This window comes from Phoenix dactylifera, chromosome 2 (assembly GCF_009389715.1).
Source record: "Phoenix dactylifera cultivar Barhee BC4 chromosome 2, palm_55x_up_171113_PBpolish2nd_filt_p, whole genome shotgun sequence".
In the NCBI taxonomy this organism is placed as follows: Eukaryota; Viridiplantae; Streptophyta; class Magnoliopsida; order Arecales; family Arecaceae; genus Phoenix; species Phoenix dactylifera.
This window is the reverse complement of record NC_052393.1, coordinates 26,697,851-26,759,983: the sequence shown is the minus strand read 5'-3', so window position 1 is coordinate 26,759,983 and position 62,133 is coordinate 26,697,851. Positions and strand designations below refer to the sequence as shown.

At 36.5% G+C, this 62,133-nt stretch overlaps 5 protein-coding genes and 1 long non-coding RNA gene across 28 annotated transcripts; 4 read left to right on the top strand and 2 right to left on the bottom strand.

Annotated features, from left to right (window-relative positions):
* Window positions 1–5,005: 5,005 nt before the first annotated feature.
* Window positions 5,006–10,010, top strand: LOC120109949. Its single transcript, XR_005510770.1, has 2 exons — window positions 5,006–8,112; window positions 8,241–10,010. It is a non-coding gene; the product is annotated as an uncharacterized LOC120109949 (long non-coding RNA).
* Window positions 10,011–11,201: 1,191 nt separating this feature from the next.
* Window positions 11,202–18,729, bottom strand: LOC103714518. Of its 18 annotated transcripts, XR_605231.4 has the most exons (7): window positions 18,407–18,729; window positions 18,256–18,297; window positions 17,712–17,882; window positions 13,927–14,203; window positions 12,400–12,463; window positions 11,638–11,727; window positions 11,202–11,551 (listed from the first exon to the last, which is right to left on the bottom strand). XR_605231.4 is itself a non-coding variant. In XM_008801790.4 (5 exons), exons 1-5 carry the CDS (start codon window positions 18,629–18,631, stop codon window positions 11,720–11,722), a joined length of 510 nt encoding a protein of 169 aa, XP_008800012.1. In that variant the 5' UTR covers window positions 18,632–18,729; the 3' UTR covers window positions 11,202–11,719. The 18 variants fall into 18 exon arrangements, 5 of the variants coding, with proteins under 5 accessions (XP_008800012.1, XP_026663244.1, XP_026663245.1 ...); XR_605230.4 differs by having other exon boundaries at window positions 11,202–11,727; XR_605232.4 differs by lacking the exon at window positions 12,400–12,463.
* A 4,368-nt stretch (window positions 18,730–23,097) lies between these two features.
* LOC103714517 (urea-proton symporter DUR3) lies at window positions 23,098–31,915 on the top strand. Its single transcript, XM_008801787.4, has 9 exons — window positions 23,098–23,481; window positions 26,221–26,328; window positions 26,410–26,505; window positions 26,595–26,677; window positions 26,766–26,986; window positions 27,901–28,163; window positions 28,614–28,852; window positions 30,344–30,993; window positions 31,374–31,915. Exons 1-9 carry the CDS (start codon window positions 23,293–23,295, stop codon window positions 31,685–31,687), a joined length of 2,163 nt encoding a protein of 720 aa, XP_008800009.1. The 5' UTR covers window positions 23,098–23,292; the 3' UTR covers window positions 31,688–31,915.
* An 11,660-nt stretch (window positions 31,916–43,575) lies between these two features.
* LOC103714549 lies at window positions 43,576–48,560 on the top strand. 5 transcript variants are annotated; one of them, XR_005510762.1, is made up of 5 exons: window positions 43,576–44,380; window positions 45,511–45,566; window positions 45,645–45,837; window positions 47,179–47,626; window positions 47,711–48,560. XR_005510762.1 is itself a non-coding variant. In XM_008801834.4 (4 exons), exons 1-4 carry the CDS (start codon window positions 43,616–43,618, stop codon window positions 47,530–47,532), a joined length of 1,368 nt encoding a protein of 455 aa, XP_008800056.1. In that variant the 5' UTR covers window positions 43,576–43,615; the 3' UTR covers window positions 47,533–48,560. The 5 variants fall into 5 exon arrangements, 1 of the variants encoding a protein (XP_008800056.1); XR_005510761.1 differs by having other exon boundaries at window positions 47,179–47,630; XR_003387046.2 differs by having other exon boundaries at window positions 47,179–47,961; window positions 48,059–48,560.
* A 1,475-nt stretch (window positions 48,561–50,035) lies between these two features.
* On the bottom strand, window positions 50,036–54,863 carry LOC103714516 (60S ribosomal protein L13-1-like). Its single transcript, XM_008801786.4, has 5 exons — window positions 54,721–54,863; window positions 52,000–52,118; window positions 51,588–51,721; window positions 50,618–50,776; window positions 50,036–50,535 (listed from the first exon to the last, which is right to left on the bottom strand). Exons 2-5 carry the CDS (start codon window positions 52,106–52,108, stop codon window positions 50,314–50,316), a joined length of 624 nt encoding a protein of 207 aa, XP_008800008.1. The 5' UTR covers window positions 52,109–52,118; window positions 54,721–54,863; the 3' UTR covers window positions 50,036–50,313.
* Window positions 54,864–56,215: 1,352 nt separating this feature from the next.
* LOC103714515 (polyamine transporter PUT1-like) lies at window positions 56,216–61,598 on the top strand. Of its 2 annotated transcripts, none has more exons than XM_008801785.4 (2): window positions 56,216–56,548; window positions 59,768–61,598. In XM_008801785.4, exons 1-2 carry the CDS (start codon window positions 56,378–56,380, stop codon window positions 61,226–61,228), a joined length of 1,632 nt encoding a protein of 543 aa, XP_008800007.2. In that variant the 5' UTR covers window positions 56,216–56,377; the 3' UTR covers window positions 61,229–61,598. The 2 variants fall into 2 exon arrangements, with proteins under 2 accessions (XP_008800007.2, XP_026663243.2); XM_026807442.2 differs by lacking the exon at window positions 56,216–56,548 and adding an exon at window positions 59,015–59,117.
* The last annotated feature ends 535 nt before the right edge of the window (window positions 61,599–62,133 follow it).

The following is a 62,133-nucleotide window of genomic DNA, read 5'->3' as shown; positions in this document are numbered from 1 at the left end:
TGTCTCCAAATTCTGCAGACGCGTTTTAGGTGGAAAACAAAACCGGGGAGGGATGAAGGACGCTTGCGTGAAGCTCCGGAACCAGACAATATATGGCAGGGGAGCCCCGTGTTCCCCCTTCATGTGGCCCTCACGTGGGCACTGGGTGCCGCACGTGCTCCGTGGAGGCGGGGGCGTAACAATAATAGTTGCCATTGGAAATAATTAAAGCAAACTAGCATTCAGGGTGCCACTGGCGATGCAAGTTTCTTCAAGAGGTTGCTTCTAAAAGAATCCGATGAGTTACAATCTTTGCTGACCTTTAGCAGTGCTCAGAGGTGGAAACGTTAGGGAAGATTTATTTTGCAAGTTCTTGCAACCCCCTTGTGTGTAATATCCTTAATATTGTAGACTATTGTATGTGTCAAAAATTTACAAGTGAAATTTGAAATACAAACCATGCAAATGTCACTTAAGTTGGCTCATAAACTTTCCCAAGAGTTCTTCATGATGTGTCATGAGCAAACTAGGGGAAAAATTGATATGCTGGAATAGGTAAAAATCCAAAACTAGAATGTACACGACTACGTATAAATAAATTCTTATGTACACAAAAGGAGTGTCCTTTGAATTGTTTGATTCTCTCTCTCTCTCTCTCTCTCTCTCTCTCTCTCTCTCTCTCTCTCTCTCTCTCTAATTTCTAGCCCCTAAAAAAGAATGGCCTACTGCCTGAGGCTCTCACCATTGTTAGATATGGAAAAGGTTGGATATATGCTGCCTTATCACCACATGTGGTGGTTTCCGTGATTCGAACTCATGATACCTAGGTTACAATGAAGCAATCTTATTTTTGCGCCAATGTTCGTTCTTAAATTTATAGCACCCAAGCACACGTATGGAAATCGTCATAAAATATTCTCTCCTAGATTTAGGTTGCAATAAATCAATACTCTCCCAACAGACATTATCCATCTTTATTTATTCATTCACTTTTTTTGTGCTATTTTTGTTCATTCTAAGTTTAAAGATTGTCATAATTGAAATCGCAGCATCTTCACCTGCCAGCTTTTTTAACAATAGAGTCATTTAGTCTTCTCTCTTCATGAGCACAAGGTACCACTTCCTATGTCTTTTCTTTTAGACTTCTTTTATCACCATCACACTTCTTGTTATCTTTCCAATACTAACACATGGACACTCTTAATCATCTTCTCTAGCCTTTTTTGGCCAACCTAATGGAACATTTATCAGACAATATGTGCCCTGTCACAATTTTTTTTTAACATTGCTGTCACACGTTGAAATCGCCACGATTGCATCAATTGGCATGACAATCTTTTATTGTTGACAAGTTGGATTCATAACGTCTTAGTAGTTTTGCATGGTTCTCAACGTTTTCTAATGTTTTGGAGAAGCATTGCAGGGGAAGTAATCATTAACTCTAAATTGTCATTGGATTCAGCCAACGATTTTGACAGGGTGAAACATAGAGACTTTATTAATTGAATCAATAAAGATTTTATTATTTGAATCAATAAAGATTTTATGAATTGAAGCATCATGAGTATGTTTTTGTTAAAAGAGTTACTGTAGAAATACCCACTTTGAGCATGGGTTCCGTTTGTAATTTATGGCTTCTGATCTTAAAAAGGAAAATACTTCTGTACCAATGCCTTGGCAATGGTGATCTATTTATTCTGAAGCTGCTGCCTATGGCCTCTTTGCAATCCTACCTTGACACAATTTGCTAACATTGATGCACAAATTCCATTCAAGGAGAAGGAAAAGAGAGAAAAAGATGACATATTTGATTCTGATGGCTTCTCACCGTGGCGGTTCCTGGCATGGTCAAATTAAAGGTCAGCAAAGACATCCTTAGATTCAGATATGATTGATACATGCCACTTTTATGCTCCATCCGTTATAAGATTATAAAAGCTGTAAAAAGTATCCACTATGACGAGGGATTTGCTTTGGGGCACCAGGGACGTGCACACGAAAAGTTCTCGGGGTCAGTGGCATCTCGTTGTTTAACCAATGGTATGTCGTACTATACCGTACCACATAATACTGTTACGGATGGCGTACTGAAGATTGGTACCAGTACAAGGTCTGATATCGGTACGGTGAATCTTGGTTTAACCTAATCTGTAAGAATAATAATACAACATGCAACCAATTCCAATGAGTCAAGGCAATCACTTGCATGGCGAGGCAGCGAGAACTTTTGTGTGCACAAAATGGTCTCCATAGCATTAGTCTCGCAGCAACGTTCTTTGTCAGGATATACCGGCAAAAGTTAAATCGTACAATGTATGTGTTTTCTCTTTGTTTTTTGCTATAAAAAGGAAGGAATTCATTAGTCTCTGAAAATGGGAGAGAATTTAATGTAGATAGATGGAAAATTGGACTTAATGCCGTCCATGTATTAAGGTCGGCAACGTCTCTTGGCCACTTCACAGAAGGCAAGTCGGTTTCCTTTCAGCACCTACCAGGGAAAAGGTCATGAAATAGAGAATGGAGGAAACCTCCCAATCTCCACAGTAACAAAGAGAATCCGATCGGAAGAAAGTAGAAGAGGAGGAAGAAATAGAGATAGGGAAAGAGATATAGAGGAATTGCATGTTGCGTCCAAACCTAGGGAAGATGATGAAGGTCAGTTATTCGTTATTAATCCCTATGACTATTATTTTATTCTTTATTGACACATTGAATCTCTTGATCTCTCTATAGATATGTGCAATCTGCCTAACCAAATTTTTAACGCTATCATTTGCCTTTCCATCGGATAGGGTTAAGGGTTGGAAGCCGATAAATATCCAAACATATTCGAGATAAGGATTGTAGGCTCAAGACCGTTGGTAAGCAACATTTTTTATTTCTATGCGAGCCTGCAAATTTGTATATAGATACCCAAAATAGATGCAGCATTACCCATTTTTTTCGATGAAATATGTTTTTTTGTTGGAATTTTTTTCTAATAAACACTTATCCAGGTTTGATGTAAAATAAGAACCATATTACAATGCATGCAAGCTAGAGTTCCTTCTCAAACTAATAAACTCTTATATTTTAATCTCGAAACATAAAAGCAACTGCTCATCTTTTGCAATTTCTTATCTCGAGTACTATTTTTCATGACAAATGACCGAATTTCATTACGAATCATATTTAATCATGAAAAAAAGGCACTTAAATAATTCCTTTCAATAAGCATATCTTTTTTCGTTCTCTTCTTTAGAGAGAGAGAGAGAGAGAGAGAGAGAATTTAAGTAGAAAAAGAAGAGCTTTTATTTGTGCAATGAAAATGTTCCGATCCAATCCGTCTATTTGTGCAATGGAAATGCTTGGGGCGAATCTATCTCGAAGCACACATCCTCCACCGCTCAAGCTTTAGAAACTCTCTTTTTTTTCTTCGGCAGAAAATATAGAAAGTCGTTGTAACTTTCGAATGTAAGAGGTTTGAATAGATTAGTAACAATCTAAGTGCTAATCTTATTAGATTCCATATTGCCTATTAGAACTTGCCGAGATCCATATACCCAAGATTTCCGAATTCTCTATACTTGGGTTGTAGGAGATTTGTTGCGTAGTATCTTTATCATAATTTCTATATGATTGATTCTTTAAAACTATCTAGGAGGATTCGCTATTACCATTTTTATACTAGATTCATAGAAGCTGCTTTATCTATTTTGATGTGATAGAAATGTAACGTCTCATTCAAACAAGTAATGGAAGTTCAAGGGAGTGATGTGGCTCCTGTTATGCTCACAATAACAATTTTGATGCCATGTGGCAAGAGGAGAGCGATGTAACTCCCAAGATTTATAGTGAAATATGAGGATATTTTCTAGTACAAGGTGGTGGTGTTCGCATCTATCTATGTTAGATCTCGGGTTAAGATTCTCGTTGGTCCTTCCTCGAATTGGATTGTTGTACCAAGATACGTGGACAGTTAAGTGATCATAGTAGATCTCTTTGGCGATTTCAGAGGATCAGAAGTTTTGGAACTCATCCTTTTAACCTTGTCTTCAGAATATCTTACAAAACTAATATCATCGAGGCAATTGGATGAATGAATCTCCAAACCCAGTATAGACCAACTTTTAGTGCCATATCCAATATATTCTTTAGCCACATCGAATCTTGTTTTTTATATGTAATTTGAACTCTAGGATGCGGTTCCACCCCTGCTGCTCTTGTTATTTCTTTTGCTACTTTTGGAAAGAGTGTATCCTTCCTTTTCGTCTCTCTTTTTTTGAGAGCAAGAAATTTGCGACCTCCCCAACCCCACAACACCCATGTCTTCCTCTTATTATAATGGGAACTCTAATGGTGTCTTCTTCCATCATTCTTGTTCCATTGTTTCTATTTTTACCATTGTTTCCATTTTTCTAGACTCTACATGTCTACAATTTTATGATTCTTGTGCATACAAATGTAGGATTTTATTTACGCATAGGCATCCCGATGCAAAAAGCCTCTGCCACTACAAGGTCAAGAGAGGGTCAAATATAACAACCTTACCCTCATGTGGAGAGATTGTTTCGGTATTATGAACCCATGATGCTTAGGTCGAAAAATTGAGCAACCTTGTACTTGCACCAAGCCCCGCCCTCATGATTTGATTTATATATACTTTGTGAAAAATGATATTTCGATGCTACCAAGGCAGCACCATTATGATGCTACCTTTTTATATTGCATGCATCTTGAAATAAATTAGTTTCGATAGGTAAAATGTATCTCCTAAATTATAGACCGCCCTTTTTCAAATTTTTGAATAATATCCAGGATTTGAACCCGAGACCTTGTCTAAGGGCAAGGTCATGGAAGAGAGGTGCCAACTAACTAAGCCAACAATTATTGGCTATAAGTTGTTAATTTTTAGATTCCAAAGTTTCAATAAACAAATGTGAACTATTCAAGTCAATACATTTCTAGATGCTAATATTTGCAAAAGGGATAATAACATCCAACCATGCTACCTAGGTTGTTTAACGTAGGATAGCGAGATATTATTTGGATGTTAATTGTGATAAGAGTTGGTGAAGATACATCTCATTTGATTAAAAAGCCAATACAACAGCATAACGGGATCGATAGGATGAAGGAAGTAGAGTTATTGGATTACGGTTGAATTGAACAGAAAAGCATCCAAAATGTATATCTTATATTTAGTTTGCAAAGTGGATGGTTAAAGTGGGGACACTTGTAACAAACTTCTTACATCCTCAACGCAAAACATTCGTCTAACATAAAATGAAATAAAATTTAGGTGCCATCAAACATCGCTTTCATTTTTCTATTTTGTAAAATAGAAAAATAGAAACTCTGATATTTTAGTTTTATTTTTTAAAATATAAATATACTTTGTACAATCAATAATTTTTAAAAATATAAATATGATGAGATGGAGAAGATAATGGTAGTAACGATTAAGACATCTTTACATGCCTGTAATATTGATGGTGGAAGTAGTTACTGTATGGCACATATGGCAATGATGGAGATGTGGTAGAGACAATGATGATGGTGGTGGATGTGATGGTGGTGAAGAGATTGGGGGTGATTGTAGAGATGATGACTTTAATGGTTAATGCGTGGTCAAGGTAGTCAGGGTAGTCTTCATTTATTTCAAAAGCGAAGTGGGTGTAAGAGATAAATATAGTGACTAGAAGTGTCAATTCTAGAGTATATATGAATATATAATACCAGGATAACTAGCAATGACTCATACAGAGCAGGTTTACTTTTTTTAGTTGCAAATAGACTAATTTGGTGCGAATAGCATTTAGGCATGTTTGACACTTTTTTTTTCAAAATTCATTCTCAAATATCAAACTAATGAAAGTTTTTGTATAATGATAATTTTGACATTTGGTAATTCCATGTTGTCCAACTATTTTTTTTTATAGACAACTTTAGCCAATTTGGAAGATAGGGAATAGTTCTACAAGAATTTTTTTTTTTTTGGCTTATCTACTTCTTGTAGAAGCATTTGTCTAATGATATTACCAAATAATATTTTTTTTGGGAAGTACATTTTTCAATTTAAAAATTGGAAAGAAAAATCTCAAGCAACACCAAACAAGCCCTACTCTAAGCTCTTGACAAGTCTTGTCTGGTTACTAAACCAAGCCCTAAAAAATGCTCTTTAGTGTTGATCAAATTAGGCACATTGGGCTATCCAGCCCAGAGCTAGAGTTGACAATAACAAAGCCACTGAGAACTTTTTGCACCATGTGGCAGTGTACCCTGGTGTCTGATATATTTTGAATTGACAATATTTTCCTTCCCCTATATAGAATGCAATCCAATAGAGGCCAAATAAGATAGGAGAAGGTCAGAGTTTGTTTGCTTTCTTTTCTCCCTCCAGTTCTCATCTGAGGCAAGTCTGTACTCTCCCTGCTTTAATTTTTACTGCTCTTTAAAACTCTCCCCCTCTCTCTGCCCTAGTAGATTTGAAAACTTTGCTGCATGAGGTGGTTTCATGTCAATAATAAATAAAGGTGCCATATTTTAATCATGACGACCCTTTACCATCTTTACCAGTAAATTGTAAATCTAAGTATTCGTTTTTTAAAGATACAAGAAAAATATCCATTTTAACAGCAACTTAAGCAGGATCATTTTTGTTTCCCATTAAAAAGAACTTAAGAAAAAAATACATCTTATTTTAGAGAGGATGAAGATCCTTAGATCGAGAACCTTGGATCATTTCATTAGGGTGTTCATGTCATTTGCAATGGACAAAATGCTAATACTCCAAAAAAAATTTCCATGGATATGCCTTTTCCATTTTCATCTTCAGGCATTTTTACACCACAAATAAAGTGGAGAAATTAGGGTTTTCAGTTTGTCCATTTAGTTCTACAGAAATGTCTGGAAAACTGAAAATCCTGATAATTATGCACTCTCCAGATATTTTTTTTGGTTATGTGGATATAGCATTTTTTTTTTTTTAACTTTTGTATCGACTTGTCTACAATCAAACAAAAAGAAAAATCATATTTTTAACATATGCATTCCTTTTGACCAATGTATCTTGGAACAAGCAAAAACTAGCTGAGGAGCGTTTTTGCCTCAATTTTCCCCTTAGGAAGGTCATGAAGCTACAAGGTTTACCTCATCTTCTATTTTAGTTTTAGTTCAGGATACCCATGTCTAAAACCAGTTATCCTTACATCGCCATAATCCAAAAAAAGAACTTATACATACATACATACATACATATATCAACATAAATCAATGCAAAAGATATTTTGATGAACTTACAATAAGATAGTACATCTTGCTTTCACTGTGAAAATTGAACATTATGCTTAAAGAGATGTTACATAAACAAAACCATGTCAGATGACTGCAACCAATGGGTTGTAGTCTCCATCCCTGCAACTTAATCTAATATGACCATAAACCAATTAGGTCCCTTTAAGTTAGTATGCCAATTTTTGCTCGTAAAGCAACTGGACAGTTTACCAAATAAGACTGGTTTCAATTATCGAATTTTTTTTTTGCTTCACAATTCCAAAAATTGGTTAAGCAAAGATTCATTTTTTTAATTTAAACATCTTTTCCTCTTATGCTAGTTAACAAGCATGACATTTTTTTTTGTCTGCTGTTTGATGCTATAATCATTTAGGAAGACAGTATACTTGTTATTTAAAAGAAAATCGTAAGAAATGAACTAATAAAGGCTTGGAAAGAATGATAAACAACAGTTTGCAAAGCCAATCTATATAGATGGAATAAGATTTCCTGATTTACATGAGATTTCATTTTTCCACATTCTAACATATTACTGTATACTTTGATCAGTGATATTAGCTTGGTAAAGGAGCACACCGGCCTGAATGGTATGAGCTGTTAATTATATACAAAGTTTTATTAATCATTAGGGTTGTTTCTTTCTGATCAAATTCTAAGAGAAAGTTCATTATTCTACATTATAGCTTGAGTTTCTCTGCTAAAGTTTGATCATGAAAGCCCAACAAATGTGCAAGAAACCTCATTCAGAATTTTCAACAGGAATCAATATCTACACAACCAAAGAGATCCAGACCCAGGGCTTCTAGAGGAGGGGCAAGTGCTATAAGCAGGGCAGATGTTTCTAAAATAATTGACCAAGTAAGACATGCCTTGTTACTCTCTTTATATATGGTCAATGGATAAAATTCTCAGAATTCTAGCTCAATCAGTTCAAACTACAAACAACATTTTTCCTAAATTCCAATCCTGTTTCTTGGTTATTGAAGGTCAAGCACAAGATAGAATCAAGTTTAAAGTTCTATATGAGCGCAGAACAGATACTGCAGAGACTCGAGAGAGAAGGAATACCGCGCTGGCTTGCGCTTGAGGGTAGGGCTAACTCTATAAATGAAGCAAAATAAAGTCTTATTTGTTTAGCATATAGTTTATTTATGCGATGATCATCTATTTCTTTTAACTGAAAACCTTGTGTTTCTGGTGATCTAGCTCCAAGTCTGCCAAAAGAACATTCCTCCTGTTACTAGCTTTTTGATTCAATCCAGGCTCAGCTAGCATGAGCTCCATACACTACCCAATCCATCTCCCATAGCCAATTTAAAGGCAGTGGACAACATTCTGCTACATTTGCTTACCAAAATCCATGTCAAACCTCTTAGGGAGGTTTCTCCTCTTGGCTGTGTTACACTCTCTGAGATCCAAAATCCTGCTCTACGACCAACCATAGGATGCCATCTAAAATCCTGTCATTAGAAGATTCTACTATTATGTTATTCCCTAATGTCCCAAACAGACATTTAATTATTTGCCAAAGTTGAGCAGCCATAGCAGAACTGTTTGAGCAGCTTCACACTAGTCATGATGATATAAAAACGTTTGGCAAACATCAGGGCCAGAGAACAAACCTATCATCATCATTGTTTCAGTACATTGAATCCCACAGTCATTCACATGCCAAATGTGCATTTGCTCCTCTCATTTTTTTCCAATAAGAGTGGTTCTTAAAGGTCATCCTCAAGTATAAAACAGTAATTGAAACTGAACAGCTCTAGGGATACCTTAGCTGTTTGCACCGCTCCTGTAAATCCATCCCATTTGTTCATGCACACTGTCATACATGGGTCAATCAGGATATCTCTGGAGATAAAAGTTGATCTGGAAGAAATTTCTACATATTATAATAAAGTAATCCTCTGTTCATAAAGCAATACCCTGAGAAGCTCAATTTCTTTTCTTAAGAACTGACCAGTCAGGCGCACAACCCACAATTCTCTCATCAAAGATAGCTTCATGATCCTGATTGGCTTGACCCTTCCTTTGATTTTCCCTATTTTTTTCTTATTTTTTTGGGAGAAAGCAGAGGGATACCACCACACAGATTTGAATCTGGGGCATTTCCTTGCATCGAGAGGAAGCCAACAACCAGTTGAGCCAAGTCTGATGGGGGAATGGCTTGATCTGTCATAGCACAGGATGAATACTGGCTTTACCAGGGTTGCTAATGCTGTTCGCAAGAATCGATGGCAAAGGATTCATGAAGCCAACCTCAAAAGCAACTCAGTAAATTAACCTAGAACTGAGTTTCTCCTCAAAGGGCCATCTCAAGCACCCACATAATTTAATTGCTAGTGTCTTTTGTTCAGAATATGAATGAAAATATTTTGCTCTAATTTGTTCCATTCTTTTGGTTTTCTTCCCTACATTCAGTGTGGAAGGCGCTTAGGGAGCAAAATTGTGATTTTTTTGTCGCATATAGTGTAAGATTGAAGTTGATCGAACAGATCACCAAATTCAATGAGTTGCTTGAGCACCAACGAAAATTAATGATGGCAAATGCTTCACAGCCTTCATTTCCAGTTGCTCCAAATCATCATGCGATCCACCCTATGTCAGGCAAGTTTCCTCAGCTCTTCCATATTAGCTGGTGTTTTACCCGGCCTGTGAATTTAACAATCGATCTTGCAAGGTACTTTTCTTCCTCATAGACATCCCTTTATTCGAGGTGGCTTGATCTGCTCTTCAAATCAAATAAGAATATTTTTGGGAAGCAAAAAATAATGTTTTGGGCTGATTGGTTGACTCTTTTGCTGTTACAAATCATATCATAAAGTTTCAAGAACAAGGATAAAATATTTTGATTATTTCACCAGTGCAACATTTTTTTGGTGCATGAAACTCATGAAAGAAGTCTTTAAGAAATCACTGATACATGACTATTTTGTTTCTTCATCTATCACTTACTAACATAATTATTTCTACTGCAGATATGTTTCAGAATGCAGCTAATCATTTTGGCATGGGGTTTCCTCTCCCACAGAACAACTCAATGCCTATAGCTGGGCAGCCTTATTTGGATCCAATTGGAAGTGGATTATCTAGTAGCCATCATGGAGTTTATGGAATCCCAGCAATGAACAATGCTTACCTCAATGCAACGAATTACATGAATGGGTAAGAAAATTCTGTCAAAAATCCTATTCTAGGCATTGTCTCCCGAACAGAAGTTCTAAATTTCATGTAAGATATGTTTAAGCAATAACTTTACCATACAAATTATAGACCATGAAATAAGTTCAAAAAACAATTTGGAAAATAAAGCATCAAACATTTCATTTGATATCCATCATGATAAGGAATCTAACTAAATATGAAAACAGATTTGAGGTAACTATTCTACCTATTAGCAGGGATTGTCTGGTTTAAATGTTTTGGTAGAGTAACTATCTCTAAGCCTTACCCTATCGGCTAGTTTGGTTACATACTTATGGGGTAACTACTCTACCTATTAGCAGGGATTGCCTGGTTCAAATGTTTTGGTAGAGTAACTATCTCTGAACCTTACCAATATTACCTGTTAGTTTTGTTAAATACATTACCCCATGATTCAAAAGCACAACCTAAGTAAATGGCAGAAATAATGTTGCATTATTAAGATTCCTGCAGAAACTGTAATAGTATAATCTGCTTATTTTTTTAATCTCTCTTTGAAACAGTTACACCCCTAGTTCATGACATAATCACATCCATCAATCACCATACACTGTAACACACTACTCTTCCAAGCTAGCCTTACCAGATCCCTGTAGACCATTAAATTCATGAGCCTTGCAACAAAAGCGCCCCCCCCCCCCCCCCCTCCTCTCCTCTCCTTTAGGGGAAGTCTTTGATTAAACTGAAATTTGACTTCTTGAACCATGGAAAGAACTTATAGACAATTAAAGCAGATTAGATGCAATGAAGCAAACTTGGATATTTATGCCACCTTCACTTCAGGTAAATAATTCTACAAGTTGTTTCTATTATATGAAGCAAGAACACATGCTTTTAAGGATGTTAATGACTACAGCCGGTTCACATACTTATACAACTTCATAAATTTTGTTAGAAGATATACATAGTATTCATAAATTGTGGATAGTCTATTCCTGAGAAAGCTAAAAATCTCCTTTATTCTATTTTTGGCATAACAGCGCCACTCAGGCAGCCATTTTAGATATGGCCCCAAGCCCTGTACCTGTTCCCAATATAACCATGGGTCCTGTTCCAACGGCATCTACTTGGAGCTTTCCTGCAAATCCATCTGGCATGCCAAGCATCCACACATCAAGTAACCAAGCAGCCATGTATAACCAAGCAGCCATGTATAATCAAGCATATGCTACTGACTTGCAACCAAGAACAGAGGGTGGGCCTGAGAATCCTATGGTGACCAGCATGTCATTTGGCGAGCTCCCCGGAAATTTAAGCATTACAGATCTGCAAGGCCTCATTGATGATCAGAATTTCTATCTCTGAGTAAGGGGCATATTACTGTATACTGGGCAAACTATAGTTTGACCCTTCAAATCCCAAATAAGATACTTTGTTTCTGTAAGTTCCCAAAATATTTCAGCTTGGAAGAACCGATGGCTAGATCAACAATATCGTATCATAACTTAAAATTTCCTAGTCCCAAATGCCCTTAGATATTTAAGTAATCTTTGTTTACCGAATAAAAAAGAAACCATATATTTATGAGGTTTCTTTTACTTGTGGTAAACTATTTTTCTCCAAATAAGTTAGTGTTAAGATTTTAAGGCATTTTATTCACCATAAGAATATTTCTAACTCCAAAGCCAACAAAATGGATCTCTTTCTTATTTATGATATCTCGACTCCATGAAATTGGATCCGATATTCTTGGGTTGTTTATTTTTGAGAGTCGTAGTTAGAACAAGATTTCACATTGGTTTCATTTGAGATATGAAGTCATAATTAAGTTCTACAAAAATTTCTGAATAAGATATAAACAGAAGGCTTAATTTGAATATGATGTTCTAAATTCATCTTTAAAAGGAATAGACTGAAAATTACTATATATTTACAATATCAAGCAAAAAGACAAATAAGGGAATCCTTTCCTTAGGAGGCTGAGGATTCAAATTTTACCCTGTAGAGAGATGTTAAAATTAGGAATATGTGCCCCAATGTAACCATAAGAATTAAGGATGATCTGCCAAGAAAACAGAAAATAACATATTCAGAAGAAATACTCAACAATATGTCAACCTTATATTGCAGATCTAGCTCAGAGGGGTAAAGATTTTGGAGTTATTCAAAGAAGCAATTTATGGTTAACTAGGAAAAGATTGGATTGACCTTTCATATAAAGCAACTTCATTTATTGGATGACTGGAAGCAGTTTCTTGCATAAAGAATCATTATGCATCTCTTGGATGGTGAAGGAAATCATGCATTATATATTCATAAATGTTCAATTTTAAATAATGAGTTAGCGTATTATCAAAATTCAGGCATTAGGAGAGACAAAAGTTCAAGCCTTAATACAATCTCTTAGAAGTGTTGTTTAGAGATAAATTGACTAAATTCATATGATGGCAAGATAAAAATACCTCAGTCCAACTTGGACAATATAGCCTAATGAATGCCTGCATACAAAAGGCTGTCACATGCTCTCTGGTATTATCGAGCACAAGTTTCAAATGAGACATCTATATCTACAAATACATAATAGTAATGATGGTTACAGATATGTTTACAACTGACAAGAAATATATAAATCCACCATTTTGCTCCTCAATTCAGTCTTGAAAGTAACAGTACCTTGTAATAAGTCTGGTTTCTTACAATGCATACTGATGGAAGCAGCAGTGCAATACCTTAGCCTTCATAACAGTGGAAGTAATGATTTAAAAAAGCCATCTGCTTGAAAGATATGTAGAGCAGATTGTAATTAAGTCCCTTATCAAATGTTTGATTGCCTATGAAAGTGTTCTCCAAAACTGAAAGTTCGTCAAAATTGCAGCCTTCTCCCTTCTTTCTAAAACAGCTGTTAACTTTTTCAACTCAGACATGCTACCATCCAGACTAAAAACTGGATCGACTTACTTCAACTACCTCAGTGTGCTTTTTTTGCTGGTTCTCCTAAGTGATAAATTCAATAGATTTTTTTTTCCTTCTTTTCCTTTAAGTATCTTCTCCATGATCAACCATCTAAGGTCCTTGAAAAGTTTAACTTGAGGTCAGCTGATGCAGAATATTACTAATTCACAACAGGTTTAGCAGTCACAGAATGCAATATATTTTCACCCAGGATTTTTAATATTTTTTTGTCTTTGAAGCTGCAAGCATATAATACTTATAGGAAAGCAAACTTGTAAGAGATGGTATGCTGTTTATAACTTTGTGGGTCACCTAAATATCAATGAACACAACAATTTCACTGAATTGTTTCATCGTCCAGGGTGAAGCATGACTGATGCCCTAATTTTGCAAATATAAAATTTGATATCCAGTTGCATTATGTTGGCTTATATATCACCTAGCAGTTGGTCTAAACATAGCATCATAAGGATACAATTACTGCAGTGTAATAAAGGGGATGATTTAAAAAAGATGTACACACTTCTTGCCCAAACATGTGATTTCTGTTGCGAGAATAGGTAGGAACTGCACCTGGATTTCAGCATTAGCAGTCTCTCGGTGCTCTTTTGATGCGTAGTGTCTTAGTTGTCTATTTTCCCCATTTTGAGAGTATCAGCAGACCAACAACCATGAGGCAGGTTGCAGCTACAATGCCCACCACAAGGGAAAAGGCATAGATTTGACTCGGAAAATTAAAGTACTTCTGTATCCTCTTTAATCCTTTATCAATGACTGGTGCCAATGCAGCTGCCCCAGCAACTCGAAATGGTCTTGTAACATTGTTTCCAGTCCACATTATGATCACTATCTATTAAATTGTACAAACTATCAAAAGAGTCAATAACCCAAAACAAGTATTGTAGAGGTAATAACCATCTTTTAGTAGCCAAACTGAAGGACAGTTGAAACCAAAGTAAGCATTTATATCATACAATAGTGTCCAACAGATTAGGGATTGAGACTTCACTTCGAATGGGTGCATGTGGATCAGACAGACTAAGACAGAGAACTATGTTCTTGATGTATGAACTTCCATGCTGTTGCTTGGCGATGATTTAGTTGTTTATTGGGGTGGTCCTTCTTTATTCTTTAGGTGCCTGGTCTCTCTCAGCTTGCAGATTTAAACTGCACAATCCGAGCTTATACTGCAGGCTGTTTTTTGTTTCTTAATAGAAACAAAGTGGATTTTCACCTTTCCTTTTAAAATAAAGGGAAAAAAAGGAAGAAAAGGGTAATGATTGCTCTGAAGCCGGATTAAGATCTTCATGCTCATTGACTGGTTTTGCTTAATGAGAGATCAGGGAGTGTTTTACAGATTCTTTGCTAATAGTTATACTATGCTCCATGAAACAAAAAAGATCAAATATTTTGCATAAGAAAACAGGTTCTTGTCACAATTTGGTGAATGTTATGCTGAAAATTGTTTTGCTAGTATTCACAACAAAGGAAAAGGGATTTCTCGTTGATTTCCCACATCTGAATCTTGTCAATGCAGAATCAATGATCTTGAAGGCCAAACCCTCTTATATCTCATCTGCTTTGTAATACATCAAGTACATAACCTCCTTTTTTTTGTGAAAGTGACTAAATCACCTTAAATCATGATGGGAATGTCAATATAATTTGAGCTGTGATATCATGCCAACTTCTTGTGCTTATTCATTGAATCAAATCCATCCAGGAGGGAAGGTAACCAGATTTTCTTGACATTTAGCAACCTTGAATTGATTCAACAAAGTTGACTATATCCCCACATTGAAATTTATCTCTTTATGGGACATATAAGTTTGTAAAGTCTTATAAATGCCTTCCATAGAAAAAAGCGTTTATAAATGCCTTCAACGGTGGAAAATTTTGTGAATTTGGAGAAGGCATCACTTGTTTTATCTCTAGATGGGCCGTACAAGTTTGTAAGGTCTTATAAATGAATCTAATAGCCGAAAATTTTGGGAATTTGCTGAAGACATCAGTTATAATTTTGGACATCACGCCTCTCTACAATCCATTGCATACAAATGTGGTTGGATTCAAATCAGATGAAGTTGTATATTAGACGTAATTTAGTAAATTAAATAAGATTATATAGGATAGCTAATCATGAATAAGCAAGATATGACAAAATAAATCTTACAAGATCTGGAAATATTAAATAATTTTGGAGTACCAAACAGTTGGATATGGGAAATACAACATCAACTAGAAAATGTATTTACATTTAGAAAATGATAACATTATATTGGACCTGCTAAGACAATAGCAGCATACAAGATATTTATGTTATTGCATTGGTGAAAATAAAACTTGCATTCCTCACTATAAGTCATACGTTTACTCTGTTATATAACCTGAAATGCACTGCCTTTATACCATACTTCTTGTCTGTCTGCCCCATAAATGGTTATATACGAACAAAGCTCTCACTTAGTATTCAGTATGCCTCCAACCACATACAAACTCCTCGCTTTTAACACTAAAAATAGAATTTTAAATAAGGACTTTCTTTAAGCATAAAGCCTTCTAAATAAAAATTAGAAAATGAAAGAACACCATATTTTCAACTTGTATTCACATACAATTTCACTCCCATCAAATTATATATAAAGTTTAACATTCAAATCAGATTTCTCACTAAAACTTTGATACATATTGGAGTGTAGGTAAATTTTACATGTTTTAGTGTTTAAAGGTAATAAATAGTCGAGGTCCATATGCATGTATTGGAAAGATCGTGCTTAAAAGAAGTCATATATATGAACAAAAGAAACAAGGTTGTCAAACCTGGCAGGCAAAATTTCTTGCACAAATATTTATGCAAAGGACTAGCTTGAAAACAACAAGATTCTTATAAAGACAAGAAACTTTAGAGAAGAAATAAGACACATGGAAAAAAGCAAGGCCTGCATGTTAATGGACTTAAGCAACAAAGCACAAGTACTAAAATAATATAAAATTTATACTTTAAATGTTCTTAAAGTGGCTATGAAGCTTTAAAAGTATAGAATTCCACTAGAAAAGTGGAAAGTTTTAGTGAACTTATTTTCTAAAGTAGCATTTCAAGAAAGAACTTGATTATAAGATTTGTGCTGCATAGATGAACAGTGTTCATAATTAGCCTTTCATAAGTGCTAATGGATCGAGCACTTCAGCTAATGCATATGAAAGGTCCCTAAAAAAGTTTTATGAAAATAATGTTACAAACTAAATGGTTGCCAAGGACATAATAGATGCCCTTGATGTTGCTATAAAATGAAAGATGAATGAGGAAAAAAAAGTGGCTAGCAAGAATAGTAGTAAATAGAGAGAGGACAAAACCTATCGATTGAGGCAGGCCCTAAGGTGCTGTTTTCAGAGAAAGATTCCCCACCCCACCCCGGTGCTGTTTTCAGAGAAAGATTCCCCACCCCCCCCCCCCCCCCCAACCCACCCCACCCCAATAACCACCAAAAAAATAAAAAGAGTACAATTTGCTTGACGTCTTTCTCTCATGCTACATTGATCCTTCCATAAATTGTGGATGCAATAGGTGGAACTCAAACCCGAACAATACTGCAATAGTCACCCAGAATTCAGCTTGAAGAGATTATTAGTGAGTTTTAGAGAAAAGAAGGCTAAGATCTTTAATTGAAAATTCCAAAGAGATAAGCATATTTATAGAGCAAAGCTCCTACAAGCATTCACTCATTTAGGTCATTAAGAAATAACTAGCCTTTAATGGAATAAACTAGTAGATTAAGCCAATCAGGTCATCATGCAAATATGGTAATCTCACAGGAGCAAAATAGGTAAAAACCATGTGATAAAACCAGGTCAAATATCATTAAATAGATGTGCTTAAAATTATAAAAGATGCTCCCATGTGGTGGCACCTCAAAAATCAAAATTTCTAAGACATCTATAGAAATCTTAAAATATATCAAAGTCAAGAAGGGTTTCTAATGAGTGCGGTTGCTAAATTGAAAGTTGATAACTATGACAGAAGGAAGTGACTTCTGCATACTTATAAAATGGCAATTATGAAAATCATATTGCATGATTAACGTTAATATTACGAGGAGACATCTCAAAAGTTATACAGCTGCCTCAGCATCGAAACACATGAAAAACAACACCCAAGCTAAATATGGAAGACAGGTTGAGGACTCCAATCAATAATGCATCCATATTTCTTGACCATAAATTATCAAAATTATCGATGTCGTAACATATGATGTAAGTTTGCAACACATCTATTTAGTCTACATCCGTGAATTAACAACCAATGCAAGTTATAGAACAATTCAAAATAAAAAACGAGTATGAGTAATAAATTAGCCTACCCCTAAGAGGGCCTGGAGATTGGCTGCTGGGTTCTTCCCAGTACTTTTCTCATAACCAAGAAAGGCAAGAATAAAGAAGGTCGTGTAGGTCACTCCATCAAAGAGACCATAAGCTAGAACAGCTGCGAGCCCCAGCTTCGCCACTCTTGATCTCATTTCTCCTGTATACATCTGATCATATGCATAAAATAGTAAATCCAAAATACTACAAACATCTTTATAAGTACAAAATTAAAGACTATGGATGGTAAATAGCTATTCAAAAAAATCAAAATTGACGGGTTATTCTTACAGAAGAAAAAAAGAAGTCCATCTTTTTATCCACTGTTATAAGAAAGCATTGCTTTCCTTTTCATATGCATGAACTACTAAATCTAAAAAAAATCGAATAATCCTTATAAATACATATCAAAGTACATGGCAAGAAAATCACGACCTAAAACAATAGGAAGAGCATTCAATATCCATCTTCAAAATTATATTTTTTAATCTGAACTTTGGAAAATGAGAAGAAAAAAAAAAAGAACTTTACATAAAAGCTTACCATCCACTTCGTCCAAAAGTTATTGCTCGAGTTCGATTTATCCTAGATTTGGACAGAAAGAACCAAAACTTAGACACTAAACTAAGCGCCCAAATCTTTCAAAATCGTTACTTAAATAGCAAGAAGAAAATTATAAAGAAGAATGAAGAACCTGGGCGTTTTGATTCTCGGTGCCAAACTGTTCCCCCGCGGCTTGGTCGGAGGAGCACCGAAGGGTGATCCAACGGTGTCGGATGGAAGGGAGTAGCCGATGAAAGGTGGAAATTCTCCCGGGAGCATGGGTTCTCGGCCTCGGGGAAGCGAAAGATGGGAGCCTTTGGTTAGTAGAGGCTAGGGTTTTGGCGCAAGGGTAGAGAAGAGTGGCGACGTTCGACATCTCGGAGAGGGAAGAGGGGCGGTGGCTTCATCCACGTCGCTTTAGAAGAGAGAAGGTTAAAAACAAGGTTTTTTTTTTTGTGAACTTTTTACCTCTCTCCAGCTATCATCTCCAAATTTTATAGGCTCTGAATGGCGTGTTCAAAACCTTGTTTATCATCCAAAACTTAGTTATGGTAAGTTTTTATGTTGATTTTATTCCAATATCAGCTTCATTTGGGATTTGGATTAAGTTATGGTAGCAATCATAATCCAGGATTTTTCTCCTAATCAAGCCTTTAATCCTAATCTTTACATATCAATGTAATAGCTATGAAGATGATTTTTGATTTTCTAATGAAGGAGGAAAATTTAAAAGTTTTATCTTTTCTTTTGGGCAACTGAAAACTTATAAATCGACTAACTAAAAAAGAAGCAAATATTAAGAATCTATTTCGATATTTCTACAAAAATATCCTGCAGGAATCAAGTCCATTGGCCTGCCCAGCCGCATCTTCTAAGAGTCGTCTAAGTCCTAGCCTAAATTCCAATCTATGAGCCTAAAGAATTGCAACAGAAAAAGAAAAAAAAAAAAGACTGATGAAGGTCTTTTTCTTCTTTTTATAAAATTTAGGTTGAGAGGTGTTGAGTTGATATGAGTCATGCTTAAATAGCTAGCCCAATCTATGAATCCAGTAGAAAATTCAGTCCAATCCTGTTGAATTACCAAAATAAGTTTTCAAACTTTCTCCAATTTCATAAGGTAATAGCTTCAAATCTAAGTAGTGACATCCCTCCTGTACAACTACAAGAGAAAATATAATGCTACAAAATGAAGAAAATAAATAAAATAATAATGTTATATACTAGAATATCAAAGAGCTATCCTGTTTGATCATTTCAATAATTTTGGACCTTAGTAATCATCTCCATTTGATTAATGTTTTGAATGTCAAAAAAATGGAAAGGTGTCAATCTGTGTAGATTCTATTGTCTAAATGTCAAATACATCATCTCCTAATATAAATTTTTAATTAGATTTTTTTTATCTCTCATTATATTCCTATTTATAAATTAAAATTGATAAAATTATGATGAAAACTTGAACAAATGGTAGGACCGGAAAATCAGCGAACCAGCCCCTGCAATCCATAACCTCTTGTTTGCTTTAATGTATCTTGACCACCAAGACAACATTACATGTTTATCTCTTGATCAACTGAAACTAATTTTTTTAAAAAGTACCAAATTTCCTTTTTATTCAGCAACTAATTAAAATATATATATATATTTAATAAAATATTAATCTAAAACATGAAAAATCGAGAGCAGTGATTTTATTAAAGTACATCATGTATGACTATTTAGAAGTATTTTATTCCTTTATAGATGACTATTCACGATATGGCTATATCTACTTACTGCTTGATAAAGCAAAGGCACTTGGAGTCTTTAAAATTTTCAAGGCATCAACAGAAATAAAACTTAATAAAAAGATCAAAGTCACAATGTCAAACAAAGATGGTGAAGATTATAGCAGGTTAAACAAACAAATATATTGACTATAACTGACGTTCAACAATGCAATTACTTCACCTGGTTTCTTAGAGAATATAATTGATCATTTTATATACTTTAAGGTTAGTGGGAGTTTATTTGTATTTTTAAGTTGATGACGTCCTATATGCCAGTAGTAATTTGGGATAAGCAATTTCTCCTATCATTTTTGATATGAAGGATATTGATAAAGCCTCTTATGTCATTCGGTTGTCTCAAGAAAAACCTCTATTGTAAATATGCTAGAGACATGCAATATGGAAATTTGCAAACCCAATTATCCCTATTACCAAGGGGGGTTAACTAATTAAATTATTGTCTCGGAGAAAGGAGTTTGAAAGGGAACACGTGCAATGATATCTTTATCCCTCTTAGAATAATATATGCTCAAGTTTGCACTAGACCAGACACTGCTTATGAGCGAAATTTTAGAGTGACCTAGGCTTAGATCACTAGAAAGCTACGAAAAAGTCTTTATGGTATCTTCAAGAAATCCAAGACTACATTTTTATACATAGTCAATTTGATCTTTTGAAAGTGGTTCAATATACGAATTCTGATTTCACAGGATGCCCTTATAGTAGGAAGTGAACATCTTGCATTATCTCTCAGAAAAATTTCAAACCCTTATCCAAAATAATCATTTCAATGTATCATCACCAAAGAAAATTCCAGCTCCCAACTCAAACCATAACAATGCCACATCCTGCTATTACAAGATTACAGTTACAAATAGGCTCAGCCTCCTGCTAAAGAGCTCACAACAAAATAAAGAGAATCCATAATCTGTCTAATCAAACAAACAGGAAAAATAGAATACCAGAACAGAGTCAATCTCTAAGAAGTTGCCTCAGTATTAAAGGGCTAAGCAGAGTTAGAAGGGATTGGTGGTTCTCCAAGAATCTCCCTTCATAGATGTTTCCCTAGCTGAAGAATGTTTGGAGGGCCTTCTGTATAAAAGTGTTCATGGAAGAGCTTTATTCAAGAAAAATACTGGAGTTTCATTCGAGCCAAATGTGCCAACAAATTGCCAGTGCAAGTTGGTCCCCTGTCCTTAAGTCTCAGATATCTCTTAGCCAGCCTCTTATCTTGAGTTGAGTTTTCAAGTTAAATCACAAGATTTTTGCAAAGGAACATTTAACCAAGAGATGATTAATGGTTTCAGCATCTCATCTGTGTTAAGTTTATTTTTCAACACCAACAACATAAACATCTTGATTTTTTTCTGGTGTAGCTGCCTTCCAAATAGTTTTATAAAATGGTCATAGAATCCCTCCTCTATTGATGAATTTGTAGAAGAAGCTTACCGAGAAATTACCATTGCTGAAGAGCTTCCACATCGGCACATCCACTACTCTGGAAGGTCTGATTGGCTCCAACATTTGTACAAAGTTATTGTATTGAAGATGCTCGAGTCTAGTCAAAGGGCTGAAAAATTTGGTACACCACTTCTGTATTTTCCAGTTCCATAAAGAGGCAACTGATGCATTGTTCTTTGCAGTTTTTTTGTTCAATTCTTCAAAGAGGGAGGCAAGAGGAGAAGGACCTAATCATGTGTCTTCCCAAAATTTGATGTTATCTCCACTGCCCAACTTGAAGGAGGTGCAATTCCAAAAGGCCTTCAAATCAAAACTGATATCCCTTCACATAGGTGATACCTTCACTAGTGTCTTTCTTACTCTGATACCAAACCTTCTTCTTCTATAGTAAGCATTCTTCATTAGATGACTCCAAGGTGCCTCTTTAATAGTTTCCAAACTCACTCAGCTAGCAAGAAAAGGTTCAGATCATTGATGTTCTTGATGCTCAGACCTCCTCCTTTCTTGTCCATAAAAACATTGTTCCAATTTACAAGGCAATGGAAACTGCTGATACTTTCCTTTCCACAAGAAAAGCTCTCCTTAGCTGTTCGCTACCCAGTGAGGAAGCTTAAAAGCCAACATAAAACAGGAAGGTAAGGAGGCCAAAATAGAGTTAATTAATGTAAGTCTGCCTCTAAAGCTGAAGAGTTTACTCCTCCATGAAGCAAGTCTGATACTCATTGTCGCTATTAGCAGCATCCAGCACTCATAACAATGCCACATCAGACCTAGACATTCAACCACTAGAGTAACTCATGTTTTGTTTCCCTGCATCCAATCAACAAATTAAGCTTTTAATAAAACTCTATCAAGATCCAGTAAGTCTTCTCACTTGAAGGCTCCCCTGCATCTCCTTTCAAGTTCACACACCCCCCTACAATTTCATCAATAAAAAAGTTCAAAAAGTGTACCTCTTACTCATTAAAACAAACAATGCTTGACAACCTGATGAACGTCGACACACTGCTACAAGATATTCTTTGGAGTAGATTGTCAATTTAGATTCCACTTATACCTCATCAGACACTATCAAATATGGATACAAATATTAATTTAAAAATTCAAATCCATATTTGTTTTAAATGGATATGAATATAAATCGGATACGAAAAGTGTGGATACAAATGCAGATATAAATCAAATAATGTAATTTTATGGCCATAGAATCAAAAAGAATTACTAAATGAAAGATAAATTAAGCTCATAGCATGGCCATTTATTTTGTTTAAAAATTTATTAATGCTATATAAAATTAAATACAATTACAAATAGAATAGAGATATGGATTGGATGGTTATCTACCCATATCTATATCTATTAATTGGATGGTCAAATTTCTAAGTATATTCGGATAGATACTGGTAACTGATGTATGCCTCAAGCATTTACCCATCGCAGGCTGCAGACACGCTTACCATAAGTTCATTCCATGCTATGACAAAGCAGGCCGGAGCATACCAAAATAAGATAGATTACACTTAATCTGTACTCCCTGGCAATTCCCATTTCACCCACACAAGATTCCAAGCCCTCCAATCGCCATCTCCATATATTTCAACAAAGCGGCTGTGGAATCAATGCCACCAAACACAGAAGCCCCACCCTTGGATACTTTCAAAGTCCTTGACTTCCAGCTTTGCTGCACCCCAAGACTTGTGTGTGTAAGCATATACATAGCACCAACATCTATTTCCTCTCACAGCTTCCGTCTTCCAACTTGCAAGTGGAATTAATTGGAGGAGGAGGGAAGGAGATCATACCTCCCATGGCTTCTTCTTCTTCTCCTGTTTGTCCTCCCTTCGGGTACTCGGCGAAGTACTACTCTTTGTCAAGCGATGGACAGTGCATGAGGCAAAGCAGCTTCTTTGAAGGACAAGCAGTCCTCAATCAAGGCGTTGGCTACTCCATCATCTTAGGTTTTGGAGCCTTCTTTGCTGTCTTCACTTCTTTCTTGGTATGTCTCTCAGTTCGCCTCCATATTATTTGATGAAGAGCTAGACTTTGGAGGTTTTTTTGGGGGAATATCCTCCTGTTTTATTGCCTCTTGGTCATGGAGCCCACCATGTCCCATAAAGAGCAAAAACAGTTGGCAGTCAAAGCATTCTTTTTATTTGCAACATGAGATTCTAAAGAGGGAGTGCATGAGCTTCACCAGAAAGAAGAAGTAGATTTCCACTTTATCATTGAGTGTTGTATAGGTTAGAATTTGGGTAATGTGGCATATGACTCACATTTGCACCCTTTAGCATATCCACAATTTTAGCTCATATACTTTGAAGTCTAATAATATTTGATCACATAAAGATGGAGAGCTTCCTATTAACATAGGAGAGTGGTGAATCCACTGTAACTTTAAGCTGTAGGATTTCCAATGCGCTTTTTTTTTAGGCCCCCTCATAGAAAGATGATATTTTATTAATCAAGAGGACATCCTTTCATGATATGTCAACAATGAAATCAAAGGAATCATCCAGTCAGTTTGTAAATCTTTAATAAACCTTCCATGCTTTGTCAATTTATGTGCTATGGTATTTCCCCATTTTTTGACATGAGTAGACATGGATGAAAGGTTTTTTGAGTAACTTAATCAAACCTACACCCAAGAAGTCCTTGTGTTAGAGTGTGTAGTGAATTCACAATGTCAATTGAGTCCTATGAATTTGGTCACAATCAAATAATTAATGTAAGATCCCTATCCTTGAGAAAGATTCGAAATGTATTTTTCTGATTCAGTTTGTAAATATGGTATGACAGGCAGTTTAGTTATCCATCTTTAAGTTCTGAAGACCTATATATCAAACTGAGGAGTATCATTTGCATGATGTCCCACTACTTGGGGAGAAGCATGTCTGTAGTGTTTAGCGCACTTTAGATGCTCGCAACGTGCTCGTGAAAAATACAGACTGAAATTCATTTCATATTTTTGATTGAATTTAATTGAATTGTGGAAATCTTCAATTCATCTATTGAGGTCTATTCACCAATTTTCAGCATTCAAAGCCATGGCTTAGATGTTTGTCTGTGCTGCTTATGAAGTGAACAGCAATATTTTTTTTGTTTTGATTAGTAAGAAAGTAGTTACACCACTCTCTAGAAAGTAGTTTTCTTCAGTGACATATGAACCAACCTCAGCTCATTGCTCAAGCAGCATATCATCCCATCAACCATTGTTATGATTTATGAGGATCACCATTGCTTAAGTCCTCTTCTGTGAGTTGGTCGGAGGAAATAAAGAAGGCTTGCATGAGAGGGAGATCCCTCCAAGATTCATCTATATTCTTGTCAAACTAAAATAAACTGCATTTTATATCCTGACCTCGGAAATCCTATTTTCCCTTATAGGAAGAGGAGGGAATATAATTGATGAAGTTGACTTAAAACCTCCCATTTGGAGTGCCTAGCTTGCTACTTTAGAAAATATGAGTCTCCTTCTGTTGAGAAAATCAAATTGTCTTCATGTTGACAAACAACTTGATCCTAATGTGACCTAATTCTTTTTATATTTACAGTCAACCCTTGTCACCTTTCTATGACATTAATACACTGAATCTTGGTTTTGATATAGAAGTAAAACTTTGAAAAATGATAGTTTAAAGTAGGTGTGGCAAGCACAAACATCGCTGCTTTTTTTAAAAAAAAAAAATACAACAATTCTTAAAGACTACATAGACTTAAATAATTCTTTACAAAAAGTTCATACATCATCATACATCACATATTTAGGAGCCTCAGACTCTTTATAGCCTGATTGTGTTCTTATCTTGTCTACATGACATTTACAGATTGTGGCATGCCCCTCTTTCCAACATACACCACTACTGTGCTATGCTTCCGTATTAACATGCGCCCTATACATGCAAGAAACAACGCTTTTTGGTCTGTTTCACAGCTACAAACCAATGCTCTTGCATTTATACAACTTTCTTTTTGCAGACAAGTTGAAGCATTCCAATTCCTAAACACAGAAATTATGAAAGACTAGGATGAGTGTTTCTAGGTATATTTATCTTTTGTTCTGCTATGTTTCTAAAAGAATGTCTGACCTAATAGTTTTTGATATACTTATCAAGAAGTTTCCTGTTTTCAGCAAAATGAATCAGAATTGTTTGAGCTTTTTCCCTGGAAGATGTTTGATTGCATAGATAAACAAGTTCCATGGCAACCATGCCAAGAGACTTATGAAGTCTGAATGTCAGAGAGCCTTAAAAATAAATCCTGATCTTTTTTTACCCGACTAACCTACCAGAAAGAATGTTGAAAATTTAAATCCTTTTGGTGGGAATCAGTTGGCCGTGTATGTGTATGCGGTGCCTGTTAAGATCCGGCTCACTCCACAAACAATTTACTCCTCCTGGGGAGCAAGAACTGTGTAGCTGAGAAACCTCCCTCCCCTTTTCCTCTCCTTGTGTCTTTCGGTTTGTCCTCCTTCGCATCCATGCCTCTCGCTCCTCAAGTTCCAAAATATATTTTCGAACACAGAGAAACAGAAGAAAAGAAAGAAAGAAAGAAAGAAAGAATAAATGACTGAAAATATATTTCCATTTTCCTAATTCCCAGCCTAAGTTCGAAAAGGAAGGTCCAAGTTCATGAATTATATTTTTCATAAGTTAATATTCTACGGGAAATGGAGACTTTTTCCAATGAGACATCTACAAAGATTTCATGACACATTGTGTATTGTTTAAACTACTAGGTGTGGCTAGAGAAGAGGTATGTTGGAGCCCGTCACACATCCGAGTGGTTCAACACTGCCGGCAGAAATGTTAAGACTGGTCTCATTGCCAGTGTGATCGTGTCACAGGTTATGAACCATTCCTCTGTTGTTATATGTGACTTTCTTTGATAAGTACCTCATAGATTTTTCTGAAACTTGGTGTTCAAGTGGACATGGGCTGCCACAATCTTGCAAAGCTCCAATGTTGCATGGGAGTATGGTGTCAGCGGTCCTTTCTGGTATGCAAGTGGTGCAACTATCCAGGTCAGTTTGATAGCTCTCTCAAATGTTAGACCCATGTAGTTAAGGCATTTTTAAGCCTCATCATAGACAAGATACATACCATTCTGCAGGTACTTTTGTTCGGCGTCATGGCCATTGAAATCAAAAGAAAAGCACCCCAAGCACATACTGTTTGCGAGATTGTAAGAGCGCGGTACGTTATGATGTATATAATTGCTCTGGTTAGAACTTAGAAGCTTACAGTGTCCTTTGGGGTGAAAGTGTAGTTAATCTTGGTACAGATGGGGAACTGCTGCCCATGTTGTGTTTCTCATATTCTGCTTCATGACAAATATCATAGTGACTGCAATGCTCCTGCTCGGTGGCTCTGCAGTTGTAAATGCACTTACTGGTGTGAATATCTATGCTGCGAGCTTTCTGATCCCTCTTGGTGTGATAATCTATACATTAGCTGGAGGTTTGAAGGCCACCTTCTTGGCAAGTTACATACATTCAGTAATAGGTATGTAATGATGTATGTATTAGATCAAAAGTAAATTGAGGTTAATATAGATGTAGACATTATTTGCTCAATGCAGTTAATTCTGTGACTAGCTCCAAGTGCTGGCTTTTTTTTTTACTGCATGGGTAAAATGACTATGATCATCTCTGCTTTCTTTTAGTGTGAAAATCTGATTTGCGTTCCCATTGACCTCATTACAATGACAACTACTGCATTGATGGATGAAAAAGAAGAGTATAACATGGACTATATCTAGAAATTTTTGGTCATTAGAACCTAATAAAATCTGGCAATAAGATCTTAGCATCATCATCCTTTATGCACTTTAATAAGATTAGTCTACTTGAATGAACAATCTTGACTGATTGGGTAGGTGGAATGATGAGTTAAAATAACCAAAATTTCAAAGATGAGACTAGGAGGGATGTAGATATGGCAGTGGGAAGAATGAGATGCTTGCAATGATTTGTAATTCTGTATCATGATTTAGGTTCAGCATATTCAGAACAGAACAAATTTTGATATTATGTTCTCTTAAAAGTATTACGACATTTGATCTTAAAGAAAATCATTCTTGCTGTTAGTAAATGAACAACTGAGAAACGGATGGATTCCTATTTTGAAAAAGAAGTAGATGAAATGCCTGAAACATTGTTATGCTAGGTTAGGATGAAAGGCCTTAATGATCTTAGAAAATTGAGTGCGACTCCTTTGTGCTTCTTAACTCTAAGAACCTAAGACCTGAGAACAACAGTTGTTGGGAATTTGTAGGGCTATATATTTGTAAGAATACTTTATTTTGAGGAACTTCTTTGATTCTATAATTTCTTTGTGTATAACAAGAATATTGGGCATGTCATGCTGCATTTCTGATATTTCAGGCACCCTAACATTCGATCTCATATCTTGTGCAGTGCATATTGTTCTGGTGATATTTGTTTACTTGGTTTATACAACGAGTAGTGAACTTGGTAGCCCAAAAGTTATGTACAATCATCTCTTGGAGGTGGCCAGCAAATCAAGAATATGCCGAGATCCCATTTCACATGAAGGTCAAGCCTGTGGACCTGTAAGTGGGAATTACAAGGGTTCCTACTTGACCATGTTGAGTTCAGGTGGCCTTGTTTTCGGAATCATTAACATCATTGGAAACTTTGGCACTGTCTTTGTGGACAATGTAAGTTGTTATTGTATTGTTTTTCTATTCAGTACAGTTACATATTCACCACAACTCTTTTTATTACATTTTCATTCATGACAGCCTTTGGTTTTTTGGCATTTTGTTCTCTTATCCATGTTATTATTCTACTATTTTTAAATTTTTGTTCCCTTTTACACCAAAAATTTCTTCATTTTTATAGTTTTATTTTATTATCAGACTATTATCACAACTAGTTTGAGGGTTTGCCAGCGAATCACAAAATCTTGCTTAATCTTCTGCTGGAGCCTCATGTTGGATTGGGCTCCATAGATACCAAATATTGATGAAAAAGACCGGTCATTGTTCTGTTTTAAATTTTTAAGATTGTCGATGACTTGATGGTTTGAGATATGTGGTTTGTTGGGATTGGAATAATATTTTATACGATAGAATATGAAAATCTGACATTTATTTGTCATTGTGCAGGGATATTGGGTTAGCGCCATAGCTGCGAGGCCATCATCAACCCACAAGGGATACTTGTTGGGTGGGCTTGTCTGGTTTGCAGTACCGTTCTCTTTGGCAACATCATTAGGTCTGGGTGCACTTGCTCTTGATCTTCCATTAACTGCAACTGAGGCTGGCAAAGGCCTTGTTCCTCCAGCTACAGCAACAGCCTTGATGGGAAAAGGAGGATCTGTCCTGCTTCTCACCATGCTGTTTATGTAAGTTGCCTTTTATAACTTTTGTTTAGAATGCTTTTCACCTTTGAATTATATGATATCAGTGTATCCATTATCCATATCCTTAGTTATTTGTTGAATATGAATGCAGATAAAGATATTCATCGGATGCTGAACTTTGAATCTGTATTTGCTTAAACAGATATAAACACAGACTGAATATCAGCAATGCTGATATAAATGTGGATATCAATCGGATGGTATAGACCTTGTAATTAGGTTACTATTACACTCCAGTTTTGATAAATCAAGTATCCAAGCTTCTCATCTTTCTTTTATTATTTTTCTAAAGCAAACAAAAGATTGTACGAAGAACAAGAAAGAGATAACAGCATTCACTTAGTCATATGACTCTTATAGTGGATCCTAGTAAATCTGCGAAGTTATATGATTTGGGTTAAATAGATTACTTTAGAGGATGCAATCCACCAAAATAAAAATCTCACATATTAATACTTATACTCGTTACCCTTTGGAGTTTATGAGTTCTATATGAGTCAAAATTGGGCTGACTGGATTCGAGTACAGATAGAATATTTGTGTATTCATATCCACATCCTCTTTGCTTTGATGCATACGAACAAGGATATGGATGCTAAAAATTCTTTTTGTACCTGAATGGATTCAGATATGGAAACGGATCCATTACAGGTAGTACCCAGTTCAGTTTCACCCGACTCCATGTCTCAACGAAAATAAAAACATTACATTTTACCAACTTAAGTGTCAACTCTTTATCTTGTTCATAAGTATTAGCCTTCCTACATAATCACTGAACTGGTAGTGCAAACTCCCAGATAATGAATAACTTCATCAGAATGTTTATATCCTTAAAATGTCTATGGCAACAAAAGGTAGTTGTCATTTCAACGTCAGAATCTTAATTACTAGTAACAAGGAAAGTTTACCTCCTGCTTGATGTGCCTCATGGCCTATCAAAAAAAAAGAGCATAGATTGCTGGCAAGATATGGAGTCAATCTAAGTATTCTGGTTGATCTTGTTGGTAATTCATAGTACATCAGAACGAGGATAGCTTAAAAAAATTTAAAAAGAAAGATGTATGGATTGGGGTTAACCTCCAAAAGGGATTCTAATCGTCCAAAATAAGTTGCACTGGAGGAAGCTAAAACGGCCTACTATGTCCAACTCAATTGGTTGGACAGCTCACTTTGTGCTGCAGTAATTGCTTGTTCCATACAGGAGATATTAGCCCCACCACATTATAAAAATCCACACAAAATTTGTTGTGAATTCGTCCAATGAAAATGATGGAAATTGCAACTAAATCAACGTAAGAGGTAAAAATAACCAAGGGTGTAACTACAAGACTTATGCCACAATATCTCATGGAATTTCTGAGGAATTAATTAAAAGGAAAAGTAGGAGGTAAAGTGGCATCCTTACTGCAGAGTGTTTTAGGTAATTAAAAATATTTATGCACCACTGACTTTGATGTTAATTGTTCATTGCAGGGCTGTGACTTCTGCTGGCTCTGCTGAACTAATTGCGGTCTCTTCTTTGTGCACGTATGATATCTACCGGACCTATATAAATCCAGATGCCACTGGCAAGCAGATTCTCAAAGTATCCAGGGGAGTTGTCCTTGGCTTTGGATGTTTAATGGGTGTTTTAGCTGTAATCTTGAACAAGGCTGGAGTTTCTCTTGGTTGGATGTATCTCGCCATGGGAGTAATAATAGGCTCAGCAGTCCTTCCCATAGCTTTCATGCTTCTGTGGAGAAAGGCAAATGCATTTGGTGCTATTCTTGGAACAATTACTGGCTGCATCCTGGGAATAATAACATGGTTAGCTGTAACAAGCATAGAATATGACCATGTTAATCTTGATACTACCGGTCGGAATGCCCCCATGCTTGCTGGAAACCTAGTATCTATATCGACAGGAGGATTTGTTCATGCAGTATGTAGTTTTCTGTGGCCCCAAAATTATAACTGGGAAACCACTAAGCAAATCACAACGGTCGAGAAGGTAAAGAGCCACTTGCTAGATGAAGAATTTAAGGAAGAAAAACTGTTGAGGGCAAAGGCTTGGATTATCAAGTGGGGTGTGGCTTTTACCGCTGTTATTGTGATACTGTGGCCAGTACTTTCACTTCCTGCTGGTAAAATTCAGTTACTTGGCTCTTCTGACGCTGATAAATCCTAAAGTTTTCATTATATTAAAGGAACCATCTTGGCATAATTATTCACTATAAAGACCACTTTGTCAAAAATTGGTTACCACAATAATACTGTAATCTGGAGGAATTCTCAGAAAAATAGTCTTCCAATTTTCTTCAACGCATCAATTTAATATGTATTAACTCCCTGTTCAGATCATTCTATCTAAGTTTCTTGTCTATGAACCCTGCTAGGAAAATCAGAACTTAAGAAACATGTATTTGATGTAAAGTGGAAAATAAAGGATATCCATCGATGTAATAGGTAACTTAGATGGGTCACAATATCTTGTTTGTGTTAATAATATTCTCTCCTTGTACAGGAAAATTCAGTTTGGGCTACTTCACATTTTGGGCAGTCATTACAATAGCATGGGGTACTATCGCCTCCGCCGTGATCATCATCTTACCGGTAACAGAAAGCTGGCAAACAATCAAGAATGTCTGCATCGGAATGTTCACAAATGACATGCTCATGGAAAAGGTAGAGGAGATGAATTTCAGACTGCGTGCTATAATGGTCGCGATGCCTGAGGCTGAGCGAGCTTACCTGCTGGAGAAGGAGAAGGCAAAGAAACTTGAAGCATGGGATGAAACTGGCTCCAGTGTTCCAACAAGTGTGATGGTAGAACTATAAGCTGCCACTTGAAGTTATTTTGAAGTTTATGCTTGTGCTTGCTTGTGTTGCAGAAGTTGATCTGCTACATATAGCAGTGCTGAATTCCAAAAGTGTGAATTGCTTTTACTAGTTCCTATCTATGGTGTATAAATGTGAACTACCCTGGTGACTTCTAGTTCTAGCTATATAAAACTTCTAGCTCTAACTTTGTTGTTATATTTAGTCAGTGTTTACTTTGTGCTGTTACTTATTCATTGCATAATTTGTACATAGACCATGTACACTATGGATTCCAGGTACAATTCTGTTCTAGCACTAGACTAGATTGTTTGGTGGGGCTTGACTGCAAATAGGTTGGCTGGTTGGGTTGGGAGATTTGCTCGTCGATCCCATCCCTGCTTGCTTGCAGGTGTAAATGTGAGTGTGTAGATCAGATCCGATCTAGGCCAACCTTTGCACATCCTAGCAATTGAATCATGCCAATTTGAATTTTTTTGAGTCGAATGGAATCACCTAACTTCTGGTTGGGTGTGCTTGGGTTATGAGGAGGTCATATTCATTTGCAGTTGGAGCTAAAACTAGCTAGCATTGGACTTATATTATGTATGTGGTGGGATTCGATACATCCATTTTTAGCTTTTGATAGTTGACTTTTCATGTTGACTCCTCGGAACCTACTGTAAGAACGCATAGATTATTATTATTACAGCTTAGAATTATACACAATATCGCCTATTATAGTATGTACGATATTGGATATCACAAGCTGCGACATATTGCATACACAATCTTGGTATGATATCACTGCTGCCACATATTGTATGTACAATTTTGGTATAATATCTCAAATCAATCTCCAAAAATTATGGAATCTGATTATCATATTCAAAATTAATATTTGTATCAAATCAGAGGATTTTGTTATTGTATTATACTATATCCGATCCCTAGTATCTTTTCCATCATGAGATTTTATTGTTGTATTCTACTATATCTGGGGGGCTCAACTTGTATATAGAATACATTTGTGCCATGAACAAGGTTATTAAAATCTTAATTTAAATACAAATTTCTCAATTATTAGTGTTACAAACCTATCCCTGGTTGTTCTATATGGATTAAAACTGCATCAAATTGCAGTGAGCCATGTAAAATCAAGCTAAAATGCATTATTTGAATCGAGAATTTAATTATCCACCTCGCAATTCTGGGATATTTTGCTAGTATTCTAACAGGATATCTACTCTCTTCATTTACACACATGGTTATTTTTCCTAGAAATATACTCAGAATGACCCCTTCCCACCATCTAGTCCTTTTTACTAGTGAGACATTTTATTTTACAAAGTGAATATATTATGCGCATCATTTTGTTTTACAATCCTAAGGCCCCCTTAAAAAAGAAAAGAAAAAAAAGGATCCTAAGGCAAATGCCTCCACTTACCAACTGATAAATAAATGTGATGTTTGTTATTAAAATGTCATAACAGTTGCTATTCTAACTTCAGATACTTCCCACTGTTATGAAATTTAAATAAAATTTGTTATTTGGCTGTTATAATATAGTGCTCCTTTATTTTTATGTGAATGGTGGGTTTAAAGGCAGGTTCTGTGAGCCATTTATCTGAGGCATTTTATATTTGGCTCCTGGTTGGGCTAGTAAGGTTCGAGTTAAATTAAATTGGGTTGGATTAAGTCAGAGAATCAAATTGGGTTGGATGAATGTAGCTTAATGAAAGAAACTAAACAATTTTGAATTTTTTATTCAGCAAAAAAGATCGCAAACGAGCGTACACTTGCTCTTTTCTCAAAAATCACAGGTCCTGCCATCATTAACAAAGTACAAAAAGCAAATAAATGTTAACCTCAAAAATACAGCCTTTTTGGATGCAGATATCATCAGCTGCCATGTTTAATTATTAAATAGAAAAAGAAATCTCTATTATGTGGCAGATTCCTTGGCAATTTTCTCAGCAATGACTTCCTCAATGCCTCCAATCATGTAAAATGATTGCTCATGAAGGTCATCATATTTTCCATCCAAAACACCCTGCAAAACAATATAAAAATACATATCAACAGAAATCATATGCACTAATAATGCATCAGATGACAAAGTCAATTTCAGAGAACAATCCGAGGCACTGATATTGTATTGAATGACAAATCCAATTTCACATAGCACTAGAGCATGATACAAGACGCTTCACATGGCACAAATGGAACTTGAAGGCAGAAGAAAAATAGTTATTTTTCCCTAATCAATGATCTTTAATTTTCAAAAAGGAACTAATATAGAGAGCTTTTAAACCCCATCTTTGATCTCATCGACCCAATTAGTGTGTAGCTAGCTAAATTTTTCATAAATGACTAACTAATTGAGCTGTTCAAGTCATATTAATAAGTGAACAAAAATTACAAAATCAATATATTTTGGAAAGATTACTAACATAGAAACCATTAAAAAATGCTGTCCAATATAACAAATCATGTTGCACCAACAGGCACAGCCTGTGTTGGGCTTAAACTGAAGTAGGGCAACCCATCCTGTTTGTTATTTGAGGTGGGCAGATATGAAAATGAGTTATACTTGGGTTCAAAATTCTAGTCGACATTAACTTAGATCTAGATACATGAGTTTAAAAAGACATAAAATCAGTCATATTTCATTTTTAGTCTTGCCCGACATGATAAATGAAAAGATTTCTACTTTCTTATAATTGTTTTTGCAAATTAATCTACATTTTTTTATATTTACATATTAATCTTTGTATTTTAGTATATATGTATTTTAGTAAAGATTTTCTTTTGTACAGATTGATCTTCTGCTAGTTTTGCTTAATTGAACATTGGTTGCAGTGACAAAGAACAAAAATGTCGTATTCTTAATAGTGAGTGAAGCTGGAGCTTGGGCTCCTCTTTTATATTTCCACAGTTCCACCTCTTCTACCTAAGGAGCATAGGTTGCAAGGCCCCGGTCAAACGGCTAGATAATTCTGAACATTAGAATCAAAAATATCTGTAAGATATTAAATCAGCCCCATCACACGAATAACCGTAGAATATTTCCTTCTCATTTACTTAACCTAGAGGATGCATAAACAATAAGTGTCATGGATTAAAATGTAAATATGTGATGACTATTACGTAAATATAGAGGATATTAGGGATTAATCTGCAAGAAACACTTCAGATAATAAATTTAAATATTTCTCAAATTATATCCCATAATTATATAGATGCCTACAAAATAAATCATAATTAATTCAATAGTTATATAGCCCTTACCAAAAGAATTGTATAGTAGCAAAAATTTCTTAAACCATAACACCACCACACTGTCTTTCACTGTTTTGCTTCACCCATTTAATTGACGAAGCTCCAATCGGGAGCAGCACTTTTTCTCATACAGGGTATGATAATGATCTGCTAGAATGGACCACAAGCTCCACATAGTTTTATGGTGATTTCCTCTTTTGATGATATTAAATTCACTGCTAACTAACCTTTGTTAATTATCAGTTTCACCTAATATCTCAATTATTTATTGTTGATTAAAAATAAAATGTATTATAACACTTGCATCAATCATGTAAGGAGCTTGATTTCGAAAAAATCAAACTTCCAAGCCATGGAGATTGGTACTTTTTTTTCTTTCGAGAAAAGCAAAACAGTGTTATCTTATCATGGATATTATAGATTTCTATCTTCAAAAAAAAAAATGTATCTTTATCATAGTGTCATACCATATGCATTAGGCTTCATATGAATATGGTGGGTCATGCTTCATAAAGATATGAACTTTACGGGTCCTATATAGACGGGTGTTGCTCATAAGATAGTATATAGACAGTTCTAATTTTTGTATACAGGTTCCAATATGGATGGGTGATGCCCAACCCACCAAATAAAAGCTAAGATGAATATTCTACTTACTTGGGTACGTAACATCAAGTCGAGCTTTCTTTGACAAACCCAGTGATTTCTCTCCCTCTCTTTTTGAAATTTAGCATTGAAATGGGCATAGACTGCAATAATACTGCAAAGACCTAGGCCCGAAAATAGATCATATACAACTCAAATATTAGCATATATATCCATAGCCATATCTATTTATATTAGGTGAATATAATGCACATGGATACTAATGGGATATAAAAATTCATATTTATATTTGAATATCAGTATATGCATATTAAAAAGGTTCTGCTAGGTTAGGTCACATATTATCTTAGGATTGTAAATGGGTTGGGTCAACCCGTAATACGACCCAGTCTCGATCCTGTTAGACCTAATGTGATCCATTTTTGAAGACCCATGAGTTAGGTTGGGTTTAAAAATTAGACCTAATCTAAAATCTAAATCTGGTTGTATTTTTCATCCTACCCGGCACAGCCCATATGTGATCTAGGACTAATTACAAGAATATGCCCCAACTTTCACATGAAGGTCAATACTGCACACCTATAAATGGGTATCGTAAAGTTTCCAACTTGATGGATACATGCATTTCAAGTGGGTGGTTGATCTCATATGCACACATAGAGATTCATAGAACAAGAGCATCGATCTTAAAATTTCTATCCTGACCATGTAGATCAATACCTTTTGTGGATTTTGGGTCCAATCAGGCTGCAAGTTTTAAATTGGAGCCCAATCTAGTTCGTTCAGACTGAGTTACTCAAGCTATCCGAGCCTGCATAGCCTTAAAAACTTGTGCAAGTGAGGAACCGGCGCCATGCAATTCAAACAAAAGAGAAGAAAACCACTTGTCCACCCACGCACGCACAACTACTATTTCATCCGTCATGACGGCTGACAGATTCCAAACGGACGGACGGCTCCGACGCCGCTCGGGAAACGGAGTTCTCGGGAAGAGGGGAGACCGTACGTACCGTCGCGCCGGCCAAGTTCCATCAGAACGATACTTCGGACTGTAGATCCGTCACTACTGTCACAGTGCCGTCGCGTCCGTCGCAGTCTTCCCGTTATCGTTAAGCACTTTTAGGCTCTAACCCTGCACTCCATGACACGTGAAGACCGCCATCTCCCATGGCTTTTTTTTTTTCTAAAAAACAAAGTACTATACCGTATAAGAAGCAATTCAGTCGATAATCCTTACCATCCACCGAATATCGTAGAGTAGAAAGTATCCATCCCTCTCCATCCGTATCCAATCCATCATCATAGCTAATTTTTTTTTTGAGAATAATATGCTTCATCTTAAAGTCTCTGTCTCACATAAAAAATATATTTTTATGCGGTTTTGAGCTCTGTTCTTATAGCTATCAATCTATCGGTGCGTCGTATACCTTTCACAATAACCTTATGAGTTATAATTCCTAATCGTAAAGTCCATATCTAATATTTTTTTTGATAAAAATGATAATTTATATGGCTCTAACCTGAGTACAGTCTGCCAGATCAACAGAAAATAGGAGAGGGGTTGGGTTTGTCATTAGGGTCCGGATTCCAGCACGGTGGCAGCAAGGGGCTGTCAGATCTTTGACATCCCGTTCCAAGGGCAGAGCTGCGAGCGGCTTGGATGGGATTGCGATATGCGCGATGTGTACTTCGGATGAGTTCCATCCTCTTGGAGAAAGACTCGGCTACGGTGATTAGCTGGGTCCGAAAGGGCCCTCACAGCGATGGAGGAGTTCATCATTTGCTCCGTGACATATGGTTAATAGTGAGGGAGGGGGTGCTCTTTCGAGTTGTGCATGTATATCGTGAAGCCAATAGGGCGGCGGACTGTGTGGCGGCATATATTGCGAGTCACTTGGAGGCACCCTATAGGTTGGTGAAGATGATTTGTCTGGTGCATTCTAGAATCTTTTGTATGCAGATATTTCTAAATGTATTTGTGTCCATATGGTATGAAACACCGGCTTTAGCAAAAGAAAAATAAATAAATAAAGGGCACCCTGGATAGACTTACGTCTTTATGTACTACCGCCAAAGTTTCCCTTCCATAGCTTCACCACACTGGATGTGGAGAAACTATTGCCATGACGCAGCCAATGACAACAGCCGGTGATTTCTCTATACCTCGTTCGTACAAGCACGCGTATCGATGCATTATTATACGAACCAATGGCTGTGATTGGCTGTATGTACGGCCACGTTGGTGCAATGACATCGCCCAAGCATCGCATCCACGCCTGAAGCCATGCAGGCTTTTTTTGTGTGTGTGTGTGTGTCAGATCATAAGAGCTTGTCTTGTGATCGACATCATGAGATACGCATTGCTTCAGTGGAGTACACCTCCGGGAAATAAATAACAAGTGTGTGTGTGTATATGACTATTGCATTGAACTTTTGTGGCAGACATCCCAAGATTCCAAGAATATATTCTTACTGGGATTAAAGGCTTAATAATGACATTACTATAAAAATTAATGGTTATTATAATAATTTTGACATGCATGCACCTACGTGTTATATTATATATAATATGGGAATTACATATTGGTTTGTAATGTATTTTTAGTATTATAATAGTTCACTGTATTGGAAATCATAGTTATCATTATCTACATATATCTTTCTCTAAATAAAGTATTATTTTTAATTACATATTTTTTTGCATAGAAACCTCTCCATAATGATGCAGCCAAAAACCAAAAAAAATACCTTTTGTTCCAACACGAGGTGAGGTAAAAAAAGAATGCTGCTGTTTTTATTATTGTCTATTATTTTTAGTTGTATAATATTATTATAATGATTATCATAATAATAGTGGTTTTAAAATAATAAATTGAATATTACTTTTTATCCGAGTAGTGATCATTATTATAATTATCATGACAATCAATAATGATTGAGGTAGATGTCATGGCAAAATATGGTATTGAAATTCTAAGATTGGTAGGAAAAGAATAGGGCAAAATGTACAAAAGACAACTTTTTATGAAAAGGTATGGCTTGCATTACGAATCTGAATTTTTTTTTTTTGGACATTTCGATATTTTTCTATAGAATTAGACTAAAAATTTTATAGATTTATGGATTGAACCAATATAATCAACAAAATTATAAGCTACATGTTAGAATAAGAAAAATATTTAGAAATAGTTTTGAAGCAGGGAGGCCTGAATCTCATAAGAAAAATTAAAAATTTGATGAGATTTTTTTTTTCTATGAGATTCAGATCGGTCTACTTCAAAATTATTTTTAGATATTTTATGTATACAACTCTAATTCAACATCCAGCTTGTGATTTTGCTTATTGTACTATTGGTCCAATTCATGAATCTTGTACAACTTTCGGTCCCTAAAGGTATGGTCTCCATTGCCGCCAGAAACTAGCGTAGTACATTGGATTTAGGGTCATATTGGTGATGGACATGTCATGTACAACATTCCACCAATCATGGCACGAGAGGAGTCGACGGGTAATTGAATGTGGTGTGTAGATCAGATCCGATCTAGGCCAACTTTTGCACATCCTAGCAATTGAATCATGCCAATTTCAATTGGAGTTGGAGCTAAAACTAGCTAGTGTTAGACTTTTATTATGTATGTGGTGGGATTCAATACAAAATTAGTAATTAAATCAGAAAATTTTGTTATTGTGATCATTAGTACCTTTACAATAATTATGAGATTTTATTAGTATTACAATTTGATCATATTTATCCCTGGTTGTTCTAAATGGATTAAAACTGCATCAAATTGGGCTGTACCCGCGGGGCTGACGTAGTCGCATAGCGGTAGGGTTACACTGTATCATTAATTGGGCTGGGTCCCATTTTGGAACTTTGCAACCACAGCCGTCGGATGTTTGGACCGTGCCATCATGGTGAACCCAGTAATTACTTCTCCCGCGGGTTAGTGGTTTCGTGTTGCGTGCTATGAAGGGCTTGACGGGGTCAATTCTCGGAAGTAGTTTGGACGATGGTGATTTCAGGGGACACTCCACGTTCCGTGTATCTCACGGTGGTCCGTGGGCAATTAATGCTATCATTTAATCGAGGTAGCCGCCGCTATTTCTGAGCTAGCACGTACTCAACGAGCTTATAAATTGTGAAAAAGCTAATCCACAAAGTTGCATCATTTTCCCGCTCCGCCATGCAGCGCAGATATTTTTCCTTGCGCACGACACAGATTTCCCAAAAATCTTTGGACGCATTTACTTGGCCCCAAAACCATTTTTTTCATTAAAATATTTTTTCTAAATAGTTGATTCCTAAAATTATAATATTTAAAAAATTTGTTTTGATATATTTAGTTATCATTACAGAGTAGCTTATGTTTGATTGGACATCTGATAAAATTCTGAAAAATATTTATTATATTTTTAATAAAAAATAATTTTATTCATGAATTTTGATAGCTTAAAAATAATTTTTTAAAAAAATAATTTTTAATTAGTGGAAAAATAATTTTTTTATGTTTCTCATCAATTTTTTTATGTAATATGATAATGTTTTCCTCGTAAAAATGATATTTTTTTATTTTTTTTAAAAACTCCAACTAAATAAGAAATCTTCGGTCTTTTTTTTTTATTGGCCATATTTTCTTTTCTTTTTTCATAAACTGAAACTTTAAAATCTGGTACTAAACTATTTACTTGATCCAACCTAGACTTAATATGCTCGACCCTTCTTGTTTGGTTTGTGGTTCGCGTATGGGTTACCCAACCTGACCAACTATGATGGGACATGAAAAAATTTTATTAATTTTAGAACATATGATATATATTTTTTAAGTGATAATATCTATTTATTATTGATTAATAGTTCACATTTTACATGAGAATAGAGAATAAGAAAGGCCAAGGCCTGAACACTCGGTATTAATTCAAAGCAATGGGAAAAAAAGTTAGGAAATACAAACCCGGTTTATCTACTCATGCGATAGCATGTTCAAAAACTAAATGAAGTTGTGCTAAGCTAGATCAACTAGGAACAAGATTGGACTAAACATTCTCGAGATGCTGGTGGGTCAAGCCAAGCTCAATCTAGCCCACAAAAACTCTTATGCACGGTTCCGACCTATGGCCATCCCGATGCAATAAGAATGGTCCAACTGCTTGTGGATACGGTATAAGAATATGAGAAATATGATGATCTAGAATCTCACCGAAAATGGCTAATTAAAAAATATTATTTGCAATTCTTGATCCTGTATCAGTATTTAAAATCTACCTAGTATATAATCTATATGGGACTAAACATACATACATACTTACCTTCATATACTCTTCTCATTTAAGATACAACATATTCGTCAGGCTAAAAGTCCAAATTATTCAAATCCAGTCATAAGTATTGTAAATCTAATCACAAACATCTCAATTGGTTTGTGTTTGGCTCAAATAGGCTCATGCTGCAATATCTTCCGCTATGATATTATTTATAATAATAAAAAATCTCACTGAAATTATTTAAATTTTTTAATTTTATATAAGTATTTAAAATTTATACTTATCTTTAGAGAAATTTAAATGTTACGTGCGTGCCAAACAATAACGGTCTCTTTCTGCTTTGTTTCGTTCTGCGAGTATCTCGTGCCCCCCGTCGTGACAAAGTTTCCCATCCCCGTTCCCAAAGTCGATGCTTGGAACTTGGATTACCGCATGATGATGCGGATATCTCATCTTTTTAAATTGCATCACTTTTTTGCTGCACCCCCCGTCTTGTACGGCTGTGGGTCCCTTCAGGATCTCTACCGTCGTGCTCAAAATCGCATGGGAATCCGTCCCCAGCAAAGTTCTATATAATAATTTACACAACCATGCAATTAAATGCCACAGGCTTCAACATAGCATGGCTTTGCAATTAAATACATTTTCATACAGATCTTATACGGATGTATGCAACAAAATTAAAAAATAACAAATTACCAAATGTCATAGACATCTCCACTATTCCCACTTCATAAAGCGATCGACTACATAAGAGACTACTCAATTTACAACCCTATTAAATTATTATTTTATTATATAAAGAAAAAAAAATAATACCAATCTAAAGTCTTCAGACAAAGTTGATACCAAATAAGATCCAACTTTTGTACCAAAAAAATAATAAATAAATAAGGTCCAAGTTGAGAAAGTATTTTTGAGAAATTTGTAATGTGTTCCGATATTTCTCTCTTTTTTCTGAGTATATTTTTTTCTCCCACTCAAGAAAAAATGTTTTCTTTATTTTTATAAATTATAAAATTTATTTTTATTATTTGGAGGTGACACTCTTTGAACTAAATTTATTATTTATCGATTGAAAATTAACTCTTATAATTTTCATATATGCTTAAATATTATATGTTTAAAGACTATATCCAATAACTTAGAACTTTAGAGAAAAAAAATTATTAATTTCAAAGAAATTAGGAGCAGATTACAATATCATGGAGGAAGATTTGATTATGATGACAAAGTGGATTCGTGACGTCGTATGATAGGACGATGGCCACCTTCTACTCAGGGACATCCAGAGCTTGGTGGCTGGCTGCAACTCGTTTTAGGTCGCCTATATGTTTCAAAAGGCGAATACGACAACAGACTGGATTACCTTATTTGCTGCTTACTACTCATAAGAGGTTTTATGTACAGGATCTGTTCCTGCTCTTCTTCTTTTATGTACTCTTATTTTTTTTGATGCTAAGAATAGAATTCACGTCAGGTTAATGTGAGCTACCGTAGTACTATATATATATATATAAAAAAAAAATTAAGAATGTAAGCAAGAAAGTCGGTCGGATTTAGCCCCAAATTTATTTAAAAAAATATATTAAATCTCCTCTTTTTTAATATATAACAAATTTTTTTATAAAAACTTAATGCAGAATACTGATGGAAAAAGATGATCTCTGTCGGTTCCCAATGCTTAATTTCCCCGAAGAGAATAACAAAAAGATAAGCTTATCTTTTGGTCAGTGACTTCCGTTTTGCGACAAAAAGATATAGCCGTCCGTTTTCTGGAGTCTATCCTTTTCCATCCCAAAAATGCCCTCCTCAGCCCCAACTACGACCCTTCCAAAAATAACACGACACCGCGAAAAGACTGCCGCCAAGGTTCCCTAAATGCCCCGCGTCCAGATGGCCCGTCCACAGCCGTCGGATTAAACCACGCAATCGTCAGTACAGTGTCATTCAATGCCATAATGTCATATAATGCTATTATAACGTATAATGATTACAATCTTACAGCAAATAACATTTTCTGAAAGTAGAAAGTATAATTTCTTCAAAAAAAAAGAAAATATGAGAATAAATGCATTTATTGTTTAAATTGAATTTTTGAATTCACATTTTCATGACAAATAGTATTAATGAAATATCACATTTATACTACTACTGTTCCTTTTTTTTGCGGCAATTAATATAACCAAATTAACAACTATTTTTTTTTGCCCAAATAAACTCAATCTATGGCACATCAATTTTTTTTGAACGTGAATGTAATTGTCCAACCAGATTAAAGATGATTGTTTTTTATACAAGGGTGAATCATGCTACACGAGCACGGAAGCACTCATAAAGGTCATGAACATAAAATTTTACTATAAAAATTTTCTTAAATGATGTGCCACAAAACATGCGGTCCAATCTGATATAATAATTATACTGTTTGCCTCTCGAAATATATGAGTAGCTTAACAATCCACAAGCTCTCGAATGCCAGGCGCCCTCGCCAACCCTATGATGAATTATCTTTAAAAATATAATAATTACATACGAAACTAATAATTAGGACGATTAACATTACCATCCCTGCAAAACCTCCTTTGTTTTAAAGATATAGCCGTTACAGTTGCCTCGCACAGGTTAAAAAAAAAAAAATATATATCTCCGGATCTCTTCATTAATGTCAGTAATTATCATCACCTAAGAAGACTATAGTTGTAATTTCCCTCATCCGGGGGAAGTCTATAACTTTCCCCCGGCACGTGGGGTTGGGGATTCCTTCCCACTTCCACTGCTTGGGAACTCTAACCATAATGGCAGCGGCGGCGGCTGAAGCGGCGTCGGACGAAACGCCGAGGCGGTTTTCGGCGACGGCCATCGAATCCGCCGCAGCTTCCTCTCCGTCGACATCTCGTCTCCTCTCGTCGTATCTCGGCATCAGCTTCGCCGTGTTCTTAGGCTTTCTTCCTAAAGCCTCCCTCTCCTACGTTCCTTCTCTCCAGTCCCGCAACCGGATCCTCGCCCTCAAGCTCTTCCAGGCCGAGGACCTGCTCCGCCAGCTCCGCTCCCGCCGCCGGGAGGACGCCAAGGCCAACGCCCGCGTCGCTGAGATCTTCTCCGGCCACCGCCACGACTGGCACCAGGAGGAGCGCCGCCTCTTCCACCAGCTCTCTGCTGCCGACGACGAAATCGCTGCCCTTAAGACCCGAATCTCCGGCCTGGAGAAAACCGAAGCCGACCTCAGATCCTCCATCCAGAAGCTCCAGAAAGAGGTGAGCGAGAGGGACGAGATGCTCCATTTCATGGCGAGGAAGGCGGAAGGAGGAAGGGATTTCAAAGAGACGAAGGGTTTGGGTTTGGGGGAGGAGGAGGATGAGGAGTTCTTGTCGGAGATGGGGGGGAAGCTTAGGGTTTCGGAGGAAGGGTTGGATCCGGTGGTGCCGGAGAGTTGTTACTTGGAGAGGAACGCGGAGTTGGATGAGATGATGGCGCTCTATGCTAACCAGAGTGGTTCTGGAAGGGATTTCTTGCCGATGGCGGCTTCCAAACCGTGGACGGATAGATCGGCCGGATGGCAGGTTAAGAGCCTATCCCTCATCTGGTTCACATTATTACTATTATTAATACTAATAATATGTTCTCATTATTATATATGCTGAATTATTTAAGCTAGATTTGCTAAGATTTTTCTGTTTTTCTCTGCACAGGACTGGGAGTAGCTACAAGTTAATACCACTAATTTTCCCAAAAAAAAAGTCGCTTTTTTCTTTTACAGAAAGTCCTGTGAAAGTTTCAAGTTTACTGTGTACTCAACTGTTTTTGATTGTCTTATGTATTATTTTGGTGAATAGGAAAATGTTAGTTGTTGTAGGGGAAGACAAAAATTAGATTAAAAAATTTGTCCTTATTGTGAAACATATTTTATCTGCATAAAACCAAGAAGCGGCGTTTTCGTTCAATTATTTCTCTTTTTTAAAATATCAATTCACTATATTCCCCTAATATCTATGGAATTTTGATTCTTTAACCGTGCATTTGTTGCATTATGCTCAATTTTTATCTTGGGGTAGGCCTTTTTTGGATAACTAGAGGTCTACAGCAGCCAGATAGACGTAATTCTCGTCAGATTCTTTGTTCAATTGCTGCTTGGTTTTCAAAGTTACGTGGTTTCTCTATTTGAAGACTTGCAAATGTTAAGACCCTCTTGACAGTACCTGTGGTGGTCAATTGTTTGTACTTAACTATGCACTGCTTCAAGCAGCTAGATCTGATGCATGTTAAACTGTTGACAAGCATTTATGGTCCTGCCTACTTAGTTGTCAATTATTGAAGAGCTTAGTGCCTTTCACGATTCTCTAATACACAAACTATTGAAATTATCCGGATTATACTATGAAGCCAAACTAGGCCATACATGTACCTCATGAATAATGATCTCGATGGAAACTTAGGAACTATAGGGAGTTGAAGTTAAAAGAGCTACACAAATGGTAGGAAGTCCACAACAAATGTTGGACATTTATTTCATCCGCTTGGCATTTCACATGCAAACTGCTGCTTTGTTTCCTAAACTAACACAAAAGTTTGTAGATTCCTCGGCCAAGTGTGTTGCTTATTATTCAAATGCTTTCAAATTTTAGAATGTTACGTATCTCCCTCAGAATGCTGGAAATATGAGTTCTTTATCCCAATTCTTTTGTGTTTGTAGGAAATGCAGCATGATTGCCTTGAACCGGTGTACGGCATGAAGCCTTTTGTGCCAAGGTAAATAAACAAACTTCATTCAATCCTAATATTAGCAATTTCAGTGTGTACTAGAACATTTGAAAATCTGTTTTTCAGGAGGGAGTCCCCTTGGAAAGTAGATGGTGAAACCGCAGGAGTTTCCTCTAAGCTTAAATTACTGGAGCAAGAATTAGTCAATTTGGAGAAAGTTGGGAAGGGAGATTTGTCCAAGATCTCATCATTGATGAGGAAACAGGCAAAGAGATGCCAATCTCTTGCTGGTAAAATTGATGATTTATGCAGGAGAATGGTAATTTCTATCCTCTGAGTTTGAGGTTCTGTTTTCTTATTCCTGTAGCTTTATGAACTTCTCCTTTAAAATGTCCAATGCTTTAATAGTGAAACATTGTTTTGTTACTGCCTCATGCTTAGGCAGTCTCCTGTTGCTGAACAATCGGTGCAGCAATTTTTTTTCTTTTCTAATTATAATAAAGATAAAGCAAGCATGCCACAGTGTTGTTTTCGCAAATCATGGTACTCTGGCATTTAACTATATTGTAAAGACTAATTTCATTTGAAGGATAACAGACAGCCACATAAAAGTCAAAGATAATTGTGTCCGTTTGCTGAGTTGACATTTGATGATGCAACAATATTCTACACAAGCTAGAGTATTATGATTCTTATATAAATTGGTGTTGCTTTTGCAATAGTAGAGTTTACTTTATGCTTTATGAGTCTCAAGTGCTAATTTGCATGCCTTTTTTTTTTTTGGTACAACGGCGGCTCACAGATAACTTGTGTGAATGCGGCCAACAAAATCAGAAAGCAAAATGCTACAGGGATGAAAAATATGCATACTTTAATATCAATTCAAAAATCTATTGTCAGTACTTGTCTTAGATGAAATCTTAGTAAAATCTTTTCGTAGCACTTCTATAATAATAAAAAAGGTGGGTGAAAATGCATATTTGGTCTAGTTGTACTCAGCTCATGCAGGTATTTCCAAAATGGAGGTTATAAGGCAATGCAAGGACATGATAAAGAATTTTGCAAGGTGCCATAACCATAACCATTGATTTTTGTCCAGACTATTTCAGTCAGATTTATAAATTCTCGTAGTCTTGCTTATTAAGAATAAAAGTAAAACAACAACAGGTATGAAGAAGCATGAGTAGAATACATACAATTAATTTTTTTTCTTTTCCTTTAGTTTTGATCTGTTAGAAACTTAAAAGGAACTTCAACAGCTTAGCATAAATGCCTAATTTTCAATTTAGGCATGCATCGAGAATCATCAATGAAAACCATTCCACCAAATTCCATCTCTTATTATTTATTTTGAAGACCTAGGATCAAGGTCAAAATAGTGACCTAATCGAATTTATTTACTGAAGATGCATCGAGAAAGCTCACGGAAATATGAAAATTATTTGCAGTGACTGTAATAATCATTTGCTGGAAGCTCCAGAAGTTTATTTAATGTCGGCACTGCCATATTAATATATTCCTTTATTGCATGTCAACTATGCATTTTCCGGACAGTTTAGCCATAATCATGATCAACATCATTGTTTTGGATGTTATCCTAGCTTTGTGTTAAAGATAGTGCTGGAGAAATGAATCTAATGCTTTGTCTCTCCTGATATAGCAAATTAGTGATCCATGTGATGCAACCCTCAGCCCAGAGTTCCGAACACAAAGACAGACTGAATTTTTGCTAGAGGCATTCCGCCTGCAAAACCGGGCTACAGAAATAAGGCAGAAGCTGAGCACACTGCAAACTGAGACAACCAAGAGCTGCTTCGGAGACGAACTAACAGCACAGGCCAAGTTGAGCACAAGGAGATCTTTGGATTTAATTAGAAAGAACTTTAAGGAGATCCAGAGGAACCTGGAGATCTGGTTGGCCCGAATCATGGGTGATTTGGAGGGCATTTTGGCCAGGGACACTGCATCACGTGTAAGGGATTGCTATGTATCTCCATACCCTTTTGTCCAATGATTTCACAACCATTACCATCTTCTTGGTGGTTCTACTTGCTCTACTTTATATAGTCTCCTGGAAGTACACCACATCTTCGAGCTAACAGAAAAATGTAGGTAAGCATCCTGTGTAGTATGCTAATATTTTCCTAATTTTACATCTCTTTATGCCTAACTATTGGAAACATTTGAGATAGGCAAACACACTGCTGAATAAACCAAACAAAAGGTGAACAATAAGGGAAGGGCATCAGACAGTTGTATTGGATGGGCCTACATGGCCCTTGCCATTTTTAAGTTTTTACGGCCTATATATTTCCATGCTTATGTCCTATGCTAGGAGGCAAGTTACCCCCCACCTCTAGAAATCACCACCAAATTCTATTTTGGTACTGATCTGCATTGAAGGTTGTCTCCCATATGCTGCCTGGACCTTCCGACATGTGGGGTAACTATAATGTTCTCTTTTGTTTCATCTTGCAAAAATTTATGATCCAATATCCAATCATTTGCCATTCCACAGTAAGGCATGCCTGTTCTTGCAGCTTCTATCACTGCTCCTGTCTTGCCCATCCATCGATCCAAACTTTGCATCAGAATCAATGAAGTGGAGGCATACTGCTGAGCTATATATAGTTTGTGGCCGCTGTCTCAAGAGGTGAATGAAGGAATGCAGGTGCGACAACATGGCATCCAGTCAGCGAAATATGCCGAGGAAATCTAAAGGGGCATAGGATGTGAGGGGATGCATGATGTGAAGTAACACCAACAGTGACAAACTGGGTCAAGAAATGGGGCACAAGAACCAGCTCTCAACCTTCATTTTGCTAAAAATCCATAAAGCACTGGTTTACCACAAAATCTCGTACTCTAAAATAGAGTCTGGACTCTGGAGAAAATTCGTCATGATAATATTAGCCCTTGAATGTAACATCAATTGGCTGATATGTGATACAGATCTTTATATTCAAGATCTTTATGTGATATTTGGTAATTTTGAGGAGTGGGATTATTTATGTTGTTATGATACCCATATTATGGACTGGATGAATGACTACTTATGTGAATTCAGCTGTGCATTTAACATGTTGGATACCAGTCGGCTTCGCACAGGTCAAGCCCAGCAGGTGCCCGGGGCTTGTGTGCAGGCAGCCTGAAAAAATGGTATTCTTTAGCCATCTGTAGAAGAGTGGCATAAATCAAGGCAGAGAGCAAAAAAGAAATCTGGAACGACAGTCATTTGATTTTGGCCCAAGATTATATAAATTCTTTCGCAGCAAAGCATATGATTAAATCCAGAGTACAAAATGACAACCTAGAGAAAATTGATAACAAAAGTCTGCTTTGGATGATGTGCCAAAGATAATAATGTCAAAAGAAATGCTGCTAGGTGTAGGTAGGGCCGCATGAGTGGCAGAAAAAAGAAGACTGTATCTTGATGCGTTCAAAACATCATGTGAGAAAATTATGAAACAAAAAAAAAAAAATCAATAGAAACAGGTGATGAGCAACGGCAGTCAGTCACGGCTTCAAAATAGATAATTTTTTTTGTTAATTTAACCCCTTCGTTGGGTGGTATAAGATCCTTAATGGTTAGCAGAACAGCACAAGAGATGTGTCGCAGGCTTGTTGGGTTGATTAGAACCGGATGATGTTGTGGACGAAGCATAGGATGTGGAGTTGCTGTGCAGGTTGTAATAGGTTTACTAACAGATCTTATAGAAAGAAACTATTGCTTTCAAATAACCTGGAAGCACAATTACCAAAAGAATTAACCTAGAAGCACGACATGCGCCATTTAACGAGTCTAACAGTGTACAAATTTCAATAGCATTCTCATTGCCTCGGTTGTTAAGACATACTCAAAAGTCGTAGTGCTTTAGAAGTATATATAAAAGCAAATCAAACCAAATATTCTGACACAAGTTCGGCTTGTTGCATGATGTAGCAGCAACTGACTCGCTGATAAATGCATAGAACATAAAAAAATGGCACGCAAAAATATCTTCTTTCAACCGGCAACCACCACTCGAGTAGTACCATTTTTTTAGTTACAATGCGCAACTAATTTATCAATGTGACACCTAACAAAGTGGCAAGCTATCCAAAAAAAAGGCAGAAGGACAAGAAAATTTGGGGTGAAAGATTATTTCAAAGTTTTTGAGATTGAGCTAGCAGCAGCAAATGTCTTCTCAAAATAATTCAAGCAACCAAAGCATTACCCATCTTGATTCCACCTGCTGTTATTCTCATGTTTTAAAATTCCAACTATTTACCATTATAGAATCTCAAGCCTGAAGGTCAATCATCATCCAACTCCTGCGGTAGGCTCAAACCCTTTCGCTGTTCCACATGGTAACAGATTCAGCAATTTTCAAGCCATTCAATCAAAACACGCAAGAACAATAATCACAGCTTTCACAAGCTTTGCTCTCAGCAAATGCAGGTTTTGGATAGGTCTACCTGGCTGGTCTGGTACCAAATCTAGAGCCGGTTTCCAAAACACTATATGGAGGCATCTATGAGCAAACAAGCATGATTGAAATGTTTTCATTGCGCCTTCACAATGGCGATATTAGAGATTCTTGGAATGCAGATTGTAACTTCAGCAATGGTAACAAACCACTCACACGGTCAAGTTCAAAACAATATCAAAGCAAAAGTACTCCAAATCAAGTACATCTAACACCCTCTTCAAGTTCTTCGGTAAAGACCATAGGAAAAGCAAGCACTCAAAATCAGACCTGATGATGATGAGATTGAAGAAAAAGAAATTAAATTACCTAAACTGAAGTATAAGTTACTTCTTTTCTTCCTTCTCTGCCTCCGCAGCCTTCTTCATCCTGGCACCCACCTGGCGTTGGTTCATCCGCTCAACACGAAGCTTGGCATAGGCCCTGAATGATTTCATCTCGTCTGTGACCTTTACAAGCTCAACAGAAGGCTTCTCACAAACAATGGGCAGGTATGGCCCCTGGACCTGGGTTGCAGTTGCAAGCTCCTCTGGTGCAGAATCACCAGCCTAACAGAGAATAGACCATCAGCATGAGTTTGTGGATAACATCAAATGCCTAAATGGAGCTACGTTCAGAGTTGAAGATTACCTTATACTTGTGTGCATGTCTTGGGAAGATAACTAATTTGGCCTTGTATGTTTTTAGTCTTTGGACATTTGCTTGGAGACCCTCCAGGGAACGGTTCTTTCGGCGGTGATCAACTGCGATTCCAATGGTAGGGGCAAACTTTTTTGGAATGCCTGCTGCCTGCACAGTTCAACTCATCTATAAAATGTTGAAGAAAAAATGTTTTATTTTCCAAAGGCATAAATCTATATGTTAGGTGGAGCTAATACAGTAAGGATCCATATTTTTCCATTCATCTACTTCTGAAGTCTAGTTTATCATTTATCAAATATAAATACAAGAAGTACTCATGATCATCAAATCACCAGCTTAATAGCTCCAGTGGCATAAGCAAAGGGATTCATTTTTCTCTACTAATCCTGAACTTTTGATAAGCACTTATCAGGTATTCTTAAGATGGAATCCTCTGGTCATGGTTAACTAGCTCCTTGATAGTAAACTGAAGTATCCCCTATTCACAGATGAAATATGATTTCTAGAAATTTGAGCGAGGATTAAAACAATTTGGTTTTCAACCAAATTCTCATAATGATTCTTAGAATGGAAAATGGTTGTACTCATTGTTTAGTCACAAATTCTTTCTTCAATTTATATAAGAATAGGATACTTTTCCAGCATTCTTTGATAAAAGAAATGGTGAGGTTCTGTTTGAAAAGGACTTAATTTTGCTCCCTAAATCATTTCTCCTCCACCATTCCACAAGCCATTATGAGTCAAAAGTCAAAATTGTACTTCATAAAGTATATCAATTGAAATGTTTGTATTCTAATGCAACCTTATGACTGCAAAGCAGCACCCCAGTCCCTCAACTACAATAGCAGAAAATCAGGACGATAAGTGTTCTTTGCAGCACTATCTTGATGAATTACCATCTCAAGAATTTTCAAAGAACTAAAGGACATACTCAAAATGGACTAAACTAGATAAGTACCTTAAGCTCCTCTAGGGTAAAACCCCTGCCTGCCCTAGGTTTCATATTGTACTTGAGGGTCTGACATTGAACAACAGGGCGGAGGGGTCCAGAAGTGGGACGTGGGAAAATCTTCACAGCCTTCTTCTGTCTAGCTGCAATAACAATATGTAATGCACAATATATAAGAAATGTATATAGGCAAAGAGAACCCCAGAAAAATTTACATAAATCAGCCTTCATCACATCCACACAAGCAATAAAAGATACACACAAACTCTCTCTCTCTCTCTCTCACACACACACACAGAGAAAGAGAGAGAGAGAGAGAGAGTGAGTGAGATAGGGGAGGGGGCCACATGGGGCTCACAACCCTAGCTCAATGGACACTACAAGATATTTACAAGATAGCAAGAAAGAGAGTGTTGCCCACCAATGCGTCTTCTGGTTTTGCGAGCTGGTTGGTTAAACCAAGTCTTCACATAATTCTGCCAGTGCTTCTTGAAGTGCCCATTTGGCACAACATTGTTGTGTTTAACCATGATTCTTCACCTAAATAACAACATTAACGACAACCAATATTAACAAGATTAACCAAACAACAAGGATATTTATCTTGCGAATTTTCTCATTGTATATCATGCTTGGTTCAAACCCAAATGTAATGAGTACATCAACATTCCTAGGCATGAGAAAATGTGTGCAAGCATACAACATCCACCATCACGAAGTGCAGTTCACCATGTATATACAAATCATTATAAAAAATGAAAACCACTGATTGCAAGATCCAAATATGAGATAACTTATCTGGATCATACGTTTACATGATATGATATCATACGGGTTCATCACAACATAATAACAATTTCATGAACGAGAAGGAAATGCATCTTTACATAAAATCACACTATTTGTTGCATGAACGAGTACAACAAGCATGAGCCAATTTTTTTTTAAAAAAAATAACTTCATTATGGTATGCCGTATCAGCCCGAACCAGGCAGTATGGAGAGTATTCGTTATCGGTATCCAGTACGGATGCGGTACCGACATTCAGTATGCAAAATTTTTTTTGTACCGTACCGTACCAACACTGTGCTAATTTGGCACCAGTATGAGATCTAGTACCGAGACAGCAAACCTTGACTTCATGTCTTTCATGAAGTTGATCTTTTCATTATCAAATTTTATCCTTAGTTCCTCATTGGGCAGTGGGAACTGATAAATGCATTCTTAATTTATAAGTCCCAGACACTTTGATTGCTTCTTCCATAAGAACTAATTAAGGAGAAAGACATAGTAAGTTTATCTAAATAAGGGAGTAAATAAACCATTCAAGTACATAAAAAAAGAAGCCCTCAGTTAGATATGTGCTTTTCACTTTTATACACTAAAACCTAGGGATTGTCTACCCAAATCTCAGTTTTGCAAAAAATGCATATTGATTCTTTATGATTCCACATTCTCTTACCCTCTATTACAGCATCAAACTATGATAATTGTACCTAGTTTCAAAATTATAGCGAGAGCACTCATAGCCTAACAAGCATTTTGTAGAACGTTAATTTATATTTCTATATAAACAGAAGAATAATCAAACAACATAAGTTTATAGTTGTAGCACATAAGGCAAAGAATTAAGGACCAGAATGAATGCTTGCATGTGCTTACAAAATATTAACTAATCAGTGCAGTGACATGATGATGACATGCACAGCCTAATAATAGTAGAACACGGCTCTATATATTTGGATATTTCATGATTAAGTGACCTCCAAAATTTCTGCAACATGATAAGAACCAGAAACTATAAGCACTAACAGACAAGGATGTAGAAGTTGAGACCTCAGCTCTTCCTCGTAAGAATTAGGGTAATTGCAAATCTCTAAAGCAATGTAAGCAAACGAGATTCCATTCACGCATCAAAGACAACATCTCAATAAACTTAGATAGCTAAACATATCATTTGACAAAAGCAATGGTAAGAGATATGTTGAAGGTTGTAAGAGTGAAACAAGCAATAAATAAACACCAGGATTATCATTTTTGAACTTTTATATGATTCAGGCAAAGAATTGGTTCACACTTCATACCACTATAACTATTCTCCCTCTTTTTAATTTTTTTTGTAATAACTATTCTCCCCAAATAGTGCTTGCCTATCATTAGTCAAAGTATTCAGGTTTCTGACAGAATGGTCCTCGCGTGGTAGCAAATCTACATTACAGGCGGCACATCTACATTACAGGATTGACTACCTTCACATATAAGGTATCAGTAAAACTAACTTTCTAAATCCAATTTCAATTTATAACATAGCCTAGTTAATCATATATTCTTATTCTGATCAATATATGCTAGAATCACAATAAGATATCAATTTTTTAATGTATGAAGACCATCCCACGTCTTCGAAGGTTAGAGGACGCACTATCCAAATTGACCACCCAAACATCCGCATGACATCCCTAGCAAAACAAAGAGACTGATACAGAGCTTGTCATGACAAACAAAATAGAATCCAGAGAATCATTTTTTTTTCCAGAAAGACTGCTAATGATCAATAAAAACTTTCATCCATGTGCGTACTCTCTGATGGTTTAACATGAATTTAACCAGTTTTTTTGAAACAGAATATGTCTGTCATACTGACTGCCAAGTTTCTACACTAAGCGAATAGACTCTCGATGCAGCATCCTGAAGCCACAAATCTATCTCTGGAACAAAGGTTCCAAACATCAAACAACATAACCCAAAACTGGGATCTCAACGAGAACAAACAGATGTCATCTACTCTTTCCAAAACAATGACTCCATCCACAACCAAAACAATCCATCTTCCAGTATATAGAATTCAATAACAAAGCATACAATAATACCCGAGAATTCTTATCGCAATATCTGCACACCAAAATGCAGTCTTGTTTCTACCGTAATAAACAAACCAAATCTTCCCAAAACTCTCATTCTTGGAATTGATATCTTTTTCTTGGAATCAAGAACATTAAGGAGACAAAAACAAACGATTTCTGTGCTGCAGAATTCGTAATCCAAAGCCTAGAGATCGAGAAGATCGAAACAAAAAATCCAAAAACCCTGGAGATCAGGAGGAGAACGAGGATATTTCGAATCGAAGGGAGAGAGATCTCACCGGAAATCGACGCCCTCTCGCTCGCTAGCTCCGCCGCGGTCGGCCAGTCGTATCAGGGTTTTTCCCCTTCTTTATCTCGGGAGCCGCCGGAGGGAAAGATGAAATGATCCAAAACCCTAGCTTTAAAGCGGCCGAAAGGTATTTAATTGGGCCGGGCTCGAACGTGGCCACGAATGGCCTCGGTCCGGTCCGGAGTTGTTTATTTGGATCTGGAATATTTAACATGTGGCCTTTGGTTGGTACTTGATTACGATGTGCTTGTTTTTTCTATATCTTTCTTTCAAAATTTCTACACTACCAAAAACAAGAGGAGATAGAGAAAGCATATTAAAAAAAAAAAAAAAAAAATCTAGAAATCAGGAATTTCAAATCCTGAATGCATTCCAAGAATGTGTGTGTGTGTGTGTGTGAGAGAGAGAGAGAGAGAGAGATTTTACTACATAATTTTTGAGTAAATTACGGATTTTTGCCTAACATTTTGGAAATATATATTTTACTACATAATTTTTGCTATGTGCATAATTAAAACTCAGACAAAAAAATATTTTTATTAAAACTTAAGATATTTATATATAATTTACTAGCTTTGATAGCTTAATTTTGTTACATGGTTATTCATGGCTACTGGAATCTATGACTAAAAGCCCGCATGGCCCATCTCAATGCCCAAATCTAATAAATTATATACAAGTATCTTAGAGTTTAAGAAGCATGCTCGTTTAAAAGATAATAAAAATAATAAAATTAAAGAATATAAAATATTTAAGATTCAATCATTCAAATAGGTTAGAGAGCGGTAACATCAGTAAGGTCTATTAGCTTATTTAAAAAAGAAAAAAAAGATAGAAGTTGGGGTGTAATTACCTCAACCCTCGAGAGGAACGGTGTATTTCAAATTATTATTTTTTAAATCCTCCCCCCAACACCAAACCAAAACAACAAAAAGAAAAAAAATAAAAAAAGGAAAAGATCAAACGATGCAATGGCAAAGTTTTACACAATGGTGAGGGATGGAGGGCCTTCGAGGCTAAGCATGTTCTCTGTGAAGCTAATGGGGCTGCCAACGGGATGACTGCTTATGTAGCGAGCCACTTCAGTAGTATCCTATGAGCCGGAGATGGAGAGTTGCTTCTGGCACTCAGAAGTATTTTATTTTTTAATTTTATTGGGTGCATCCATATTCGTCAGGTATGATTTTAGCAAATATATATACACACACACACACACACACACATATATATATATATATATATATATATATATATATATATATATATATATATATATATATATACACGCGCATTAAAAAGGTAAAATTTCCTCCTCCTATGAGAAGTAATGCCCATAGGCTGAACCCAATAAGTGAAGGTCCCCTTCTAGACTTCAATGCCATATCAGGCATTGTTGTTCAAAAACGGCAGTAATCATCTTTTTCCGTGTTCCACCCGGAAACGCCGACGAGAAAGCGGCTGTTACTAAAACCGGAGCATGTTAACCAAAGTCGTTCTTTACGACCACTGGAAGAATACCGACCAGAATTCCTCCTTCCGTCATCCGCCTCGGCTTCTTGAATGAATCCATTCATTTCTTCGATACGGTCTCCGTGTCATTGGCCGCCGCCGAGCATCTGGGAGTGGGAGTGACGCCGCCGTCCCGGATGAACGGCCGCGATTTATCCCAAAATCGGGCCGTGTCCGTGGCGACGGCGGATCAAGGCCCATCGCAGCGCGATGGCAGAGTGGTGGCAGGCGCCTTGGAACTCGCGGTGGTGGACGCTCCGACGGCATCGGCCGGCGGCGACATGGTGAGCTCGAGCGCGGCAGAGCAGGTCAGCTCATTTATCTATTATTTCCACTCCCATGGCTTTTGGATTGGATGATCTTCCCATCTTTTTGCTCAATGTTTGTTCTCGGTTTATTTCTTAGTAGTAGGAGTGCAAATAGCAAGCTTATTCCCAAGTCTCAATCAGTGATTCAGTGCTGTTTCACTCCAAGCCGAGCTTAGACATCAACTCATAAATAGCAAGCTTGAACATTCTGGAATTGTAGAACTAAATCTCTCCTTTTTTTAACAAGTTGAGGTTGAAGTGCAGCTCTGCTTATTCGTAGATAAAATAAGCTCCCAAATCCATAATGAACCAAAGGGAAACTTGTGATTGGATGGATGAATATTAGAAATTTGAATACTGGAAGTTTGAATTGTAGTTAGAGGGCAAACCCCTTTTCCTTCTTAGAAATATAAAATTAGTGTCTTCCATTTGGACCTATTATTTTGATATAGAATCATAGATTGTGAGCAAGATGGATGTGTATTGCATGTTAACACCTTAATGAATCAATACTAAGATTTTTATTATTTTTCATTATATAATCCATATTGTTTGTCATATGTATAAGGTGCATCAGCAATGGGAAGATATTAATGCTTTCTAGATCATCAAATATAATTTAAAGATTATCCTACTTGATGCTTAGTTATTTATGTACAACATTGAAAATTGTTAAAATGTGAAGCTATTTTATTTGCCGTAGTTAAATATTTTGATTAAAATGTTCTTTTAAGGTTATTTGGATGAAAAACCACCTTTGAAAATGTAAGCCTTTCCTACAGATGTCAGTGCAGAAACCGAATAGAAGAAATTAGATTCATAAATAGAAGAAATTAAAACCTACAGATGTTTTGGTAAAGAAATAAAAACTCATCATAATTATGGGGTGATGTTATTTATGTCCAAATACATCACCCAAATTTTCTAAGATCAATAAAATCTTTCCTAAATGTTGCTTTATTAGGGGATAGATTAAGTGGATTCATTATAATTGGTACATTTCAATATGGGTCCAAATACATCATAACATCTTGCCTAAACCTCCATTAGTGTCCCAATACATTATACATTTCTATATGGGACCTTGTTTATACCTATTTATGCTGCACTCATTATAATTATTGGTAGTAGTAAAATATCTCTTGAACATTGCATAGATGACACATATGCATGGATGACACATGGAGGATTGTCCATATCTTTACATGGATCATAAGATTGAGCTCCTAAATCTTTGAGAGCAGTTACTTGCTGAGCGAATTGCAGATTTGTAGATATTGTGTGTTGATGGGTGGACCAAGCAACAATTTTTTTTCTTCCTTCTTTTTCGATCTATTTTATTGCACCCACTTTCATTCTTCTTCTGTATTACATAAGAAACAACTTCCTCACCTGCGAATGGGCTCCACTTGATCCATTTGGATTTGAGCTAGGGCAATTCGAGGTCCCGATGGTGTTCCACGAGTCTTAAACTAACTTTCGGTTCGAAACTTCTTTGGTGGATAATTACCTTCTAATCTTCGATCTGAGTGCATGTAACAATTAATCCCTAGCTATGTTTTATATTATCTTTTTTTGACATATAATTAATTGTATTTTTATCTTTTCTTTATATAGATATCTATTTTACATAAAATTGCACATATACTTTTTTGTGCATCATAGACACTTTTCTTGTTTTGTACATTGGCTTGGAGGTCACTAAAAAGAGGATCTAGAGAATCTTTTCCATACATTTTTCCCAATACCTTATTATTAACTTGATATCTCCTCTTCTTTATTAAAAGAATAAACAGTAAAGTATATATATTTAATGCACAAAGTTGGCTTAAATTTCATGTGATGTGTCACATGTGAATATTCCTTTTCTCCCTCATGAATCATGAGGCTCGAGTGGGTTCATTATCTTATCTTCTGAGGGAATATATTCTATATATCTACTTTAACCACCACTTTTAGCTGAGAAATGCAAGAGAGTATGGATACCCTCTGTGATGGTATATGGACATTAGAGTAGAGAGGAATCTGGAAATTAAGGGTTGCTGGAAAGGGTCGTCAAGGTGATATATCTCATGAAAACTTCCTCAAAACTTGGCTCCCATTTTAATCTTTCTGTGAAGTTTCTTGATAATCTTTCCCTTCACCCAAGATTTTGTGCTTATACGAGGTTCGGTCACATTGTAGAGTTCAGTTTAAAGTGCTTTTTTTCCTTCTGTTTCCTTAGAATAAAGCTTTTGTTGCAACCTAATCCATGCAACTTGTGTCATCCATTGCACCCTCTTCCCTCTCTCACACGTGGAAACTTATGCACTTGGAGTTATTTTGAACGTGTCGTCAGCTAAATTCTCCCACACTTCTTTCTTGCACTCGTATCTGTACAAAGATAGGAGACCTAAGATTGCACCCATGGGTGCATCAAGCATTATTTTCTTTGCTGCATTTCCACCGGCGGGTTCCTAATTCTCTCTGAGTCTTTGGCCTTCGGCTCCGTTCTTCCAGTGAGGTAGCCAGTGGAGGGCTTTATTATTAGAGAAAGCAAGCCTAGACTCAGGATTCTTTTTTATAATTGGTCGGTGTAAATTTTTTGTTACCTTTTTTATGGGGTTCTGCTTTGGTTTTCTTTCTCTTTTTTCCTTTTCTCTCCATAGTATAATGAATTGGAAAGAGTTTAATAGGTGGGCATTCAATTCCCTTTCTTTAATGCTCTATATTTTTGGGAGCCAATATTTAATGTTCTGTTTATGTTGCCATTTTATCTGCTTGGGCTTGAGTGTAGCCTTATGTCATGATCCCCCTTTTTTTTTTTTGATGGAAAAGGAGGGCAGACTGCGGAAGCTAGGGAAAGGGGGTTACATCAGTGAGGATCTATTAGTATGTTACAGAGCAGTTGGGCACTCCTTAGGCTATGAGGGCTAGCCTTGTGTTATTCTCCTGGAATTTAAGATATATGGTAGTAGATATCAGGTTTTTGTAACTACCAAAAAAAGATTCATTTTTTAAAGAGAAACATCTATTTTTTTTTATTAACAGTACCTTCTTATGGTACTGTTAATAGTCAGTGATTGATGCAGATAGAATAGCATTTTAAACATCTACTTTTTTTTAAAAGTGTGATCTTTTAAATAAATATCAAGTATTTGAGCAATTAAACATCTAATTAAAAGTGTGATTTTTTAAATAAATATCAAGTATTTGAAGAACTTAATTCTTTGCATGCAGAAAGGGATCAGCATTTTAAATTCTCAGGCATCTCCTGCTCCAATGGGCGAATATGGCGGTCCGGATTACCATGGCCTCCTCGAAGGAGCTGCAAGAGCGAGCAATATTGGGAAGGTCTCAATCATACCTCTTGTATTCTTAATCTTCTATGAGGTCTCTGGTGGTCCATTTGGCATAGAAGACAGTGTTCAGGCTGCCGGTCCCCTCCTAGCCATCCTTGGTTTTCTGGTTTTCCCCTTAATATGGAGCATCCCGGAAGCACTGATCACTGCCGAGATGGGCACCATGTTCCCAGAGAATGGAGGCTATGTCGTGTGGGTCTCTTCTGCTTTAGGTCCATACTGGGGTTTCCAGCAAGGCTGGATGAAATGGCTCAGTGGTGTAATAGACAATGCTCTATATCCAGTTCTTTTCTTAGACTATCTGAAGTCCACAATCCCAGCTTTAGGGGGTGGCATCCCAAGGGCTTCTGCAGTGCTAGGCTTGACAGCATTGCTAACTTTCATGAACTATAGGGGCTTGACCATAGTTGGATGGGTTGCTGTTTTTCTCGGGGTCTTCTCGATCCTCCCTTTCATCATTATGGGGCTCATGGCTATTCCAAAACTCAGGCCTAAGAGATGGCTAGTGGTTAATCTGCACAATGTTGATTGGAATTTGTATTTGAATACACTCTTTTGGAATCTCAACTACTGGGATTCGATCAGTACTTTGGCAGGGGAGGTCGACAATCCATCAAAAACATTACCGAAGGCTCTCTTTTATGCATTGATTTTAGTTGTAGTCGGGTACTTGTATCCCCTCTTGGCGGGCACAGGAGCTATTCCACTTGATAGGGAGTTATGGACAGATGGCTATTTCTCTGATATTGCGAAGATTCTTGGCGGGGTCTGGTTGACATGGTGGGTGCAGGGGGCGGCAGCATTGTCCAACGCAGGGATGTTTGTTGCTGAAATGAGCAGCGATTCTTATCAGCTTCTTGGTATGGCAGAACGGGGAATGCTCCCAGAGTTTTTCAGCAAGAGGTCCCGTTATGGGACTCCTCTCATTGGGATCGTGTTCTCTGCCTCCGGTGTCCTTCTGCTGTCCTGGCTGAGCTTTCAGGAGATTGTTGCTGCTGAAAATTTTCTTTACTGTTTTGGAATGTTATTGGAGTTTGTGGCATTCATAAGGCTAAGAATAAAGTATCCGAGGGCATCTCGACCGTATAAGGTGCCTCTAGGGACAATTGGTTGCATCTTGATGATCATTCCTCCTACTCTGTTGATATTTGTGGTGTTAGCTTTTTCCTCTCTCAAAGTAATGTTTGTAAGCCTCGCAGCGGTGATTATTGGACTTGTTTTGCAACCTTGCCTGCGGTACGTGGAGAAGAAGCAGTGGTTAAGGTTCTCGATAAGCCCTGACCTTCCTGATTTTGAAGCCCCTGGAAATGAGAATGCTGCTGAATCTCTGATAGAGTAGTTCAATTGTCTTTGGTGAGCGCATTGACACACCTTGTGCATGGAGTTTGATGCATGCTGCTTGAACACCACTTCGTGTTCTACAGAGCTGAAACTATTTAATACTAGATATCTCTGTATACAATACTAGTACCAAATCACATGTCACTGTTGGTTTATATGCATGTAGTTTAAGGGAAGCATCATAGGATTTTCATCATGTTGAGACTGAGACGAAGATCTCTCCTTGTTTTCTAGCTGTTTTTATGATAAGTCTCATCTTTTATTGCATGATGATAGTCTGATGTAGTTCAGTATTGGTTTTCGGATTCATGAGACATGTGATGATCGTTGTGACCACGATTTACGTAATCTGATATAGTAGTCTATTTCAAACTCTTCGGCATATACATTTCTGCTTGGAGCCTGTACAGTCCAATTGATAGACAAATGTGGATTTGAATAATGGCGAAATGAGAACTTGACCTGAACATGCTTGTAATTGTAATATAGATGCAGGCCAGCTGTGGATTGCTGCAGATGTTTATGTCGTCCTTCACATGGTACTATGGTAGTGTCGGTAAGCTAACTACTAAGTTAAATTATGAAATTCTTATATGTTTTCATGTCGGAGAGATGACAAGTTTTGTTCATTTACAATATCAGTCGTATTGCAAAACTATAGCATGTGGCCTCAGCCAAATGTGAATGCCAGCCTAGCAATTGCTTTGATGAAAAAATGTGAGCTTCACCTAACAATATAAGCATAGATTTGTGTCCATGTTTATTCTATCTTTGCTCTATTTCTGATATAGTAGTTCTGAGAACACTGTAGCAGCAGTGAGTAAATCTCTGACATCTTTGATCTAGCTGCAACTCAGCTTTCTCAAGATCAGCAGGATTCAGAGATTGCTGACTGTATAAAAT

What these genes read in the sequence shown, in the direction of transcription:
- LOC103714518 (XM_008801788.3), bottom strand. Translation starts at nt 18,631, where the DNA reads ATGTCGAACGTCGCCACTCTTCTCTACCCTTGCGCCAAAACCCTAGCC. An exon ending in ACTTTTGGACGAAGTGGATG is followed by an intron (nt 17,883 to 18,255) that starts GTAAGCTTTTAT and finishes GCATATGATCAG; the next exon opens with ATGTATACAGGAGAAATGAG. An exon ending in ATCTCCAGGCCCTCTTAGGG is followed by an intron (nt 14,204 to 17,711) that starts GTAGGCTAATTT and finishes ACAATTTAATAG; the next exon opens with ATAGTGATCATAATGTGGAC.
- LOC103714549 (XM_008801834.4), top strand. Translation starts at nt 43,616, where the DNA reads ATGGCAGCGGCGGCGGCTGAAGCGGCGTCGGACGAAACGCCGAGGCGG. An exon ending in ATAGATCGGCCGGATGGCAG is followed by an intron (nt 44,381 to 45,510) that starts GTTAAGAGCCTA and finishes TTGTGTTTGTAG; the next exon opens with GAAATGCAGCATGATTGCCT. An exon ending in ATGAAGCCTTTTGTGCCAAG is followed by an intron (nt 45,567 to 45,644) that starts GTAAATAAACAA and finishes TCTGTTTTTCAG; the next exon opens with GAGGGAGTCCCCTTGGAAAG.
- LOC103714517 (XM_008801787.4), top strand. Translation starts at nt 23,293, where the DNA reads ATGGCTTCTTCTTCTTCTCCTGTTTGTCCTCCCTTCGGGTACTCGGCG. An exon ending in CCAGTGTGATCGTGTCACAG is followed by an intron (nt 26,329 to 26,409) that starts GTTATGAACCAT and finishes TTGGTGTTCAAG; the next exon opens with TGGACATGGGCTGCCACAAT. An exon ending in GCACTGTCTTTGTGGACAAT is followed by an intron (nt 28,164 to 28,613) that starts GTAAGTTGTTAT and finishes GTCATTGTGCAG; the next exon opens with GGATATTGGGTTAGCGCCAT.
- LOC103714516 (XM_008801786.4), bottom strand. Translation starts at nt 52,108, where the DNA reads ATGGTTAAACACAACAATGTTGTGCCAAATGGGCACTTCAAGAAGCAC. An exon ending in CAAAACCAGAAGACGCATTG is followed by an intron (nt 51,722 to 51,999) that starts GTGGGCAACACT and finishes TTGTTATTGCAG; the next exon opens with CTAGACAGAAGAAGGCTGTG. An exon ending in GACATGCACACAAGTATAAG is followed by an intron (nt 50,536 to 50,617) that starts GTAATCTTCAAC and finishes ATTCTCTGTTAG; the next exon opens with GCTGGTGATTCTGCACCAGA.
- LOC103714515 (XM_008801785.4), top strand. Translation starts at nt 56,378, where the DNA reads ATGAACGGCCGCGATTTATCCCAAAATCGGGCCGTGTCCGTGGCGACG. An exon ending in GCTCGAGCGCGGCAGAGCAG is followed by an intron (nt 56,549 to 59,767) that starts GTCAGCTCATTT and finishes CTTTGCATGCAG; the next exon opens with AAAGGGATCAGCATTTTAAA.